The sequence below is a fragment of the Lupinus angustifolius genome, chromosome LG01, assembly GCF_001865875.1.
Source record: "Lupinus angustifolius cultivar Tanjil chromosome LG01, LupAngTanjil_v1.0, whole genome shotgun sequence".
Taxonomy (NCBI): domain Eukaryota; kingdom Viridiplantae; phylum Streptophyta; class Magnoliopsida; order Fabales; family Fabaceae; genus Lupinus; species Lupinus angustifolius.
Window position 1 is genome coordinate 31,685,474 of NC_032009.1, and position 72,089 is coordinate 31,757,562.

Genomic DNA, 72,089 nt, shown 5'->3' on the forward strand with positions numbered 1-72,089 from the left:
GGAATTTTACGACAACTTTCGTTATAAGGATGGCATATATTGGTCTATGCTTTCGGGAAATCTATTTCAGATGGATAGTGATATTTTTATGAATGTGGGTGGCTTATCCACTATTGGTGTTAGCCTAGATGATTGTGAATGGTTTAAGGATTTTGATGCTGCTGAGGTTTACAAATCATGTCTGAGAGGTCCCCATCTGTATATCCAGGGAGAACTAACTAAAGTTGGTTCATTATCGGTAGAGAATAGATTGCTTCACTATCTGATTGCATATATTTTAGTTCAGAGAAACACCAATCATGCACAACCAACTATTAATAATCTAAAATTCATGTATGTTGTTAAGGAGAATATAATGGTTAATTGGCCTGAGAAAATCCTGAAGGTCATGTATAATGTCTCTACATCGCAATCCAAATTGCTGCCCTACAATATCTTCATATCGAGAATTATTGACTATCTGCATATTGACGTATCTGACACCATCGTCACAAAGACTTCTGATAAAGATCACCTAGTTGGTGAAAGCCTTATCCACAAATGGGTATCTACAAGTATGGAAGTACTTGGCAATACCAGGAAGATTACACTATCATGGTTTTGGATCTATCTGATGATGAGGATCAGGCTGGAACATATCAGCCTAATGCAGAAACTCAGGGGGAGCCATCTGGAACTGCGTCGTAGGAATCATCCTTTGGATTAGCTCAGTTGGATGCCATGGAGCAAAGGCTTAATAACATGATGGATTTACACTTTTAGTCTTTAAAGGACTCCTACCACATTGATTTGGAACAATTCGAGGAGCATCAGGTTCTCTAGATCGATAACCACTGCAGGCTATGACGAGCTTTGTCCAGAACACTACTAAGGCACAAAATGAGAGGTTTTGTGCAAAATTTGAGAAGCTGAGATTCCTTATCTGGGGTGATAGTAGTCTGATCGTACCTGATGACAAAGATCCTCCTTCGCATCCCCAGATTAAAAGTCCTTAGACCTTAGATTTCCTTAGGTTTAGTTCTTCTATATGGCTAATTTTCAGGAATTTATGCTGCTTTGTAATTTTGAGACATATTTTCTCTATATTTTTTGGGTTGTAACTCTAACTATCTACTTTTGCTGCACTATTGTGACTTGATACGCATGCCATTTGAACTTAAATAGTTACTATTTTGGTTTTAATTTGCTTACATAAAATTTCTATCTATGTCAAATATAGCATGATTACATGTTTAATGGTTCTTGATCATGTTTGGTTATGTGTATCTGTTATGCTTGATTGAGTCTACTGCTTGAATGCTATAATATAAATGCTTGATCATTCCATGCTTGATTAGTTCATGTATAACCTTCCATGCCATTAAATCTATCATCTTGTTGTATTTTGTTGTTTTAATCGATTAACCTACTATCTTATTCGATTAAATGGTAATCAATGTGTGCACATGTTCAATTCTTTCATCAACTGATTAATTAATTACATTCCCAATATTAATTGATTAATTAAAGTTTGAGTTCACTTCGTATCTCTTCTTACTTTTGACCAAAATTTCATTTAGTTTATCTTTTTGATAATGTCAAAATGGGGAGAAATGTTGTTTTGTTGTTTGATGTGTGCATGTTGTAAAATAAAATTCAGCTTTCATTATCTAGCTATGCGCTTTAACTTTGAAATCAACAACCATGCATTCTGTGACCATCTTCAAGCTATGCATCAAAACAAAATTTGGTTCTGAGTTTGAAATCGTCAAAAAAGGGGAAATTGAAAGTGACACTTAGCTTACCTATGTCTTGATAAAGACAAAGGAATTAGTGAAAGCTTAAAGATAACTCAACAAATCAACATGCCAAAGATTCAAGAGCTTCATGTCTAAACTAGAGTCTTCGATATGTGTCTTAGTTATTAAGTCTAGGTTAGGTAAACCTAGATGCAAATCTCACAAGTTCTAAAAACTATCATATCATTTACATGAGACATGCCATCTAGCTTATTATATGTTCATGCATTAATCATACATGTTATTTGTGCATTTTAGGCATAACATAATGGTAAAACATATATAGTTGATAAGCATAACATATAGGTAGTTTACCATTTAATATCTTAATTGAAAATATGTCACTTAATCGATTAAGTAAGGCTTTAATCGATTAACATAAAAACAGTTTTAATTAGTTTCAACAGATAACTGAAAAACAAAATTCAATTATTCTAAACAGCCCGTTAATCGATTAATAGGGCACTTAATCGATTAACTAGGCATAAAATAGCTTTTCTATATAAAGTGTGTTTTCACACCATGCTTCATACATTCATACATAAAAATGCTAAGTTGCATATTTTCGTGTTCAATGTATGTCATATAGGCAGAGAGAATTGTATGTGAGATTAGTGAGAGATAGCATCATGCTTAGGGATTAAAATGTCATCCATTGCATGTGATTAAATGTGTTCATTATTCTATCTTACTTGCATGATTCTTTCAATTCTTTTAGAGATTTCTTATGGTAGAAATTACATGTTCTTCATGATTCTGATCTTATACATATTCATAATAATTTGTGAGATTTGTATAGGGTTTATAACTTGTTCTTAATTGTAATATTTGAGTTATTTTGTGCTTCACATTACTCTATTTTTGTTGTGATTTTTGTAACAAGGAAGGTTGTCTCTTGGTGCCGTACCACCAATAAGATACAGAGGTGAACTTGATATTTATTTAGAGGCAGATCCAGAAAAAATTCTACAAGATGTGCGTTTTGATGTTTTATCTTATTGGAAGGATAAAAGTCGTGCATGTCCTACTCTTTCAAAGATGACTTGTGATGTATTAAGCATTCCAATAACTACAATGGCATCAAAATCTGCTTTTAGTATTGGTGATCGAGTTTTGAACAAATATAGAAGTTCTTTGAATGATGAAACGGTTCAAGCTCTCTTGTGCACACGTAGTTGGTTACATGGTTTTGTCGGTAAGTTTTTGTTAAGTTCAAGTTCTCCTATATACTTTAAATTATTCATTCAATTTTATTAACATACTTAATTTTTTATTGTAGAATATGATAATGAAGATGATGATGATGAGCAAGATGCTATCGATATTGAAGATATAAAACTTTCTCATGGAGGTTTAGAATCAATTGTTCAATATAATGAATGAGAGAAAATTGTTGATTTTGTTGAACCTATGCGCTTTCTATTTCCTAGTACTTTGTCATTGCTATGAATTTAATATTTTGTTCAAAGTGTAAGATTTAATATTTTAGACAATTGTATTATTTATGATTTAGCAATTTGGGACCTTTTAAATCATTTCAGTAGAACATATAGCAAAAAAGCAACAATGGTCTACTTTATTATAGTGTTTTTTTTGGGATAAATAGGTTGTAAAATGCCATTTATATTATTTAACTTTTTTTAATAAAAACGTTATCTGGGTCGGCCCGCCACAACCCGCAGCCCGCTTTTTGCGGGTTTGGGCTACAATTTAAGAGACATAAAATGTAACAGGTCTAATTACCACACAATCTATGGGGTGAAGCTGTCACCACAACCACCTATGTACTGAATAGATGTCCAACTCAGAGCTTGAACAATAGAGTTCCCGAGGAAGTGTGGACTAGAAAAAGGCCATTTGTGAAACATTTGAAAGTATTTGTTCAATATGCTACAAAGTACAAACACATACCAGATCAGACCATAAGGAAACAAGATGACAAGAGTCAATTAATGCTCTTTGTTAGATACCATCCAACAAGATCATACAAACTCTTAAATCCTACAACAAACCAAGTAGTGTTTAGTAGAGATGTATTCTTTGATGAGATGAGCTCTTGGAATGATGTTCTCAAAATGGTTGAGCAAAAGAAGACCTTGCCTCTAATTCCTACATACACTAGAAGATCATGATGTGCTAATTGATGTTAACTCAGCTTCAAGGTCAGATGCTACCAGTGCTTCACCTAGACCAACAAGAGTGAGGCAGCCACCAATGAGACTAAGAGAATATGATTCTTTTTTCATGATGATGCTATCACAGATGATTCACCTTGCACTTATGAGAGAAATTGAGCCAATCGCCTCCCAACAAGAAACCAATGAGGATGTTTGGTTCAGTGAAATGAAGGAGGAGCTCAAGGCTATTGAAAAGAATAATATTTGGGAAGCAGCAAACCTACCAGCAGGAAAATCACCCATACCAGTAAAATGGGTATACAAGGTCAAACTTAGGCCAGATGGTAGTATCTCAAAGCATAAGGCAAGACTGGTTGCTAAGGGATTTATGAAAAAGGAAGGGTATGACTAAACATATGTCTTTGCACCTATGGCAAGATTTGAAACAGTAAGATTGATTATGGTCTTGGCAAGTTGGTTTGGTTGGAAACTATGGCAACTTGATGTTAAGAGTGCTTTCCTTAATGGGCCTCTTGAAGAAGAAGTTAACATAACTCAACCTCTTGGTTTTGGAATAAGTGATGATGGAACCAATGTGCTGAAATTGGACAAAGCTCTTTATGGCTTCAAGCAAGCTCCAAGAGATTGGAATAAAAGAATTGACTCCTTTCTGAAATCTATTGGATTCATCAAATACAAGGTGGAGCATAGAGTCTATGTGAACTCAACAAACACATGGGATATAATTCTACTATGGCTTTATGTAGATGACTTAGTCATCACAAGAAGTAGTGAAACTGAGATTTTGAAACTAAAAGAAAAGCTTAATTCTAAGTTTGAGATGACAGACTTAGGGGAATTGACATACTTCTTGAGATTAGAATTCCTGAAGACCAAAAGTGGAATTATGATGCATCAAAGAAAGTACTTTGCAGATGTACTAAACAGATTCGAAATGCTGGATTTTAAATCAGTAACAAGGCCAGTGGAAGGTAAGGTTGGTTGAAGTCATTCAACAACAGAAAACCAATTGATCCAACACTCTATAGACGGGTTGTAGGTTGCCTCATGTTCATATATCACAGTAGATCTGAGATAAGCTATGTTGCTGGAGTTATAAGTAGGCATATGGCAAATCCTAAGCAATCTCACATGATTGCAGTCAAGAGGATCATGAGGTATCTGAAAGGAACCATGAACTATAGAATTTTGTTTCCTAATCAGAAAGAGAAAGGTGAGTCATGCTTTGTTGGCTATTCAGACTCAGATTGGTGTGGAGATAAGGAAGATAGGAAAAGTACTTACGGGTATGTGTTCTTCATGTTTGGTTCCCCTGTATGATAGTGTTCCAAGAAACAAGATGTGGTAGGGCCCTCTACTTGTGAAGCTGAATATATTGCAGCCTGCAATGCAACATGTCAAGGATTGCGGCTGACATCCTTGATAGCATAACTAAAGTGTGGAGAAATTGGAAAGTTTGAGCTGAAAGTTGACAACAAATCAGCTATAAACTTGGCCAAGAATCCATTTAGCCATGGAAGATGCAAACATATTGAAACAAGGTCTCATTTCTTAAGAGATCAAGTTGAAAAGGAGAAGATAAAGCTTGTTCACTGCCCTATAGAGATTCAGATTGCAGATGTGCTAACCAAAGGCTTAAAGGTTAAAAGATTCAAGAAGTTAAGGAAAATGCTAAATGTCCTAAGTTTTAGCTAGGATAGAAGGGGATACATTTGTATGATTAGTTTGTTGCATTGTAACTCTTTGATTTAAGAACTTGAATGTTAGTTAAGAGTTTCTATTTTTAGTTTGGTAGTTAGTGTTAGTTAAGCCATTTATGGAAACTTATATAAATGGCATACATTGCGGTTGATTACAATTGATTCTCTTCAATCACATTATACATACTTTAATCCATCATCTTCTATCTCTCTGTTTTCTATTTTTCTCATCTCAATCTTTCTTTCATCTTTGCTTCAACATTTTATGGGTAGCTTAGGTATGATGAGTGATTGAGTTAAAATGGCCCATAGAAAATATATTCAACTAATCAAAATTAATCAATTTAATATAAAATCAAATAGACAAAATGAAAGGATTCCTTAACCTCCAGCCATGCATTTCCATTCTCTCTTTTAATGAATTTTTATTTTAATAATGACATCAATGATAAAAGTATATTTTAAAGACATTGAAATAGAAAATGTATAACATGCCCTTGAGCCAATTGAATGTTAGCTCTTGAATGTAGGATATCTAGTGCTTCAGAGTACCTCTGAGTATATAAGCCATTTCTTTGTTGTATTGTAGAATATAAAAGTAGCCAATAGAACAAAATTATTAAAAGTACAACTCACATCATATCTAGCACTTAAACCTATTGATTATAATGACATCAACCAGTAACAAATCTAGGACCTAATATCAGGCTGGGTGTGCAAAATGTTAGAAAATAAAATAATAAATGTCATAAATTATAAAAGGATGAAAATATTAAAGTCATGCAACATTTAAATATATTTAATCAAAAAAATTACGTAGTTTATAATTAATATTGATTTAATTTCATATTTTGAAATTATTAAATGATCAATTGATTGTCAATGTTATTGAATATTTCTCATAAAATATAAGTCACAACCTAATTTTCACAATTTTCGTAGTTGAAAAACTCTTTTTACAATTATATTGTTAACTTCAAAAGAGAATAAATTAATGGGTAGATAATATATTTTTCACTTTCAACCAATTTATTTTAAAAGATTAATGATTCAAACAAAAATCACGTGGATAAAACTTTATGAATTCAATCAATTTTGCTATATCAAAACTAGAGAATAAATCAGTTAGACTAAAATAATATATAAAAAAACAGATGAATATTTGTCTTTGATAAATGATAATGTAGTTTCTCAAATTGCATATTCATAATATTATAAAATAATTCAATAGTACACTACCAAAAGGAAAGGAAGGAGAATAAGGGAAGGTGCTAAGTCTTTTATCTCCTCCTTTGGGAGTCTCTCATCCTGAGGCTGGCTTTTCTTATCTTTTCTTATCTGTTGAATTAGGTTTGTTCCAGTAACTTGCCATGGTTCCTTTGAGGAGGGGTGTTTACAAGGCTTTTTTAGTGCAAGAATGTAGTGGTAGGACAAGAGGGAACCCAAAAATACAGATGTAACCCTAGATTTGTGATTATTTATTTTTTATAAAGCATGACATGTAGTCATTTACAAAAACAATATTAGGTTTGTAAAGTTACACTAATATACATATTTTTTTAAAACCAAGGTGTAGATTTGCACACCGTGAACTATACACAGCACTGTCGCTGACATCAACTCTTATTGAAATAGTAAATGTATAACAAATCTTTAAGCCAATTAAGTGCAAGCTGTTGAATGTAGAATGTAAGAATAGCCATTTAAGTAAAATCATGCAAAGTACACCTCACATCTTATCTAATACCTAAACCTATATGTTATAATGACATCAAGTCTTGACCATAAAAATAAATATAAAGACATTGAAATAGAAAATGTATAACATGTTATTGAACAAATTGAATGCAAGCACTTCAATATAGGACATCTAGTGCTTCAGAGTACCTATGAGCAGATACATATTTGCAGCAAAGTGTGGATAACATAACAACATTGATTTCTTAACAAATGATTTCTTAATCTCAACACATATCTCATGTTTTGTCTTAAAATTTTGTTATCATTTTTATCCTAAGCGGTCTTATTCTATTATGTGATGTCCCCTAATTTATTCATTTTATGGTTGTCTTAAAGCTATTCTATTATAGACTTCCATGGAAGGAACCTGATGGACCTCACATCATATCATTGAACTCTTCTGTGTATATGATGATGATAATATCTTAAGTGGTATGCATGTTTTCTTTGTTAGAGTTTTTATTTGAACAGTTATATTAAATTAAAATTTGTTGGCAAATAAAAAAAATCTATAATATAATTGGTCTAAATTATAAGTAGCGAGTAGAAATCTAAAATATTTTAATTATTTTATGGAACTAAACAAATGTAATGCCTTTTTGTTTGACATATAATTTCTTTCCTTGAGAAAATGATGTATATACAGTGTATGAGTTTTATATATTATTATTATATCATTCATTATTCATACATAATCAGTATCAACTTTTTAAAAAAGTAATCCAAATAAATGTAGATAATTTAGTAACTATATATAAATCTTTACACTAAAACATTGTCTAAATTGATGTGTATGAATATAATATTATAACGTTAGTAGCTTAAAATGTACTCTCTTTCTTCCTATTTAACAAGTTATCTTGAGAGAGAAAGCATACATTACTATACGATTAATATAACTACCACATGTGTTTTTATTTTATATATATACTCTTTATCATTGTGATGCTATTGTAATTATTAATTTTTTAACTAATTATGTCATATATTAGGGGAAAAAAGATATGAATATTAAAATAACTATTATTATTGGTAGAGATGGTCAAAATATCCTAATCTTGAGTTCGGCAAAAAATACTCATAAAGAGTAACCGTGACAATAATTTATGAATTAGTAAGGTATGATGAAACTCACCCAACAAGTACCCACATAATTATATAATTATTTTTTAATTAAATGTTTTTTTATATTTATTTATATTAAAATTTCACCCTACTTTAAGATTATATTATCTACTTGATAATACCAATGACAAACTTATTTATTTTCACTATTACAAGATGTAAAAAACGAACAAGTGACTCATAAGTTTCAAAATATCAACATATTTCATTCAAAATTTAAGACTTTCTCCATAAATCTATTTATATTGACATAAATTGATTCCTTAAATGTTACCTTAACTCTCCATGCAACTTGAGGAGCTAAAGTACTCTGCAATGCTATAAAATTGGTTGGAAAGCAAGTTGAAGCTGCAAAAGAACTTCTCTATCATGTGTATATTTTCTCATCAAATATAATGAATAATATATATATGGACAGAAATGAGATCTAAGAAGAAGCCAAACTATGGTGTGACCAACACATGACTTCTCACTACAATGCAATAATATGTGAGATTGCAATTCTTTTTATTTTTACTTGTACGAGACAGAGGTTATTATCTATATTTGACAATGAAGTAGAAAGTGGTAGTATAATTCCTTTTTCATTCACTTTCATAAAACAATACCTCTCACATTTGTACGTTAGAAAGGACAAAATTCCGAAATAAATTAGTTTCTTATCCATAAATATATTTTTAATAATAACAAAAAAAAAATGTTAATTGTGTTTTCTAATAACATCTGATTGATGTATAGTCCACTAAATATCCTACTTAGTTATGAATTTTATGCTCAAACGGAGTCAAATCAGTTCACTAGATCAATTAGATTAACTACTTAAACCAGTCACGTGTCAAGGTCAAGTTCCCAATATAATCAATTTCCGAAAATAATTAAACCCAATATTATTAGGACAATTGTTAAGGTAATCCATAATCTAATTATAATGGTATGCCTCCGACAAATACCGATGTAGTTTTACCGCATATCGGAGCATTGCCATAAAACTTGCTGTTTAATAACTTTTGGGGAAAAAATGATGACAAGGTGCTAGCTGTTGGTCGAGGATCAAATAACCATTTATAATGATTATTGAAAAGAGGCTCATTAAGACCACGTTAACTTTGACCCAGCTGGATTGTCCTTTACAAAAATTTATAGCATGTTCATGTTACCTGCTAATAAGAATAGGAAATAATATATACATAGAATTTTTTATATGGTAAATGTTGTTAATTATTTAGAATATAATATCTATATAGTTAGTTTAAAAATTTATATATTGTTATTACATTATTATCTATTTTCTTTGTATTACTTATATGTAAGAGTTAGTAATAATTAAATATAAATGATAAATAATATAATAACAATATAAAAAACTGTTATAGTATTCGTAAATACATTTTTTATCATAAAACTAATATTTGTAAATACTTTATGCCAGTATATACATATTAAACTTTAGTGATTTCATTCTCTTTGTAAAATATTAACTCTCCCTTTAAATGACCTTAAAAAAAATATTCTAAACTGGGTTGGTCTTTGCACGAGGGTGTCTTATCATAATCTAAACTTTTATGAGTACTTGTGCCTCTTTTTTCAGGGTAGATCATCTTCATTTTCTTAGTAATTAGAGAAGCTCCCTCATTCCCACCCCTTAAATAATCTTATTTTGATTAATAAATTTTTGACCATTATTTGCGATAAAATGGGCAAAAGGTGAAGATCTCAACCCCTTTCCATATTTTGCTTCAATCGTTTCCAACTGTTGTTCCCCTCCAAGGCTAGTTCTTGCACGTTAGACACAAAAGACTTGTAGGTATATAAAAATCGAATAGTTCTAGTAAGATTTGTAATATGATTAACAAGCCATAGAAACTACCAAGCTGGAGCATAATGGGAATTCCATTGGAGCGATGAGACAAATTTAACTTGACATGAATCCAGTTTGATATTTTTAATGTCATTTTTTTTATTAAAATCGAGCAGATATTTTTTGATAAGCATGGGGTTGAAATCAAGTTGACTACAAATACTCATATAATAATTAAACCTTTGAATATTATACATAATTAATTTCTAGGATTAAAAAGACTAATAGTAAAGCCACGTTATACAAAGTAATAATTTAACATGGAAAGCTAGTAGTTTAAGTCAAGATAATAACATGCTGGCTGGATGAAAAGCTCAATTTTAGAATCCTTAGTTCAATGGGGGGCTGAACACCTCATCTTGATTAACATGGAAATCTAGTAGAAATTGTAACTTGCAAACGTGAACAGAAGATAATAATCTTTTTGAGATGCACAATTCTGAGTTATATGATTGACGACACAAACAACACAACAAATGAAGAGAACCTAAATCAACAAGTAGATGCATCATGTTGACTATTTCACAGTATGAACGACCAAACTATATCACACAATGATTAGCAAAAACAATATGGTTGTAGGGCATTGTAACAAAGCATACCCTCATCCTGGAAACAAAGTATCATGAAAATGTCTTACATTTTGAGATCAATAATCATCTCCTTCCTCTTCATCTTCTGCTCCCTCTGCACCAACTTCCTCATAGTCTTTCTCAAGAGCAGCAAGATCTTCACGAGCTTCTGAGAACTCCCCTTCTTCCATGCCTTCACCAACATACCAGTGGACAAAGGCTCTTTTCGCATACATGAGATCAAATTTGTGGTCAATTCGAGAGAACACTTCTGCAACTGCAGTGTTATTACTGATCATGCAAACTGCCCGTTGCACCTTAGCAAGGTCACCGCCAGGCACAACTGTAGGAGGCTGATAGTTGATACCACATTTGAAGCCAGTTGGGCACCTGTCATAACAAGGATAGTATTGTAGGGATTATGTTCTCACATGTAAACATAAACCAGAGATTCACATGGTGTAGTGTTCATTCCTCATTTATGTAATTAATATTTTGTAGGTTGAGATAAGAATTTAATTGAGGTAGCTACAATGAAATTTACTGTGAAGTTATAAATTAAACTAAGTTTAATATTTATGCAGTAAAAGTTAATGTTTTTTACACGATTAGTACATTATCTACCATTCATGAGTATTACTTTTATCTAAGAGTTAATTATGGTAAACACATGATTGCTGAATGCTACACTGACAGTATAAAAACTCGTACACGGTGCATGGATATTAAACTCTTAAACTAATGTCACATTCAATTTCTGTCCTGCATATTATGTTTTAATTGGATTGATGTAGTACCCTCAGAGCACATAAACAAATCTATATGCTCACACCACTAAATTGGTGGCCAAATGCATGAGGATTACACCATTACAGGGTATGGGGAGTGTCCAAATGCTTGCATTGTTACCCTGTTTACACGTGTGACTGAGACGAGCACATAGGAGGATATTTTTAGGGTAAATTACCATGTTAAGTGTTCATTAAACATGCTATATAAGCAGTATTACTAACAGTAAATATCATGGTAAGAGCACTTGTGATAAACAGTCCTAACTAAATTCAAAAAATGCTTACCAATCAACAAACTGAACAGTTCTTTTGGTTTTTATGGTACCAACCGCAGCATTGACATCCTTTGGAACAACATCTCCCCGGTACATCAAGCAGCAAGCCATGTACTTCCCATGCCTAGGGTCACACTTGGCCATCATACTTGAGGGCTCAAACACAGCATTTGTGATCTCCGGCACTGAAAGCTGCTCATGGTAGGCCTTGGCAGCAGAGATGACAGGAGCATATGAGGACAACATGAAATGGATGCGGGGATATGGCACAAGGTTAGTCTGGAACTCAGTAACATCCACGTTGATAGCCCCATCGAACCTCAATGAAGTGGTCAAGGACGATATGATCTGAGATATCAACCTGTTCAAATTGGTGTAAGTGGGCCTCTCAATATCAAGGGACCTCCTGCAGATGTCATAGATGGCTTCATTGTCCAAGAGTACAGCCACATCTGTGTGCTCAAGGAGAGAATGGGTGGAGAGAACACTGTTGTATGGCTCCACAACTGCCGTTGAAACCTGAAATCAAAAGGAGGAATTAAATGGGAGGCCAAAACACATTACCCATCAAGTAATTATTGACTAAATGACTACTAGTTCTATTTAATTTTAGGCAAATGCTAAGGAAACTAGTCAAAGAATCAAGGGATGTAAAGGGAAGTTTTTATTGGAAACTATATTTTATGAATTTCCAATATATTTAAACCACTTTCTAATAAGATAAGGAGCTAAGGGCACAAGCTAAACAATCAAGAAAGGTAAGTTTTTATTGAAAAGCAATGTATTTAACAGATTGAAAGTGATCAATTGAGTTTAGCCATAAAAAACATTATTTCTTAATTACATAACCAGTGCCCATAGCAAGACTTACAAAAATTCTATCCGTGGCCCCTTAACCAGTGTGCACTGATTAGCAAGGAGAAAGAATCAGTCATGCATATAAATTTGAAATTAAATGAGTTTATTTGAAATTCAAACAGTTAGAATTATAAACATTAAATATGAAATTTAACCTTCAATAAATACTTGACAACTCAGTCTACAAAATCCATCAGGGAGCCATAACAAGTTTCATTAATTTGTCTTTTAATATATTTAATCCTACCCAAAAATCAGCTTTCTGGCTTAAAACATTTCTCAACATTCATTTAAATTATGAGCATTTCTAAATACAAAAATAAACTAATTCAAGCACAAACAAAATAAGCTACAATTACACAATCTAATGTGTTGTAGTTTGTTATACCTGAGGAGAAGGGTAAATAGTGAAACCCAACTTCGATTTCTTGCCATAATCAACAGACAAACGTTCCAACAAGAGAGATCCCAAACCGGATCCAGTACCACCACCAACAGCATTGAACACCAAGAACCCTTGAAGACCAGTACAATTATCCGCCAACTTTCTAACCCGATCGAGGCACAGATCCACAATTTCCTTACCAACTAAACCACAATTCCAACAAATCACAATTCAGCATCAACAAACCAGCCCAAAAAAATCAATTAATCAACGACAAATTGCAAAAATTAGGGTTAGGGTTAAAACCGGTGTAGTGTCCTCTAGCAAAATTGTTAGCAGCATCTTCCTTGCCGGAGATAAGTTGCTCAGGGTGGAAGAGCTGGCGATAAGTGCCGGAACGAACCTCGTCGATGACGGTGGGTTCGAGATCGACGAAAATGGCGCGTGGAACGTGTTTTCCTGAACCGGTTTCGCTGAAGAACGTGTTGAATGCATCGTGTGCAACTCCAACGGTTGAGTCACTATAATAATAACAACAACATTAATGAATGAAATGAAAAACTTAGGTTAAAATAAATAAAACAAAAAAGTTAGGTGAAACTAATTTGAAAAATGAAAAATGAAGATACCTTGGCATCATGCCATCAGGGTTAATGCCATGTTCGAGACAATAGAGTTCCCAACATGAATTTCCGACTTGAATTCCGGCTTGACCGATGTGTATGCTTATGATTTCTCTCATTTTTTGTTTTCTCTTTCTCTTTCTTTGATTTTGGAATGAATGATGAATGAGAAGAAAAGGGGAAATGATAAGGGTTTAGAATTCGGCCCACTATGAAAGGTGCCAGCCTAGCTTAGAAATGGGGTCCACTATATATTATGATGCCTTTGCTTTCCTCCTATCATCTTAGTCTGTCCGTCAAATATTGGGCCCGCCCACTTTAACATTTCCTTTTCTTTTGTTGTTATTCGGGTAAGTCATTCTAGACTATCAAAAAATGTTATTTGCTCTAGGAGATTTATTCATGGACATAACTGAATCATATATTAAAATAATATCTATTTTTTTTTCTTTTTTTACTAAAATACACACTACCTTCTGGTCATATAGTCTCTTCATCTAAAATTTTTATAAGGTAGTTAGTTAATATTTATATGTTAGGAGCTAGGAATTGAAAAGGTAATATGCTAATTGTTTCAATTATAAATGTTTGTTAAGATAAAATAAAATAAAAATACTTAATATGTTTAAAATAAAGAATGTAATATATATATTTGTGGTAAAGGTTTATATATAATTAATATATTATTTACAATTCATTTATCTTACATTTTTAAGAGTTAATTATTATAAAATATGAATGATAAATGATGCAATAATAATGTATAAAAATTTTATATTGTCAGATATATTTTTCCTCTAAAATAAAATAAATAGCTAACATGAATCATTTCTAATAGCTTATTATATGCTAGTTTATAAGCTTCTGATATGTTGAAATAAGTTTATTTGACAAATACCAACAAATAATAAATCCGGAGCATGTGAAGGGCAAACATTATGTCATTGTACCTTAGACTTATAAGTTCTTTAGTGGTGTTATCAAACACACTCTTAATAAACCAAAAAATAATGCATTTAATATTTTAATAAAAAAGTTGTCTTATGTGATAATAAAATCAGTTGTTTTTCATTTTAAATGATAAAATAATTATGGGCTACTGGGTTGGATTGTTGGACCAGGGTGGCCATGTGCTGCTAGTATGCGACCCAGTACCCACTTCAGCTATTTACAAAGTTAAAGCTAATTCCATTTGCAATGTTACATAAATGGACTAATAATAAATCTTATATAAAATAAGAAAGTTCATAGAATATACTCAAATTTACTGTGAATAAAAGTTATGTTAGAACATTTTTTATGTATTAACATAAGTTACTTCTTCTTCATTTGATAAACATGACAGGGGATACTTTTTAAGACTAACTCTTGCGCAAGAAGTGGTTGTTAGCTAAATCCCCCCAAAACAATGACACTAACTTTGAACATGTAATACAATCATTGAGTTGATATTATATAATTAATAAACCTTGGGACAATTAGTATAAAATGAAGTCCTGTATAAATATTAGAAGTTTGATTTATTTTAGTTCTATGTAAGTGGAATATTGTTTGGCGAAGTAAATTTCATTTTAATAATTTATAATAATCATATATTACTAGCTTGGTGATGTAGACAAAAAAGAAAACTAATTCCATCATGGTTCTATGACAAGTCATGTTCTACTAAATTTGCACATGTATCAACTAAATGAGGGCAAGGAAGATTTGACTTATATAATTGTCAATCATGCTTAGATAGCTGGCTTAACTAGATAAAAGATGACACTGATGAGACAGGGTCTAGCCAGCAATAAATAGGATCACAAACATTTGCTAAATGACTATCACGGCGCCTGAACAAGACTGACATGTCGCATGAACATGTTATTATAATTGATTACTCAGAACTGTTATACTAGTTTTTCAGATTCAAACTGCACAGCTTTCACCCAAACGAAATGGTTTCATTCCAATCAACTCCTACCTTTTTTATAGAGTTGTTATGACTGATTGGAAAGCCTATTTAAAGGCATTGAAATTCATAATTCAATAACACAACTCACATACACAATCTGAAATTTTCTAAAACATTTTTTCTGCACTTTCTGCAACTTGTTCTTAACTTTCAGATTAAATTTTCTGAAGTTGCTTTAAGTGTGATTTCAACTATTTTCAAAGCTTTTGAATATTATAACTAAGTGTATAAAGAGTTGTCGGATAGCAACAAATCATAGTGTTCAAATCTTGTAAATGCAATCATTGTCATTGTTAAAGTTTTCTTCATTCAATTTGTTGAAATACTTTCTTTCACAAAGGTGTGATAAAAAAAATGATAGAGTTACTTGGAAATGTTGTTTTCCAAAGCGTGACATAGGTATTAGAGAGTGAGTAAGGTACAAGGAAGTCTCGTGGTGAGAATTTGTAATTACTACTCTTAATATCTAGTGAAGAAATCTCTTGTGCTGCAATAGTACTGTATGTAACATTTGGTGGACAAGAAGGTAAACCAATGTAAAACTCTTTGATTACTCTCTTCTCCCTCATCTCCTTAAATTTACTTTATATTTTTCTGCATAACTTTTCCGCTGTTACTAACTCTGAAATTTGAATAAAAATCTATCATAGATTTAAGACAACTAATTCACCCCCTTTAGTTGTCATCTCAGTCTTACAATTGACACCAGAGCTTATTTTGAGTAAATTACTCTCAAATCTGATCATGTATCTAAGATGGCCTCAAAATCATTTATGAGAGAAGGTTCCAACATCAATCGTCCACCAAGTTTTGTTGGAGAATGCTATGACTTCTGGAAAATCAGAATCAGAATCTTTATAGAATCTCAAGATCTGGATATTTGGAATGTGATTGAAGAAGAACCTTATGAAGCTTTCACCATTGTTAATGGTGTAAGGGAAGTAAAGCCAAAATCCTCATGGAATGATGAAGACAAAAAGAAGTTGCAATACAATCTCAAAGCAAATAACTTCTTCACTTCAACACTTGACATTGATGAATGCTTTAGAGTATCAAACTGCAAATCTGCTAAAGAAATGTAAGATACCTTAGAGACTACACATGAAGGAACTGAGGAAGTCAAAAGGTCGAGACTCAATACTCTCTCCTAGGAATATGAAATGTCTCGTATGAAGCCTGAAGAGAAAATACTAGATCTCCAAATAAGATTTACTCACCTTACAAATCATCTTACTGCACTTGGAAAAATATTATCAAATAATAACTTGAACTTAAAAGTTCTAAGATCACTCACCAAAACATGACAACCAAAAGTAACAATCATTTCTAAAAATAAAAGTTTATCAAAAATGTCATTGGCTACTTTATTTGGTAAATTGCAGGATCACGAATTGGAACTCAACCAACTTGACCAACATAAAGAGCAAAAAAAGAAGAAAAATATCTCTCTCAAAATAAAGGCAAATAGATATAATTCATCAGGAGATGAATCAGAAAAGGAAGAGATGGAAGACATATGTCTTTTGGTAAAGAAGTTCAGCAAGTTCCTTTAAAGGAACAAATGTGCTAAAACTGGACAAATGAAGAAATTCACCAAGAATAATGATGCTTCCACTTCAAACCAAAACTTCACATGTTTTAAATGTGGCAAGTCTCGTCACATGAAGATGAAATGTCCAAACCTGAAAAGGAATTCATTCAAAGGGAAAAATGAAATAAGGACTGGACCAAGAGCCTACATAGTTTAGGAAGATAATGATATCAGTTCTGCCTCTGAACCAGAAAATGAAGAACAAGTTCATCTCTCACTAATGGCATCTCACCACTCTAATGATAAAGAGGTAAATGAAACTAAACTATTTTCTGCTTCTGAATTACAACTTGCATTTAATGTCTTACATGATGAATATGTCAAACTCACTAAAACAAAAACTGAGTTAGAAGTACTCAGAAATAAATCATCATCTTCTTCATGTCAAAACTGATTTACTCTTGAAAAGAAAGTTTCAACATTAAGTCTTGAACTTAATAAATTAAACAAGAGTAACGAAAATATGGACAAAATGATTAAAGATCAGAGACATTTTATAGACCAAAGAGGTCTTGGCTATTATAACAACCAAGTTTCTAAGAAACAAAATGTCTCAACGAAAATAAACATTCAGAAACAAAGTATACATGCATTTAATTGTAGTCACATTGAAACTAGGATACATAAGCATCATCTCATATGTACATATTGTAAGAACCATGGGCATACCAAATACTTGCATGATTAGAAAATATGGTGTGCTTTTAGGTCACTATAGATGGGTTGAGAAAGATGCTAATCATGTAGGACCCAAAGAAAATTGGGTACCTAATACTACTTAACATGTTTTGCAGGATAATTTGAGAGTTGTCTACAATATATGGTACTTGGGCAGCGACTGCTTAAAGCACATGACGGACGAAAAAGATTAGTTCTTTGTCCTTACTCCAAAGGACAAAGGCTATGTTACATATGGTGACAACAACCAAGGAAAAATACTTGGAGTTGGTAGAATTGGTAAGCCACCTTCAACAACTATAGAAGGAGTATTGCATGTTAAGGGGCTCAAGCACAACTTGTTGAGCATAAGTCAATTATGTGACGACGAATTCCATGTGGTATTCTACCCTAATAAGTACATCATCGAAAGTAAGGATTCTAAAAAGTCTAAACTAATTGGTAAGAGGATAAATAATATAATATGATTGACTTATATTATTCTTTACCAATTAAATGTTTAGTTGCTAATAATAATCATGATACATGGCTTTGGCATAGGAGAATTGCTCATATTCATATGGATCATTTGAATAAACTGATTAAGAAAGATTTAGTTGTGGTTTATCCAAAATGAAGTTTGTTAAAGACAAATTATGTAGTACTTGTCAAATGGGTAAACAAACAAAAACTTCTTTCAAACTTAAGCATATGGTTTCTTCCGATAGACCATTGCAATTACTGCACATGGACTTATTTGGGCCATCAAGAACCAAAAGTTATGGTGGTAACTATTATGTTCTTGTTATGGTATACGATTATTCAAGATATACTTGGACTCTATTCTTAGTTCATAAGAATGAGGCATTCAACGCCTTTAACAAATACGCTAAAAGAGTTCAAAATGAAAAATCTCTGAAAATCGTTGCTATAAGAAGTGATCATGGGGGAGAATTTCAAAATGCTTCGTTTGAAGAATTCTGTGATGATCTAGTATAAATCACAATTTTTCTGCTCCTAGAACACCACAACAAAATGGTGTTGTAGAAAGAAAGAATCAGTCCTTTACTGTCAAGAAGATATTGGTTTATCATCATCAAAATGGGGGAGATTGTGAAGAAGATCTTGCTCCTGACCTTGACACGATTTTGATGAAGACACCAACATCACTTAAAGAAGAAAATGAAGAATACTTATGAAGACAATGAAGATAAAACATCAAGGAATTTAGAGTCTAAGTCTATAGGTACTTATATCCTTATACTTTATAATATACAATCAGTAGTAATGCTCAGAAATATTTTAAATGAAAATTGAAAATTACAAGTAAAAATGACAGCAATTTTCAAAATACTATGTAGCAGGTTACTAGATCTAAGTAACATGTTACTATGATTAAGTAACATGTTACCAAAACTAAGTAGCAGGTTACATGAGTGAAAATGAGTTACCCAATAAAAACTGAACAGAGTAATTGATTACTCCATTTGAGTAAACTGATTACAAGGTTAGAGTATATTTGAGTAACCGATTTCGCAATGTGATAAATGATTACTCAGTTGGCCATAATGTTTGGGCAATCGATTACGTCGATGATGTAATCGATTACTGAAAGTTGTTACTCCATTTTTTCAATTCAAACTGTACAACTTTCACCTCAAACAAAATGGTTTCATTCCAATCAACTCCTACCTTTTTCATAGACGTGTTATGGCTGATTGGAAAACCTATTTAAAAGCATTGAAACTCATAATTCAAAAACACAACTCACATACATATTCTGAATTTTTTTGAAACACTTTTTCTGCACTTTTTGCAACTTGTTCTTAACTTTCAGATTAAATTTTCTGAAGTTGCTTTAAGTGTGGTTTCAAATATTATCAAACATTCTGAGCATTATAACTAAGTGTGTAAAGAGTTATCGGATAGCAACAAATCATAATATTCAAATCTTGTAAAGGCAATCATTGTCATTTTAAAGTTTTCTTCATTCAATTTGATGAAATACTTTCTTTCACAAGGGTATGATAAAAAAGGGATAAATTCACTTGGAAAGGTTGTTTTCCAAAGAGTGACATAGGTATTAGAGAGTGATTAAGGTACAAGGAAATCTCGGGGTGAGAATTTGTAATTACTACTCTTAATATCTAGTGAAGAAATCTTTTGTGCTGCAAGAGTACTAGATGTAACTTTCAGTGGACAAGAAGGTGAACCAGTATAAAACTCTATGAGTACTCTTCTCCCTTATCTCCTTAAATTTATTTGATATTTTTCTGCATAATTTTTCCGCTGCTACTAACTCTGAAATTTGCAGAAAAATCTATCATAGATTTAAGACAACTAATTTACCTCCTCTTAGTTATCATCTCAGTCTTTCATTCTACAAATATCTTCTTATAGTCACTTGAACTTTAGAGTATTTTTCAAATACCCATCCAAGCACTTCGAGAGAGCACTCGTGTAACATCTTACCCGGATTCTAGCACTTTAGCTTGATCCAACCTGACAATCTCCATACCAAGGAACAACTAGGATTATGAAAAATAAGTGTGTCTCTATTAGAGTAGAAAAAATGAGAGAGAGAAAATAAATACTCACATAAATATAGAAATCAATGCATATTTTACAGAATTAAATTCATATCTATGTTTAAGACTCCTATTATCAATGTTTCAAAAATCATTTGGAGAAAATAATTATGCTATAAATCCCAGTCTAATGCTTTAGCGTATCATCTAACAACAATTTATGAAGGTAACTCCACAATCATTCTAGTATAACTAAGAATACACTGTGTAAGCCTAGAGTATATTCCTAAATACTTATTTATTAGAATCCTCCCAAAATAAATTAAATATTAATCGTAAAACATATTGAATATATAACCCCATCGTCTGAATGTTTTGTTAGATTAATGTAACAAAGTTAAATGCTACTTAAGTACTTGAAGACAACCCATTCTCCTTATTTTTTGGCTAACTTATTGACTTGCCAACTTTCACCAACCACTAAGGTTTTTTTTGGTAGTAGAAGAAATTACAAAAACAACTAATGCCTTAGAAACCAGGTTCCTACAACATCAGAAAACAACGATTGTCTAAGATCAAAAGGAATTGAATCAATTACAGTAAAAGTAGAAATAAAATCTACACCCTTCTTTGCTAGATAATCTGCACAAAAGTTCTCTTCCCTCTATGTGTGGCTTATGGTCAATTCCCAATCCTTATTCATCAAGTCTTGAATGCATAACACAATAGTCATGTAGTGATGATGATTTGACCGACTACCTTTAACTAATGAGATTGGATCTAGAGAGTCGTTATAACAATTAACCTTTGTGTACCCCAAATCCCATGCCATTTGAAATCTATAAAGAAAACCCATGAATTCCGCATGAAGATTATTTGAGATTCCCAACGAGCCTATAAAGCCACCAATCCAAGTACCCATGTTGTCACAAAGAAGTCCTCCATGCCCCATTTTTCATGGATTCCCCAAATTACTTTCATCCACATTCATAGCAATGAAGTCATCATTAGGCCTTATCCGTTGCACACAACATTGTAACTTTGGGGGTTTGAGCATGATCAGGATAAATTGCTTCAATATCACCAATGGCATGTTGAATAGAAGTTATTAAGTACTAAATTTCCTTCATTTGGTATTCCATGCAGTATGTATTTTGGTTTTGCCAAGTCCACCAAAGTGTTGCCAAGAACTGATTATTGGAATCCTTACCAAAGTGTCTTATCCATTCAAATGAATTTGAAATTTGAAAGAAATCATTATTGTTGAAACCCATAACTTTCCATAGTACCGTTGACTCTGGACAATCCTGAAGGCAGTGGATAATTGTTTCCATAGCAAGATTGCATCTTTCACACATTGGGATAACACTGATGCCATAAGCAGCCCTGAGAGCGTTTGTCAGAATTGAGTTATGACAAATTTTCCAAATGAAAAACTAAAAATTCTTAGAAGCTTTAAGTTTCCAAATCCAATTCCAATCACCCTGATTAGTCTCTAAATTGTGATCTTTGTGAACCATTTATAACCTTCTTTGGCAGTATATTTTCCATTCAAATTACTTCCCCAGACATAATGATCTTGGTTGTTTGGATGAGGGTGAAGTTGATGCCTCTTGATCAAATCCATGATCTTCAAAGGGATGTTGGTTACAATGTTGTCAAACTGTCAGGTGTTATTAGTACAAACATCTTTGACTTGAAGATCAAAATCCTGAATGTCAATATCGCTTATCATAGTGCTAATAGGTCCTGCTTCCAAGCAGTTATCGAACCAGAGTCACATGGTTCCTTCCCCAAAAACTGTAACCATTATGAAGTTGATCCCTTGCTTTTGGAATTGCATTCCAGGTTTGGGATCCGTTTTTTTTTTGCTTTGGAGGATACTCAAATTCGGAGTATACTTGGCTAAAAGCACATGAACCTAAAGTTTGTCACGATTATGCAAAATATTCTAAACAAGTTTCCCTAAAAGAGAAGTATTACAACATCTAGAAATTGTGATACCCAAACCACCATAAGATTTACTTCATTTGACTTTATTCCAACCAACGAAATGCATAACTTTGCCTCTATTAGATCCCCAAATAAAGTCACGAATACAAGTGTCTATCCTTGAGCAAATATATTAAGGGAGCCAGACTATTTGCATGTAGTAGGTCGGGATAGAGGACAAAACAAATTGGCTAAAGTGACCTGACCAGACTTATTGAGAAGATTTAATTTCCACGAGGACAATCTTCTTTGCACCTTTTTTCAATTATAAAGTTACAGTCCTCCTTATGAGCTCTCCCTTGTTTCATAGGAAACCCAAGGTATTTACCAATGTCTAAAGTGAAACAGATAGAGGTTATAGCTGTAAATTTCACCTTCTTAGTATTTAAGACTCCCATCGAACATATTTCTTGAGATTTAGAGATATTAACATTGAGACCTGAAGCTTGGCTACTATGCTCTAAAAGGTTTTTAATGTTGCATAACTGTTAGCATTTCGCTTTGCAGAAAATAAGGACATCATCAACAAAGAGAATGTGAGAAATGCTAGGCCCATCCGTAGAGGCTTTTAAGTGAGAGCCACTTTTTTAAAAAAATTTATTTGTAATGGAAATTGACAATTTCTCCATAAAAACGATAAGGAGAAAGATGATCTCCTTGTCTCAATCCTCGAGTAGGATGAAACTTCTGAAGCCTATTGTCATTCTAGAGAATAGATAAGGATTAAGTGGGGATATAGTACATGATAAGGTTAATGGTAACTTGTGGAAATCCAAAGTCATGCAAACATCCTCTCATGAAACTCCAATCGACATTATCGTAAGCCTTCTCCATGTCAATCTTCATTGCGATCTCTCCATTTTTGCATTTTGATGTACTCGTATAATGCAGGATTTCCTAAAGAATAATGGAATTATTTGTCGTTCCTCTCCTAGGAAGGAAACTACTCTGAAGAGGCCCAATAAGATCATTCAAAATTGGACAAAGTCTATTCACAAGAACCTTTGTGATAAGCGTACAACACATTACACAAACTGATAGTCTTGAATTCCTTGAAGTTGCTCAGATAATCCACTTGAGGAATAAGACATAACAAGTTATCTGCTACAGTTGGATTGAACTGACCAACTTCGAAGGCTTCCATTATGAATTTCCACACATCATCACCAATCAAATTCCAGAAGCACGTGAAGAAGATTACCTAAACTCCATCAGGACCTGGAGATTTGTAAGAGGTCATGCAATTTAGAGCTCTAGAATCCTATTCTCTCATCACCAGCTGAGAAGTGATGGAACCCTGCTCTTATGTGAGCTTCGTCATGTTAGTCGTTGGAAAGGGAGGTTTCTGTTGACCCCGATTATGACAAAAAATATTTTTGAAGTACTTTAAAACTTCAGCTTTCAAAATATCATCATCAGAGCAAGTGAAACCATTATGGAGAGTGAGAGACTAGATTTAATTCTTCCTACTCCTAATGATAGTCTGAGTATGGAAAAACCTGGTATTCTTATTACCGAATTTCACCCAATTTTCCCGAGATTTCTGATACTAGTGCATATCTTCTTGACGAAGAATTTGGTCATTCTTTTTGAAGATCCCGTTGAAGAAGAAGTAGAGATGATGAATCACCATGCTCAAGGCTTCTTTGAATACCTTTAAGTTTAGCTTCTATATTTCTCGTGCGCCTGAAGATGTTAGTTGAGAGAGGGATTCACACATTAGTTGAGAGAGGGATTCAAGATTTAGAAACCACATTGTGTTACTGATCATGGGCCAACCATGTTGCTTCAAACAGAAAGGGCCTTTGACCACTGGAACAAGACATGCCACTATAGTGAAGGAGAATGGGATTATAATTAGAGTGAAGCCTACAAGTATTTTCAATGATTACCCCAGGGAAGGCTAAGTGCCTATCAATGTCTGCCATTCCTCTATCCAACTTTCTAGAAATATTATGATTCCCTTGCCAGTTTCTATGCCAAGTAAATTTGCCAACAATGGCAGGAAGATAAGTAAACCACATTGAGTCATCATATTATTAAAGGTCTCAACTCTAGAGTAAGAGAAATCCCCCCTTCCCCACTGCTCTGGAGGCAGGATAGTTTCATTGAAATCACTAATAAGAACTCAAGGAGAGTGTGGTTTTGGAGGGGAAAAGAACGAATAACTTTGTAAAAGTCTCCCCTCTATGTGTCTATTTTTATATTTCCCCTAATTTGGGGGGTTTTCTAGAGACAAAATATTAAAATACCTAATTTCTATTAGTAAATTATATAATTATATATTATTGTTCATTTCTCATTATTAATTATATTTTTAAATTAAAAATAAAAAATATTCTTACATTATTATTAGTTTATCATTCTCATCTAAATTTCATACTCCAAAACAAGGAAGATGATACATTCCTTTCCTCTTCCTTTCCTCCCCCTTCCTAGCCATTTGTTCTCTCTCCTTCAGTTTCCCTCGTACTCCCAAACATAGCCTAATAGAACATACTAGCATCAATTACAATTTAAATCTTATTTGTTAGCTTGAAGATACTTTACTTTATTTGCAATTATAACTAGGGGCAAGGACCGCATATGACTTGTCTCTTACCTGACCCTAAATGTTGGTCAAATTATTTTTTAAACCTGAACTTAGACTTGAAGTTAAGTCGACACTAAATGTCGATTGGATCTGCCTTTGAATCCAAACCTAATTAAATATACACATACAAACATGAGGGAATGATGACCATAAGACAACAACGAACCAGATTATGTTTGTCCCTTATTCGGTCTTTGACCACATAAGACCTGACCATATTCATACCCGACATTGATCAAGCTAAACTGGATGAGCGAGTAGAGTTGGATTATGATCCTCCATGATTCTTATAACTAGACTAATAACTAGTTTATTAAGCTGGTTCAAGTTGGTCAGTCACCTCACTCATCTACTATATCCATAAAAATAATGGAGGGGAGTTCCACTCAAATATCATATGAATGGACTAAATTGAAAGAACTGGCAATTAATGAGATAGAATAAAGGAGAAATCAGAAATAAAGATTGATAAAGAGAGTAATGGGCATGGTGATAACGAACTCCCAAAGGAGGTGTCACCTTAATTATTAAGTATTTTTCTGACCAATCAAATTTTATGGTACATGAATTGAAACAAACTATGAGACAGAAGATGTGGAATGAAGATATATTGTCCCTTTTGATGTCCCTAAAGATATCTCATACTAATAAAAAATAAAAATCATAAAACATAAAATAATATTTTATATTATTTAATATAATCTTATTGGATGATGACATGAAAATAAAGTTCTTTTGGGAAAAAAGATCCATATTCGAAGATATGATCCCTTTATTCATGCTAAATATTTGTGTGAAGCATTCATGTAAAGAAATCACTCACATAATTAATTCACTTATATTCTTTGCTTGTGAACATAAGGCCACATGCATACGTTTATCACTCTATCCTTTCTAAACACATAGCATTCATTCATACAAAGCATACTATGAATTCAAGCAAGGAAGCACTCAACAAATTTAGGGGGTTTGGCCCCTTAAATGAGTTAGACTAATGATCCTAATGAAGACTGAAGAACAATATGATAATCAAGGGGCTTTGCCTGCCTTCAAAGCAATTCCTAATAATGCAGCTGCTACATGGATTGCCAGAAACAGATAGCAAAGGAAGTTCTTTACTTTTTTATAAGTACATTCAATTTTGAAATAGATAAGTATGTTTCTTCATTACCAAGTCTCTTGCAGTTCCAAAGTTAATAAATGAAGAATGGGAGATAAAAGTGATTTGTGCACAAAGAAACAAAGCATTTTACCATTTATACCCTAGAAACTCTATAAGGGTTCTTACCCCACCTCCCAAAAAAAGCATTCAAAACTAGTATGATGAAAAGGACCAGAGATCCAGTAGGAGAACTAGAGAGAAAGTAAGAAAGAAACTAAAGAAAACTCATCTACCCATTATTTCTAATTTCTAACAAACTTAACCAAAGAACCATTTCCCTCGTTGTTTCCCCATTTATAGAACCTAATAAATTAAACGACCATGTATGTTCATGGAACATAGATTATATGTTTCCAATAGTGTCTCATTTCTTGTCTTGATCAATTAAAATGTTACTTTTTTTGTTTTTTATAAATTTTATTTTATTCACATGACAATATCTGATTGGTCTGAAATAAGGAATAGAACACTCTTAAAGACAAATAATATCTAATCATATTCATGATAAAAAAAACATTATGACCTTATCAGAGGAAGTAATTGTTCAAGAATAGTCATGAGTACTGTATCTTTCTCTCCAAGTCACCAAGATCATGATTCTATCTTCTACATACATATCATTAAGTTTACCTATTTAGGTTGTGATTATTACAATGGTTACATGATATGAAAAAACCTACTAACAAAAGAAAGTCACAAACATTAGCAATCTAAATTAAAAAGAAAAGAAAAACTTAACCTTCAACCTGGTCAATATTTTTTGTTTATAAAAAAATAGTCATCGCTTCAAAACTGTATTACTACTAATATCTTTCCTTGCAATCAAAGAGAGTTAAAAAAAGTAACCAAAAAAAGTTATATTACAGTAACCAAAAAAAGAGAGTTAGAAAAAGAAAGTCAAAGAATTCAGTATTTTCCACGTAGTCCTACGTGGCTTCCTTCAAATGGCAAAATGCGTTATGCTGTATAACGTACATATCTGTAGATTCGTAGTATTTATTAGAATGAATTAAAGAGCAAGCAAAGAAATTCATCCCTAACTTTAATTGATTATTCAAATATCTTTTTTAATATTACTAATGATATCTTTTACTTTTTGGGTAATAAATTAATTTTCTTCTAGATTTATGGATGTCATTTTCAACAAGTGTCACTCACACATTTCATCTTAGTCTATTAAAGTAATTAGGATTTAAGTTGTTAATATTTTAGTTTCTAGAAAATAAAATAAGATCAAGGATTTAATACGTATACACTGATATCATTCATATGTGAATGGGTGTCTTGACCGTGTAAATTTTTTTACACCATTAGTACGTAGATTTTAAACTCTAAGATCAAAACACCAATAAATATAACAAATTTAAACATAAACAAACTTAACGGAAGGGAATGCATGAATAAAAATTGAAGGTATATATTTTGAATTATATTATGTATATGTATTTTCACCATGTGAATAATGTGATTCAGTAGATATCGGACAGGGGACAGAAAGGTCATGAACTTATAGCTATTATCCTGTTTTTTAAGACTTAATATGAGGAGAGTCTAACTCAAAAGATTAATTTATTAGGTGTAAAAGTCTTATGACTTAATATCATATTGAATTTGATAATATATTTAATATGAGACTTCTAACACTATTACTATCACTCGATCATGATAAAATGCGGGAAGAATAGCTTTTAATTAATTTTTATTTGACTAAAAAGTGATGAATTCACATCACTTGTAGAATAAGAACTAGAGAGCTTATTCATAATGAAATGTGGGAGAATGACCACTGAGTGATGGACATCTATTTTTTTTAATTATTTCTTCTTGAAGTAAAAATTTAGTTAAGTTTGATTTGAAATAGGGATGGCAACGGGCACGGGCAATAGCTACCCGATACCCATTTTAAAATAGGAGAATATTACTCATACTATCTATACCCGTATGGATATCTGTATGCAAGTAGTCTCGGGTATTTCTAGGTACCCGTGGGTAAAATGGGTATCTGCGAGTTTACTATATTATAAATGAATTTTTAATTTTTTACTTCTGTTTCAAATAAGATAAAATTTAATTATTTTTGTACCTTTTGATTGAATATTGGTAAAAATGCTAAATTTATTGTTGTTTTCTATTTGTATGATTTTTTGTTCTCATTTCCTTAACAAAAAGTATATATGTTCTTTGTAATATGTGTGTTTCTACACTTGTAATAATATTTGTAGGATGTTTCACCACCAAACTCAATAAAATATGTAAACAAAGTAAAAGGAAAAAATATATATATTGTAATGAATGTTAGAATAATGTACTTTTTATTTTAATTAAATATAATATATTAATCATATAAATAACAGATACTCGCAGGCACGGGTACCATAATACACGTATTCGCCCGTATGTACTACGTGTACTTTTAAAAACTCGCTTATAATACATGAGTGTACCTGTTTGTGACTCGTACTCATGCCCGTATGGATTTTACCTGCGAGTACCCATAGATACGAATTTTTTTGTCATCCCTAATCTGAAACTCTTATCAAAATATATCATAAGACATAAGTCATAATATTCTAAATCATAAGTCAGGAGCAAACTTCGTTTCATCTATTTTTAATTACTAGCTAGTCTTATGCATGAACGTGTCCATGCCTTTGTTTGTTTGACTTTCAACTCTTAATTGGTTACATCAATATTTGAAAAGTTGCCCTTGTTTTTAATTTCCTGTTACTTTCAGCTTTTACTAATAAGAAGCAAACTATTTTTAATTTCTCATTTGCCTCTGACTCAATCTAGCATAGCCTAGAATTAAAGTAAACCTTTGTGGCTTTTTACTTGTAACATTCCAAACAGATCAAAGGATGTCTTATTAATTGTAGTTGAGGGTAACTCACTCCTAAAAATTGAATTTGGACCTTCTCAAATACCCAAGGGTCTATCACTCTATTAGGACTATGATATGTGAAAGAAATAAAAATCTAATGATAATAATTTTAACTTATTTTTTAATAAAATAATTTTTAAATTTCATTTCCCTTTATGTTCAATCCAGTATGAAGAGGAGAGGAGTTAAAGCTCAAAAGGTGACTCAAGAATAAAATTGTCCATATCTTTAAGGTTATTATCACTTACATTGTTTATCAATATTTTTTGGTACTACCAAAAATACTTTTTTATTTTTTGGGTAAAGAATAAATTTTTTTGGGTGTGTGATCGTCCTTATCAACATGTATTTTTAACTTTTTAGTCTTTCTAAACATTTAATGAACCTTACACTATTAAACTAAGGCATCGTAAGTATTTTGTATTGGACCATATGATCCATCTTAGGAGGGTCATCTCACGTGTTTGGAGAGTCAAAAGAGTAGTTGAGTTAAGATCTTTGTTGACATTGACTAAGATGTATACTCTGGGTTTTATTCATATTGATAAAATACTGTATTACATAATTTTTGAACTTCTGTTCTCATAATAAAATGTGTCTAAAACTATAGTCCACTTTCATAAACACTAAATTCTTTTGGGTATACTCTATCTATTTTATAATATATATATATATATATATATATATATATATGTATGTATATGTATATATATGTATATGTATATGTATATGTACGTGTGTGTGCGCTTTTTGAAGCATATTAAAAATTGCTAGGAGACCCTCATGATAGAGGCCTCACAGTGGAAAGAGAAGATAAAGATTAAAAAAAAAGGTTGAAGCCTATTTTTGGGATCCAAACTAAGACATTTACACCTTATCTCCCTGACAAGGAAAATAATTACACTTATCTAAATATCATTGAAAGTTGTTCTAGCTTAATTGAATGTTTCAAGTTTGAGTCATTGGGAATGAAACTAAGTTTATTAGGGAGAGTTTTATCGTTTATATTGATGCTACCTAACTCACATAGTAGAAGATACATATGTTTTAGACGGAAAAAAAAAATCTAATCATAAGTATAGAAAATCATTTTTTTTTTCCTTTGTTAGAATAAAAATATTGAAAGTGTTAAATTTCTCACATTTTTGATAAAACACCAATAGTTAATAATAAATAATAAAAAACAATTACTATTTTCTTAATTTTTAATATGACTTCTGATACAACTTTTCCTATTTAAATTATAGGAAAATAGTATATATTTTCTATGTGACACATGTCACATTTTATTCTTAGAAATGAAGTATCTCCTGTATATGTATATAAATTATTTCGCTAGCCATTAAAATTATGACATATATCATTTTTAACAATTTAATTTTCTACAAATATATTTCTAAAAACTAAAAAATAGAATACATATCATAATTTTAGTGGTTGAATGAGATAATTTATTAACTTATCTTTTGAAATGATGAGACTTTATTTTCTTTATTCTTAACAAATAATTTAATTTAATTTTTAGAAGGATATATAACATCAAAATTAATGATATTAATTATGCAAAGAAATATATACTTTGGTTTGGTTTAGGTTAAAAAGGTTTATGTATATTGGAATTCTTATGGGAAAATAGGGTTATCTTCTATACTATATATAAAGCTAAAAGTTAAAATAATTACCACCATGATTTTATTTTTATATTTTGCCTTTAATATTTTTTATTTCTAAAGTAAAACCATATAATCATAGATAATTATAATTAATACATCTCATTTTAAGTTGGATATTATAATAAATACAAAAATTATAACATGAAGTACATTCAATAAAAAAACATTCTAATTATCTAAAATAAAAAATACAAATTTAATACTTAATATTGACATGCTAATTATTATAATTTCAAAATAAATATATTTGAATCAGATGCAAAGATGAAGGCCAAAACTCAAAATAGTCCAAAGAAAAAATATTTTATTTTTCCTCTTTTAGTTTACCCCGATTTATCAAGTTATTCAGTAGTATTTATAAGCTTGTTAAAATATATTGGATTGAATCCGATTATCCCTCTTTATATTTAACGCAATCTGATTCTGTTATTTATCATATCATCATTCCCCATCTATATCTATATATCAACAATAATATATTATTACATATGAACAATTAACCTTTGACTGCAACTCTTTCTCTTGAAACACTCGCGCAAATCAAAGTTAAAAACAAGTATAATGGTGACTATTCATAATTGTTATTTCTGCTGGTAGTATTTCCATAAATTGAATAGTTCAAATGCCTGGAAATTAAATGGCGTCACTATTTATCAATAAAATTAGGAAAATCTGGTTTTAGTAATAAAAAAAGTGATTGATTATTCCAGTTTGAATCATAGTTGTTAAGTCAAGTTCAACCGGTGAAATAGTCTATATATTGTCAAAGATCATGGCATCCATAATAGAAAAACTTAAAGAAATGGAACAGAAGAAGAAAGAAGAACTTTTATACTATTATTCAATATGAAAAATGAAGAGATGAATGTTAAGTGTGTTAACAAAAGGAAAAGGATTTCTCTTATTTAGATAAAAGAGGCAAGCCAAAAGGAGAAGAAAAAATAAACGAGAAAAACTAACTATCATAACAGACTTTCCAAAACAGGTTCTTCATAACTGATTTTCCCGACAATAGTGCATTCTTCATTTTCTTGAATCAGCAGAGCGGTTTGGGCTTCTGCTTCCTTTGGGCTTGGATGTTGCTTATAGTCTAACAGCCCCGCAAGCTGGCAAGTGAAAATTGAGCATGCCAAACTTGGAGATTAGAGAATGAAAAGTTGTAGGAGGAAGTGGTTTAGTCAATAGGTCTGCAAGTTGGGAAGAAGAAGGAATAAGGAGTAAGTGAAGAGTGCCATTCAGAACAAGTTATCTTACAACGTGACAATCTATTTCGACGTGTTTTGTACGTTCATGAAACACGAGATTCGCTGCAATGAGGAGGGCAGATTTATTATCACAATAAAGATTGATTGGTGTGGATTGTGGTATGCCAAGATCTGTAAGTAGAGATATCAACCATTAAGCTTCACAAGAGGCCATTGCCAATGCCCTATATTCAGCCTCAACATAAGATTTTGAGACAATGTTTTGCTTCTTACTCTTCCATGAAATTAATGAAGATCCCATGAAAAAACAACATCATGTGACAGATTTGCGAGTGTCCAAGCAGGCACCCCAATCAGAATCAGAGAAGCCTTTAATAATGGTGTTGTTTCTACTAGGGAAGAGAAGGCCTAAAGCATGTGAATGTTTGAGGTATCTGATGATTCTATGTGCTGCAATTTGATGTTGATCAGTTGGAGCAGAAATGAATTGACTAAGATGGCTTACAGCAAAGGATAAGTCTAGTATGGAGTTGGTTAAGTAGAGAAGTTTCCCTAGAAGTCTGCGATATGAAGTAGGATCAGAGAGAGGAAGGCCTTATGTAGAGTGAAGTTTGTTGTTATAGTCCATAGGAGTTGTGCAGGGCTTGGATCCCAACATCCCTATTTCTGAAAGGAGATCCAGGACATACTTTCTTTAATAGAGGGTGATACCTTTGGAAGATCTAGCAATTTCCATACCTAAAAAAAAATTCAAGTCTCCTAGATCCTTGATACCGAAGTTAGTGTGTAAAACATGTTTGGCATGTTGAATTTCATTTAAGTCATTACCTGTTAAGACCAGATCATCCACATATACTAGAATTACAGTAAAGTGAGGGGAATTGGATTTAACAAATAGTGAATAATCAGAATTGCATTTATGAAATCCTAAAGCAGTGAGGACTTTGTTAAGCTTTTCATATCACAACCTATTGGCTTGTTTAAGCCCATACAATGACTTGTGAAGTTTGCATACAAGAAAAGGATGAGAGACTTGGAGACCAAGAGGAGGTTTCATGTAAACATCATCATGGAGGTCACCATGGAGAAAGGTAGTAGTAACATCCAATTGATGCAAGAACCAGTTGTGTATAGATGCAAGGTACAAGAGTACCCTTATGGTAGTCATCTTGACCACTGGGCTGAAGGTGTCAAAGTAATCAACACCTTCAGTTTGGGTATAACCCTTGGCTACCAACCTAGCCTTATATCTCTCAATAAAACCATCAACCTTATGTTTAATTTTAAAAACTCATTTACACCCAATAGCCCTTTTATCCTTAGGCAGGGTAGTGATACTCCAAGTATTGTTTTGTGCAAGGGCAGAGAGTTTAGAGTTCATTGCTTCTTTCCAACACTCATGTAAAATAGCTTCTTTATAAGTGATTGGTGTGGTGACAGAAGAAATTGATAGTGAGTAATGTTTATGAATAGCAGAAAGAGACTCATAACCAATAAAGTTGGATATATGATACCTGATCAAAGAAGAAACCGATGGCAGTTGTCTAGAAGCAAGGGAGCAATGGTAATCTTTAAGGTATACAACGGGTTTTGTAACTCTGGATGAATGTCTAGTGGATTGGCTACTTGCAGATGGAGTGGCAGGATGATTTATTGGATCATTGGTGTCAATATTGGCTTGGTATAGTGTGAGATCATAGAAGAGAAAAGGGTACGTGTCTTAAGGTAGAGGTGTAGGAGTGTGATTAATATTTTGTGCAGATGAGAAATAGGAGATATGCTCAAAGAAAGCAACATTTCTAGAAATAAAATTTTCCCTTGTTTTATAATCAAGAATAATGTATCATTTAGTGCCATTTTTATATCCTAGAAAGACACATTGTCTAGACCTTGGATCTAATTTGTGTCTATGTGATGTAAGAGTTGATGCATAGCAAAGACTGCCAAATATTTTAAAATGTTTGATCTCTGGAAGTTTGTTGTGCAAAACCTCAAAAGGGGATTTATTGGACAAATATTTAGTTGGTTGTCTATTGATGAGGTGAATGGCATGAGAAACATCATAGTTCCAAAAGCAGGTGGGGGTATGTGATTGGAAGATTAGTAACCTAGCTATGGCTAAGATATGTTGATGTTTCCTCTCAGCTATACCATTTTGCTGAGGGGATTCAACACAAGATGTTTGATGTTCTATCCCATGTAAGGCATAGAAATCTTTAAGGAGAAATTCCTTTCCATTATCACTTCTGATACACTTGATATTGCAATTGAATTGAGTTTTAACAAAGGAGGCAATTTTTTTGATGAGATGGTTTGATTCTCCTTCGTTTTGCATAAAAACAGCCAAATGTATCTACTTCTATCATCAACAACTGTTAGGAAATATCTATGACCATGTGTGGATGGTGTGGCAAGAGGGCCTCATATGTCCATATGGATCATATCAATATTCACAGTAGATTTAGAAGTGCTAGTAGGATAGGGTAACCTTTTTTGTTTAGCCATATAACAGATTTCACAGGATCTTGAATTTTATTGCATTGTATAAAAAAGGAAAATAGACTTCATTACAATGAGTTTATCATGTGAAATATGTCCTAATCTACTGTGCCAAAGGTTATTATCATCATAACTAGAGAATATGGTTATAATATGATTTCCTACAAGGTCATGGTTGTGATGTACCATTGCATATAGTCTTGCTTGTAGGCTAGCTGCACCAATCATCCTCAATGATTGTAGGTCCTGTATATGACAAGAATTGTCTAAGAATGTGAGTTTGCAAGATAAAGATTGAGTAAGTTTTGGGACAGATATTAGATTAAAAGCAAAACTTGGTAGGTATAGAACATTAGTGAGATAAAGACAGGGAGAAAACACTACTGTACCAGAGTAGTGTGCTGTCAAGTTAGCACCATTGGGCAATTTGATGCATATATGATTAATTTGTTTAAAAGATTGGAATTCTGATAAGGAGTAGCACACATGATTCGTGGCTCCTGTATCAAGAATCTAGAATTCAGATTTCCCAATGATTGGTGCCTTATTATGAATACTTGATGTGCAAGGGTCTAGTTTGATGGGTGCAGCAACTATTTGATTAACAATATGAGATTGTTGATGTGTTGGTTGCTCTATGAGTGACATAATAGCCTTGTGTTGTTCAACAGTGAATGTAGGTGCAGCTTGATGTGAAGTTCTTCTAGGTTCAACATCATTATATGTGTTGGAATCATTGCCAACTTGATATTGGGTTAAACAATTACTTACATTTCTTGAACTTGAGAAATAGTTGGGAGGAAAACCATGCTTCCTATAGCATATGTCTATTGTATGACCTACTCTGTTATAGTATGTGTAGGTTTTATTTCCTCTACCACCACTCAAGTTGTTTTGTGACCTATTAAGATTTTGATTTCTGCTCCCAATCTGTCCTCTAAAACCTCTACCCCTGCCCCTTTGTTGATTTTCAACATTATCATTAGAAAAATTAGCCAAGATTTTGTTATCTTCCATAGGCATGTTGTTCTATCTTTCTTGTAGGGTTAATAATGCAAAGACTTTATTTATGGTGGGTAGTGGATCTAGCAACATAATTTGGGATCTAACTATAGAGTATTGGTCATTCAAACCTCTCAGAAAACATATAACATACTCATAATCTTTGTACATTTTGACAGTTGGAATTAAGATGCAAGAACACTTTACCTCACAAAGACAAGATGAGATGGGTCTGAAATTGTTGAGTTGTTCCCATAGTCCCTTTATTTGTGTGTAGTAAGCCCCAATTGTGAGATTTCCTTGCTTAAGAGAGTAAGTCTCCCCAATCAGCTCTGAAACTCTAAAAGCATCTCCTTGGTAATATCTTTCCTTCAAGTCTTCCCAAATTTCCATATCAGACTCCACCCAAAGGATGCTTTGAATGATGGAGGGTTCAACCGATTTATTTAACCAAGAGACTACTAGATTATTTCATCTTTTCCAAGAGGGGAATAATGGATCATTACTAGGAGGTCGTGGAAGACTTCCATCCACGAATTGAATCTTGTTCTTGGATTCAAGAGCCATGATCATAGCTCTTGACCAAGAGTCATGATCATAGCTCTTGACCAAGAGTGATAGTTATCACCATTCAAGATAGTTGTCACAATCAATGCACCATGATTCTCATTTGGATGAAGGAAGTATGGTGTAGTTGGATCAAGGATGGGATTCTGCTGTGCAAATTGATTTGCCATGAGATGAAGATGGTAGATTTAAAGAGAGAGAATGAAATTCGTGGGATGACCTTGTTGAATGATTAAAAAAAACGAGAGATGTGATATGATGGAAACGTGGGAGAGTCACTCTTATTGAGGGTGCTCTGATACCATGTCAAAGATCATGGCATCCATAATAGGAAAAACTTAAAGAAATGGGGCAGAAGAAGAAAGAAGAACTTCTATACTATTATTCAATATGAAAAATGAAGAGATGAATGTTAAGTGTGTTAAAAAAGGAAAATGATTGCTCTTATTTAGATAAAAGAGGCAACCTAAAAGTAATATGTGTATATTTTTTGTTTTATTTTTTAAAACTCATTAATTATTAGAACAATGTAGTTATATTGTTTGTAACATGACCGATTATTATATTATTCCCATGATTGAATTATATGTTTGAAAATAATTATATTTATATTTATAAATTTATTTTTATTATAATATATAATTTAATATGCATGTAGTTTAATAAGTAAATTGTCAATTGAATCATTATATATGATCATATTAATGTTCTTACCGGTTTAATATTGGATATAGTATTAATAAATTGATTTGTGAAAGAAAATTGGGGGAAATCTGGTGAATAGCACAACTAATGTATGGGTATAACTACACAAATGACACCACTAGATAAATAAGGATCTCCTTCATTAATGGAGAAGCAAATGATTGTTTTTATTCATATTTTTAATAGCAAAATTGTGATTTCATAATAAAGAAAATAATAAAAATATCATGTTGTTTTTTATGTGTTATTGTATGACACTTATTTATCCATTACTCCCACTAGTTTGGTGGCAATTGACTATCAGCTGCTAATGCTATTAGGTGTGTTTTGGTAAGTGCCTTAAAATGGAAGGAATTCTGCATAAATTTAAAGCGAAGAATCACTTATAAGCTACTCATTTTCTAATTATACAGTTTTCTACTCATCTATTATATTCTATATAACGCTTTACACTTGAATATTATTAACATAACTTAGACATCAATATGGTATGAGTGACAATTATTTTTAGCTAAACATATTATTGACTAGACACAATTTAGGAGGATATAACACATCCAATAGAATAATTATAAGGCTCATACATTTAGTAAATCTTATTTTGTAAGGTCAAAACACATCCAAACTATTAAATGTTAATATATATTCATGAGTTAAAATTATTCAAAAATAATGTTTTGGATGTGTTTGGATTATGCCTCATTCCTCTTAATTTTTTATGTAATGAAAATAGGTTATAGCAATGTAGCTATAGGGTAGGTACCTTTAATTTCATCGTCTGTACCTACCGAATAATTTTGGTAGACACTAGCTAGGAGGAAACTTACCAATTTTGTTTGTGTATAAACAAAAATAATAATGACATAAAGGGAGAAATGATTGAACCAAATAGTAATGGTTAACGTTAAAAAAGAAAAGACAAGAAACATCATAGTTTTTTAGTTATGAAAAGTTGTCCTTGTTTTCATTCTGTTAGGAGTAAAGGAAAGCAAATCAAAGTAAAAATGTTAATATACCTCATTCTCTTTCTTTGAACAAAGATATATTATTTTAAATCATATATCATACTAATAAAAATATGTCAATTTAAAAAATTAAACATTTATAATTTTTTTATGTTTTGGGGTAGGAGAATATTCAGAGACATAATGTAGGACATCACAAGATTGTTCCTCTTTCTTTAAACTAGTAATTCATTAAACTCTAACTTTATTTATTTTATTCTATGATGCCTTTATGCCCAGGTAAGCATAATACTAAGGATATGTTATGATACAACATGATTATTTATTTATGAATTTGATGATGACTTTATGTATGCACTTTATGCTTCTCTCTTTCTTCTGAATCCTGATCTAGATAGAATTGTGTGAAACCATATTATTATACTATTACTATTATTACATGATGATAAGATTGGCAATGATGTGATCCATTCTATAGAAATTGATTGAGCTGTGCAAAATTGGCTGTAGCAGAACTTGTTCTTGAAGCTGCAACAATTGTTAGATTCTTCGGTTTTGCTTTTTCTGTGTGAAAGCAACAAGGGGGAAAGGAGATGCTGTGATAAAAGCTGAATTTTGTGGTATGAAACCTTTTCCTGACTCTTTTGGAATCAATCTGATTTGATTTGTTTATTGTTGAGTTGAGTAGAGTAGGGTGAGGGACAATGATATGTTGTATCAAAATACGAGTTCTCAAATCAATAAAAACATGTGATGGTACTTAAAAAAAATTAAGAGTTTATTATTTTTTCTGTTTTTCCTTCGGTATTATTAGTTTGGGACATGATTTAAGACATCATATTCTTATACAACTGTGAGATTATGGGCAGATGATTGATTGGAATTTGGAAAGATAAAAGGTTGTTACTTTTTAAGAAAAATTGAATTACCCAAAAAGTTGGGATTTGTGATAATGAATTAAAAGTAGGGACAAGGTGATATCAAAAGATCTAAACCTAGATGTAGAAATAACAACTAAAGATTGATTCCAACCTTCTCTAACATGGTATCCTTTGTTCTGCAGCACTGCCATGTCTTGTTGTCAAGTGAAGATATATATAACACTCTTTTACAACCAGCTTTAGCAAATCGTTGATTGCTTGTCACAGATAAAGTAATGCATTCTTCTTGTTTGTAATAATGATTTCAATGTTTTGAGTTTATTACTAGTCTTCTATTTGTCCTCACTCATTGAGAATTTTTGCAGGAAAAATGGCAACTTTAGTTGAGAATCCCAACAGAATTAAGGCAAAGGGGAAGCATTATTATACAATATGGCAGACATTGTTTGAGATTGATACCAAGTACGTTCCGATCAAGCCTATTGGCCGAGGATCGTACGGCGTGGTGTGCTCTTCAATCAATAGGGAGACCAATGAGAAAGTTGCAATTAAGAAGATTGGTAATATATTTGAGAATTGTATTGATTCATTGAGAACATTGAGGGAGCTGAAGCTGCTTAAACATATTCAGCATGAGAATGTGATTGCTTTGAAGGATGTTATGATGCCAATCCAGAGAACAAGTTTTAAGGATGTTTACTTGGTTTATGAACTCATGGATACTGATCTTCATCAGATTATCAAGTCCTCACAGCCACTTTCTGGTGATCATTGCAAATATTTCTTGTTTCAGGTACTAACCATTTTACTATGGTATCTTCAATTTAGTTAACTGAGATGAAAATGTTATGTTATATGAGTGGACACATAAGAAAATATAGAATTAAAAATGAATATATTAGAGAGAAAGTTGGGTAGCACTTACTATAGAAAATATGGTAGAGTTGCGCCTTAGGTGGTTTGAGAAAAAATCATAGGCGAGGTAATTATTAAAGATTTAGCGATCAATATTTTCTCAAATGACATGATTTATGAATAAACATTATGACATATTTCCATTCAAGTGGTCAACCCACCTACTACTGGGGCTAAATCTTGGTTGTTGTTGTTTTTGTCTTCTTTCTAAACCTTTATTGTTGGGAGTAATTTCACATCCCCTGTCTCATTCTCAAAGGCATGACTTATATATTTATTAGGTTATCCCTCTCATTAGTTGGTTTTGAGATAGAACCTTAATAAAGTCATAACCCAACATCTTTGTCATTGTCATGGACCAAAAAATACCTTTTAATCAGAGGTTAAAGTAGTCATTCGTTTGGTTCGACATATTCATCATGCCATTTGACATAGAACCTTAACATTTATGGTTGTAGGTTTTGTTATGTAGAAAAAGTGCATAACATATGCATTTGAAGGAGCTTTGGTAGGGGTTCGAACTTTTAGTTCGACCTCTACTCGCAATGCACTTTCTTATAATTTTCAATTGACATTGCCTTGTTTTGATGTGAATTCACCCTATCATATTGTTAACACATATATGTGAATTTGTCATGAATGTCATGTTTCATGTTCTCTTACCATTTTCACACAATAGTATTAGGTAGGTATCAAGTAGTGACCGACCCAGAAATTTTAGGCAGTGTGACCTTGTGGGAGGCTAAGACAAAAACAACATATAAGTATAAATGTTTAGATAGTAGGGACAAAGGTAATATACAAGTAAAAATATATAGGAGTTGAAATGACAAATGAATATCATTTACTAGTACAAAAATTCCCAAGTCAGATAGGGGCACGTGCCCCCAAAAGCTATAACAAGGGTAAGTCTCTAGTATCAAGGAGTTGGAAATTTTGAGTTCTGTAATTTGAATGTATATTGTCTCTGGGGCACAAAAAAATAGTGTTTTAGTTCCATGACTTTTCAAGTAGAGGTGTAGAATTTGCATATACTATCATTTTAGAGACCACTGAAGTCTAGGATAGGTGTAATCCTCTAGTTCAGATTATCTATTGGCATATCATTTTACCTTTTTATTTTTGTTGAGCTAGAAAGTTGGGCCATTAATGTTTCTTTTGTAGATTTATCTTTTACTTTTGTTTGTGCCTGTGATTGTTGTTGATCATGTTTATTGCTCCTTTCGCTTCTTGTTCTGTTTACAATAGGAGGATAATATGTCTTACTGTGTATGGAATTCTATTTTGGATTATATAAATGCTAATATTTTAGAAGCTGCTAATGACTAAATATTTTAGTGCATTTTAGAGAGAGGATGAGGGCATGCACTTTTAGTGATTTATGAGCTCATGTGTAATCAATTACCTTCTGTTTAAATAGAATAACTAATATGTGCTAGAGTGAAAATAAGATAGTAAAAAACAGCACAAGATCTTTAATAAAATAGTAAAACAACAACAATCAATCCTTAATCTCACTAGGTGGAATCAGCTGCGTGAAAAAAAAACTCGTAATAGGACTACTAGCTGAATTACCATGACACTAAAATAAAGAAAACATAAATGTGCAGAATACTTAGTGCAGCACATTAAACATGTCAAATCACTAAATTTCATATCACATTCTAATTTTTTTAGCTCTTTTCATCTTTCTGGGGCATTCTTCAATTTGAAATGAACTGGAATCATGAAAATATTGCTTCAAGTTGGGATATCAAATGATCATGCATCTTAACCAAGGAATAGATTATAAACTATAATTGTCATACAGCTTTACATTTCTTTGAGTTTTTTTATATAATTTTTATCAGCATTGGCTGCATTGCTAATAGTAATCTACCAGCTGAAAGCATTAAACATATTCTCAGTCAATTCCTTACTTTTGCATATTTTAACTATTATTTTAGCTGCTTCGGGGTCTTAAATATCTTCATTCTGCAAATATTCTTCACCGAGACTTGAAGCCGGGGAATCTGCTTGTCAATGCCAACTGTGATTTGAAGATATGTGACTTTGGACTTGCAAGAACCAACGGAGTTGATGGCCAGTTTATGACAGAGTACGTTGTTACTCGTTGGTATCGTGCTCCGGAGCTCCTACTATGTTGTGACAATTATGGAACATCGATTGATGTCTGGTCTGTAGGATGCATTTTTGCTGAGATTCTTGGTAGAAAGCCAATCTTCCCTGGAACCGAATGCCTCAACCAGCTGAAACTAATCATAAGTATTCTTGGAAGCCAGAGTGAATCCGATCTCAGTTTCATTGACAATCCAAAAGCTTGGAGGTTTATCAACTCACTTCCTTATACAAGGGGAAGGCACTTCTCTCAGCTGTATCCACAAGCAGATCCATTAGCCATAGATTTGTTGCAAAAAATGCTTGTGTTTGATCCAACTAAGAGAATCACTGTTTTAGAAGCACTCCAACACCCATATATGGCTGGCCTATATGATCCAAGGAATAATCCTCCTGCCCAGGTTCCAATCAATATCAACATAGACGAAAGTTGGGGCGAACCGGTGATTAGAGAAATGATGTGGACAGAGATGCTTCATTATCATCCTGAAGCTGCTTCTGCCATTGCGTAGTTGATTCTTCAAAGGCTTTCTAGTCATGTTGCTTCACATAATCTGTCTGCACAAGTAGTTCTGTTTTTCCATAGAGACTAAAATTTTAAGGACTTAGCTGCCAAATTTTGTAATTGCGTAAGATTGTTTTAATAGTTTCTCGCTGTCGCAGCATCTTTTAACTTGTAAATATGGCCATGCTGTTTCGGCCTTTCATCTTAATTCTCGCTTGTAATATTTATTGTTCGTTAGTTGTTTCCTTGAAGGTTTGGTTGTTGTGGCTTCGTTCGGTCCATATAGTCTACTCCACCTTGTGATATAAAAGTTTGGTTGTTGTAGTTGTTTCCTTGAATTTAACAGAAAATAGCAAGATACTTAGTTTTTGCTTTTGTATGTAACTTTCTTTACACAACTTTGCTATTCTTATTTCTCTGTAACATGAAACTGGTCTACAATCTCGATCATTTTATGGAACCAAAAAGCCTTTGGTTGTTTTCCATTTTTTCACATTGATATCTAGTTAACTCTACTTCTGAGAGGAACCTGTGTTAGTAGCATTTGCACTATAGGTACATATATTATATGCATTATAGGTGTAATATTGGGAAAATATATCTTACATAAAAATTATGAAATAAAATGAATATATATCATAAATTATATGTGACTGTAATATTTAAGGGGTGCCAAATCTTGAAATATAAGAAATAAGCAGATGATAAAACATGTAAAGCCCTACATAGTTTTCTTCTAATCATCTCACTATTAATTTGGCTGCTGAGTTGATAGCCAGGGTCATCAACTTTGCTGGAAAGAAGGGGTAAGAAATGTCATTTGTTTAATTTCTTATGATGCTGGAATCTGAGCTTGTACACTTGTGAAGCATCACATAAAAATACAGAAACATAAACAATAACACAATTACTTTTTGGTATAACAAAGGGTATCTCTCATTTTATAGGTAATGAACTAATCTTTTTTTAGGTGTCTAAACTGTCCCTCCTAACAAGTGTTGTTTTCATGAATCAGATCTTTGGCCTAATTCGATACTTGAAGATTTAGTGAAGTCTTATATCACTACACTAACGTTCTAAGTTTTAACTAAAAAGGAGGGAAGCCTAATTTGAAGAGAGGGGAGTAGTAATTTGTTTTCTATTTGCAAGTCAAATAAGCAACAAAACTTGTTATTTTGCAGTGGCTGGTCACTTGAACTTGAGTGATATTAACCTATCAAGTGAGTATTAGATAAGAATCTGTTGTGTATCCGATAAATGCTGGTTCTCATAATAGATATTTTCCAACAATAAAGTAGCTATGTGTCATGGATGTAAAGCAAACTTTTTGTTGACTTCATAACTAAGAAAGGTTCCGTAGATTAGGAGTATATTTTCTGTCCCAAGAAATATATCATTTCATCGGTTGAAAATTATATTTAAGTTAAAAGTTGAAGTATAAGATATTTTTATGTCTCAATAACTGTTTTTTTCATTCACAGAACAACATAATCCAGTTATCCAGATTATAAGAATAATGATAGTAGGAATCAAATTTAAGAATTCCCTGTTTAGATGATGTAAAACACTAAGGAGGGTAATGAAATGTAACTACAAAAGTACCATTATTTGATTTTATTTTTATAAGTCACAAAACAAAAAAATCTTATTGTTGTGTTTAGACACACCTACAACCAACTGAAATTTAGTGCTTAAAATTTTGAGCTGGAAAAGTAAAGTAATGGTCCAAGATTATGCCAGAGATGCTCTATTATATATAATACTGCAATGTTGTCCACCCACATGTGATGTCAAATTCAACTCATTGTTGTCAGAAATGTGGGAGATACATTGTGCATTTCAAAAGCAAGATGGCAAATTTGACGGGGCCATTTACAGTGAGTGTCAGACAATGTAAGGACCAACATGTTAAATAAAATGGTAAACATTTATTTTAGTTTTATCCCTTCAAAATTTAAAATTTAAAATGATGTCAATTATTTTTAACATGTTTTATAATATCTAATAGAGACTAACCTAATTTAAATTTAAAAAATTTAGGGATTAGTTTAGATTTTTCAGTTTTTGAGAAATAAAACTAATAAGTTCAAAAAAAAATAGAAGAGAATGAATGTGTATTTACTCCAGATAAAATAAATCAACCAAACATAAAAAAAGCTCTCCAACCATGTCCTTGCTTGGTTCAGATTCACATGCTTAACAATCATATACGACAAAGATCAAAACTGATGGTGAAAATAACATTTAAATTTCATTGATAAATAATGTAGAAGTTATCATTATTCTGTGAAGTTTACCCTGTTTCTTTCTTAATCCATCTCATCTAAACTTTAGTATTTAAAAAACCAACAATCAAATAGAAGCCTAAAATTTTAGCATTGAATGTTGTGTCATTCTAAGTAAAATACATCACAACTCATAAATCTCTCATTTCTCTCACATTCAAGTAGCCAATGAAGAGAGATAGGTGTGTAAGCTTTTCTACCGTGAAATTGATGGAATCAAACTGAACAATAAAAATGGTTCATTTTTTTATTTGGAATTATTTAAGTTCAGTTTGTTCATAGTTTTGAAAATTTAGGAACCGTTGAAACTGAACTTAGACAACATATTAAAAAATAATTTTTTTACTTTTATATTTGGAGGGTTAGGATTTGAAGTTAGGAGATAAAATAAGATTAAGAATTTAGAATTGTTAACCCCTATAGGCTATATAACAAAGAGAAGTTGGACCATAAAAGAAAATATTCAAAATAAAAAAAATAAATAACTAAACAAACCTAAATATCTTCACCATGGAAAAAAAGCAAAAGAACTAAAAGAAAATAAAAGAGGGAAAAAGAAAAAGAAAGAAAGTAAAAGAGAAGAGAAAGGGAGTGTGAGTGTCACATTTGCATAATAAAGAAGAAAGAAAAGAGCGAGAAGAAAGAAAAGAAAAACCGTGGAACCGAACGAGTTATTCATTGGCAGTTTGATTCCTAAATAAAATTTATGCTTAATAAAAGTAAATAAAATCATATCTTTGTGATCGGTTACTAAATTGTATCAAAAATTGAAGAAAATGAAACTTTTACAAAGAATATCTCAATTCTTTCAGATTTTAAGCGTAAAATTGATTTTATTACAAGGTTTTTTTTTGTAACAATGTATGAGGATTTTTTTAGATGTAAATAACTCAAGATTCAATATGTTAGAATTCGCATTTAACAACAGTCCTTTAATAATGTTTTCAAGCACAACGCTGTTAAATATAATACGAAAGATAATTAACAACGCTTTTTTAAACAAGCGATGTTAAATTTGATAGGTGAATATACTTTAAGAGCGTTTTCTTCAATAAGTGTTGTTATATGTTTGCGTAAGTTATTTAACAGCATTTTGTTTAAGAAAATCCTACTAATTTGAATCTATTTAACAACGCTTCCTTAAACAAACGATGTTAAAGGTGACATATCAATAGCGCTTTTTACAATAAGCCTTGTTAAAAGTCATATGTTCAAAAAACGTTTGTTTTAGTATATATGAAATTATTTAAATTTATTTTAAAAGATATAACTCAAGTAAATATTACTATACATAAGAATAATCCAAATTGTTAAGAGAAACTCATGCTAATTTTTCATATATAACACAACTTGGTCATACATATACGAAAAATGCAATTATTTATTACTTCAAAATATTCTAAATCATCGACCAATATTATTAAAATAGAATATTAAGGTATATGATTTGACACAACAAAAACTCATATTTGGTAAGTAAATTATGTTATTTGTCATTCCATTATCAAAAGTTGAACATAATATGACAACTAAATAATTTTAAATTTTTTTTTATATTTAACGATATTTTTTTAAACAAGCGATGTTGATTTGAATCTATTTAACAATACTTCTTTAAATAAGTGTTGTTAAATGTGACATATCAATAACGCTTTTAAAAATAAATGATGTTAAAAGTCATATATTCAAAAAACACATGTTTTAGCTAGTGCGTGAGAATCTTTGTTGATTTAAAAACAAAACATCTCACACAATAATATACTTATCATTCAGTATTCTAGTTATCTTACTCTTCTTATTCTCTTAGTTTCTTTCTTCAATCAAGTTATTAGCTTTTGGTTTCTATTTTCGACTACAAGGTGAATCGTTACCTTATTTATTTTTCTTTGATACACTCTTGTTGCTTGCATTTACATCTACCTTAACTGCTTATTTTATAATATAAGAAATGACAAAGTTGAAGCTAGGTAGAGTTGTTGATGATTTACCAAACTTGCAATTAGATTGTATGTATTTCTTGCATTTGGCTATTATTTTTGCATCCATATTTTCTATGTAAAATTTAATTTGATTCTTATAATGTTGAATATAAACTATGTCTTTTTGTCGTCTTATTTCTTGAGTTAAAGAAGAAAAGAAATTCATACATTTGTCATTTACATCTTCATCACTTTCGTCCCTTTCATTGGTGCTCAGACACGCTTGTTACATGTTTGATATAATATCTGTTATATTATGAGATGTTTAGGTATGAAATCTATGACAACGCTTTGTGTATGACGCGTAGTTGTACGTATGAAACATATAATAATACTTTTTGTATGATGCGCTGTTATATATATTTAATACAACAACGTAGTAGAAGCGTTGTTAATCATAACAATATACTTATTGTGCACAAAACATTGTTATACATCTAAAATATGTATTGTTTAACTGTAACTCTGACGTAGTGATTAACTTGGGTGATAATAGTCATAAAAAAAATAGTCTGATAATAAAAAGTGTATGTGAAATTATTTACACTATAAAATTAACTTTACTGAGCAGTTTTCTATATTTACATAAAATACTTTTACAATCATACTTGAAAGATAACTTATGTAAAAAAAATATTTTTAACATTAATTGATTCGTTTAATGCACTTTCACCAGTACCTTCCTATAAGACCCCGTTTTGAAACTTTTGTGTTAGTTTTACTTGTAGAATATCTCGAAGTTTTATGTAAAATAAATGAATTTGTTAACCTAATAATACTCTTATAAAATGTTTGGAGAACGAGCAAACGAAATATATTTATCTTCTTTATGTGTCCCTATTGAAGAACGTGACAGAAAGAAAGGTAAATCGAGGAAAAATACAATAAACAATATTTTATGCTAACCGAATTAAACTAATATAGATGACGGAAAAGATTTATTTGTTGAAAGTCCAAAAGGTACCACAATTATTTAAAAAAAGTCATAAGATTGAATAATAATGTAAAAAAAAGAAATTAAGAGGAGGAGGTTTTGTCAATTTATAAGAGTGATCATAAAAACATAGATGCATTAAACTTTTTTGTTGTGGATTCTGTCGGTGATCCCACTTTTATTCCTTCGCACAAGATTGGCGTCTTTATTAGGTTCGCATGACTTCATGCTTGGCTAACTATCTCATATAGCACCCATGGAGTTTTAAATTATTAGTATGTTATTTACCATTTATTTTTAATTAATGATGACTTTTATTTAAAATTAATATAAAAAAATAATAAATAATGTATTTATTATATATAATTTTTTTAGATAAGAATACAAAGATATCACATTGTTTCAGAAAAATAATAATCAACTTTCTATGCGTTCAAAGTGCAAAAAAACACGTTACCAAAAAATTACAAGCAAAAAATCTAAAATAATATAGAAATGACTTTTGAATAGAAAGACAATAATAGATGGAAATAACTTAACGTTTAGGGTTTAGACCTAGTTACCTACCATTAAATAACATAGGTAAACTTTTAGAAGAGCTTATTTATAATATTTTCTCACTTATATGGCTAAGTTTATTTAATGGTTTGACCATATTTTTTGACTTTTATAATTAATAAAATATAAAATCCTCATTGAAAATTTTCTTTATTTTTTGTGTAAATATAACAATTTAGAAATTGCCATACACTAGTAAGTCTTCTAGTTTTATTAATTAATGATGATGCTTCACTAAAAAAATGTCATAATAAAGTATCATTCAATACAATAATATCTGATCACTTAAAATGTTGAAAAGCGAACAATTCAATATTAAAAAAAGAGAAGAAAGAATAATACAAAATATATGGTAATAAGATTTGATCATTTTGTATTACGTTCACGTAGGAAACATTAGAGAACTACCACTATATTTTAGAAAATATAGATTTGTATTTATTGTTATTGTTCTTTGTTTTCTATATTATGTTTAGGTAACACATAAATATATAACTCTTTATTATAATCCTTTTATATCATCCCAAACTCAGAAATTGTTTTTTCATGGAGAAAAGACCCAATTCACCGAAATAGTCTCAAAGAAGAGATGATCAACCACTACTGAAAAAGCCATCTAATTTTGCTTAGAATAAAACTATATACATAATTTTACCATGCGTAAAATCATTTGGTACATTTTATGAGTGATGAGTCTTTTAACAACTTAAATACTATGGCTGGGGCTGGGGCTGCCGGTGCCAATTACTTAAGTGATAAGTTTTGTGGTTATAAGTTATAACATGAATGTATATATTATGTTATGAATTTGAAGAAGCTTCTTGGAAACAACATAAAGATGAAAAAGAGTGAGACCTAAACCATGCTGATTTAAAAAGGTTATTTGCAATAAGAGAAATATCACTATACTGACGGTGTAAATTTTTTTATACTATCACTGTATCATTTATTATTTATTTTTAATCATCATTGAAAAAATATTTCAAATGAAGGGTAGATGGTATGCTGATTGTGTATAAATCTTTATACTCTCAATGCAGATATACTACACTCTTTGCAATGTGGTTTATAGAATGAGTTGTAATATTTATACACTACCATATAAAGATTTATACAAAATTAATATATCAATTATCTTTTATTTTTGTATTACTTATATTTAAGACATAATTAGATAAGAATGATAAATGATAGAATAATATTCTAAAAAATTCTTTATAGACTTGTGTGTGGCATATGATTATATAGTATTAAAATGCTGCATCAAATGGTTGGGCTGGCATGGCCACCCCACTGGAATTCGGTCAGAATATTTTTCCTTTCCATTTTCAACAACCCACAACTGGATGCATGTGCTAATTGTAATACATTAATTTCGTGTGTCGGGGGGAACACTCAACTTAAGTAACAGACTAAACTTGTTTTGAATTATTCATGAAATAGATTAATATACCTCATATAGATTATATATAAAAAATAATATTTTTGTAATACTAATGATATTTGCTCATACTTTAGATAAAAAATTAATTTATTTTGGGATGTGACTGTTTCTTTCAATAAGTGTCATTTATAGGAATCGAAACATTTATCTTTTGATCATCTTGATATTTAGCAATGTCTTACATCATTATATCAACATGTTGTTGGTAGAGAACATAATATGGTTGGTCTCTAAATATTGATTAGTTTTTTCATTTATGATAGTGATGTTAGTAATTAAATGTGAATGACTAGGTTATTTAATTGATGTTTTGCGATAGATAATAAAAAAACATAGACCTACTACACATTATATTTCTATAATACTTCATCATTAGTGCATGACATGGCTATAGTCATGACAAGCAATGTGCAACTTTAATATCTTACTTTGCAGTTCAATTATTATTTTTACTCTCAACCTTATTTACATTTAACGTATTTCAAATATTAAAAATAACTAAATACTACACATTTTTTATATATTTTGGCTATAATATTTCATATAATTAATCAATTTTCAATCATAGATTATAGATCAATTTGATATAATTAATCATTTCTCGATCATAAATTATACATCAACTCCCATAAAAATTTCAATTACCTACTTTAACATTGAAACATTTGAAAATGAAATATATTACCCAATCAAATATCTAACTACACAACGTAAAAATATAAAATTGAATTTTAAAATATTATAATTTTAGAACAAAAGGAAAATGCTAAAATATATGATAAAAGTTACCCATAGAGTAATTAGGATTGATTATTTCATTCATTTATATACTTTGTATAATATGTATGTACTTTTACCATAAAGATTTATACAACTTAATACTTTATCATTTATTTATATTATTTATTGACTCATAATTAAATATTAATTATGATGACATCATAAAGATTTATAAAGTTCTTACACATAATGCATACCAATTTTTTTTGTCGGTATAATGTTTAAATACTGCATAGAATCATAAAGTCAGTGGGCACACCTTTTTTCATGAATACCGCATAACTTCGGGGGTAATTTTAAAAGCACCTGTTAGGAAATGATGAAATGTTAAAAGTTGATTGTTATTTTAGTAGTGTAATATCTTTATATTATTAGCACAAAATTTATTTTATTTGTATTCTTTTTTTTTTAAAGTTAATAATAATAAAATATAAATAATAGACAACATAATGATTGTGTATAAAACTTATATTGTTTGTGAATATATTTTTTTCCCTCATTTTAATGATTATGGTATATTCAGAGCATATTCTATGTCAAAGCAACTTTCAATCACCATAAGCTTTTCACAGCTCATTCAATCAACATTGGCGATTGACCATAGATTATAGACAGAAAAGATAAAGATTATTAAGGAGCCCCAAGAAAATAAAAAATGAAATAAAAACTACAACTACCATTTTGCACAACATAAATTGTGATTTTTGAATATGATAAATCCTGAATATTATTTCAGCTCTGGTCTCCAAGTGTGCTTTGCCCTTATTCATTCTCTTCTTCCCTCAAACCTTTCATTGAAAAATATCATATATTTACAATAGGTGGTGCAACTCATAAGAAATTTTGGGGGGTCGAATATAAAGTTATACAAGTTATATTAAAAATAACGAAAAAAGTTGTTTATAAACTGATAAAAATCTTACATATTTTTATTTTCTTGGTTATTAGTTATATACCTTTATTAACAAAACATTACATGTCAAATATTAATTTCTATTATTAAGAATAGTTAATAATACAAAGTGGACACTCATTTTGTCTTTAAATTTTTGTTGTGTACAAATTTAATATTTATAAAAAATAAGAGTCCACGCTAATAGTTAAAGATTATGAATATGAATTAAAATATTTTCTAAATATCATAAAAATGCTAAAATTATTTTGATTTTTTCAATTTTATACATAGTTAAAAGAGTACACACCAAAATAATTCTTTACTTCAAAGCGAACGTCACAACATGGATCCTCTACATTAATAGAGAGACAAATATATATTTTCCTTTGTTTTTAATGATAATAATATCATTTTGTTATAATTAAAAGAGTAAATGTGTCTTTGAACATTGTATTTTTATTTGCTTTTTGATACACTTGTCTATTAATTAATGGAGAGGATCCTAACTGTATCACCATGTGATAGATACCATTGATTTTTCCCAAAGAGATTCTTTTCCACTCTTTTCCATCCCACCTTTCACTCTCTTCTTTTTTATTACTACACACCAAAAAACAAAACAGAAAATATCATCAAAGCACCCACTACTCATTTTTGTGGCTTATTTTATTCCATCATTTCAATGCCCACTTTTCTATAAATTCCACCATTCAATCCCTTCAAAAACCTCTTTCCTTCCTCATCTTATCCTCCTCCTTGTATCTTTTATGCCATGTTCTTCCTTATCATAATCTTTATTTGCCTATAGAATTTGAGTTTTAACTAGCCCATACTCTTTGACACCCTCTTCCAATCTCTAGAACTTTCTCTTGCATATATAACTATCATATATGCACACAATCTTCTACCCAGCATATATATACTTCAACCATTAGTTACCACATATTCATCTAAACCATACCTTAAACTCTTTGCCTTTGAAGTTTCATTTGTTGCTCTCACTTGCATAAAAACAAGCAATTTGGTTTTGTACTTTTGTTTTGTTCTTATATACATATCTTTAGTTATGAACAATTAAGAGAGAGAGAGAGAGAAGTATAACACAAATGTCTACAGAAAACAGTGAGATCCTCCTCTCTTGTTATGAGATTAACTCAACTCTTAGGCGCAGGACACACTTGGTTCAATCTTTTTCTGTTGTTTTCCTCTACTGGTTCTATATTTTCTCATGAACTAAACCTCATTTCCTTCCAAACCCATCATTATTTATCTCTCTACTTTTTGTTCTTTTCATTTTCATCCATAATAGTTTAATCAATATACCTTGCAAGGAACTAGTTTTATAGCATAAAGCCCTAAAAGACTAAGTTGCATGCATAGCATGGCTTCTTCTCCTAGTGGAGGCTATTCAGGTGGTTCAAGCTCTCTCCATAACTCTAGCCCAGGTTCTGAGGAAGATCATCAGCATCATGTCATGGATCAAAAGAAGAGGAAGAGAATGGTGTCAAATAGAGAATCAGCAAGGAGATCAAGAATGAAGAAACAGCAACACTTGGATGGTCTTATTGCACAAATAGATCAGCTCAATAAGGAGAATAACCAAATAAGGACAAGTGTTGAGATCACTACTCAGCATTACCTTAACATTGAGGCTGAAAATGCAATTATTAGGGCTCAGGTTGAAGAACTAAGCAACAGGTTGCAATCTCTTAATGAAATCATAGATTACATAAACTCACCATGTAATTACATCTTTGATGAAGTTGTTGATCAGGATACTTTGTTTAATGATTGTGGCTTCATGATGGACCCTTGGAACTTTGTGCCTGTTAATCAACCAATCATGGCCTCTGCTGACATGTTGATGTATTGATTGATGAATTTTGATTTGGAATTATGTGGGCTATGGTTGCTTCTGTGCTATAATTGTAATAAAACTGGTGTTTGTATTTGTTTTTTTATTGGGTGTGAGTTTAGTGTAATGATAAGGTTAGTTGGATCCTCTTCAATACTAAGCACTTATCTCTCTAGTATCGAAAGCATACTTATTCGATAAAACTGCATAAATTTACCGTTAGGACCAACTAGGTCGGTGTGTTGTACCAAGGGTCACATTTCTTTCTATTTTCTTTCTGTTGTGTTTCTTGTAATGTCAAATACCTTCTTTATATTATATATGGGGACACATTAAGGGCTATGTATATTTTGAGATAGGGTAGTTTATTCTCCTTTTAAATCAAGAACCAAAAATATCAATATTTTTTGAGTGGAAAATATGCAGATTCAAGAAACTGATACTAACTTTTATTTATAATATTGTCCACACTCTAACCATGGTAATACCTTTAACTTTTCAACCTAAAAGTGGTTGGTAGGTGGATTATGACCTCAAGAGTTTGAATATTGTAGTCATGCTTAAATACCTTTAATTTTTCACATACATGTACTTTTCATTTTCTTTCACCCGTCATGAAATCTGAACATTAGAAAAATATTAAATGCACTGAAATCTACAGCCTTTTGATTACCTCAGAGTGCAAGAGAATCCTTTTTCTAATACATTATTACATGGTTCATTACCCATGCTCATCATGCGACAGTACAATTTACTAACAATTAACCTCCTGTTTGTCATGAAATTTGTGATAATAAATGCAACTTGACAGCAACTATGTTCAGAAACTTAACATGGATGTTAAATGCAGAGTACATGATGATGTAGTGTCATTAATACTAAGCACAGGAACCTGATTAAATAATTACTGTATCATCTATTATTTATTAGTGTTATTGTATCATCTATTATTTATTAGTATTACTTTTCTATTCAATAGAGCAAATGATGATCAAGAATAAATGATATAATGTTAGTGTACAAAATTGTTATACTCTCACTGCACCCATTTTTGTTTGTCACAAAATGGATCATCTTGGTGTTTCATTAATCTATAAATATGAAATGTATGTCGTTATCGTTATGTATATAATACTAATATCATCACTACTTAGAGGGATGGCGTATGTCATATTAACAAAAACTTAATACCAATCAAATCAGTTAATATGCAAATGCAAAGTCTGTTTAGAATACTTGTAATGGGGGGAACTAATCATAAATCTCTGGTGGGTACTTGGACCTCTTTATAGAGAAAGACACTTAGATTTTGTTAGGGGAAGAGGAAAAGGGAAGGATAATGATCAATTATGGTTAGGAAATGGAGGAAAAAAGAAGATAATCATCTCGCCGGTTTTATAATATAAAATTTAGTTGAAGGAAACTAAACTATTATTATATGATATAAGAATGTAATTAACAAAGAGAAGTGAACAATAATATATATTATATGATATTACTAAAAATATTTAGGTATTTTTATATTTTATCTCCAAAAACTTCAAATTGGAGAAACTTTAAAAATAGATATATTGAAAGTTTTGGAAGTAAACCCTCAAAAACTTACCAGTCTCCTTCATCAAACTCCTCCGAGAAATTTTTTTCAAAATTATTCATTTCATTCTCTTCCACAACTACACTCCCATTCAAATCTAAATACATATGATAGCATTTGTACCATTTGCTAACATTATAGTTAGGTTTTATGCTTAAGAATATCATATTTGCATTATTGATAATGTTGATGCACGCCTTCATTGTTTGGATTTGCATGATTGGACAGAATCTGTGGGGAAATATAATACTCAAAAGTAAGGATTAATTAACTAATTAAACTCGTCATCCATTAAAGGGGTGAAAATGTGGGAAACTATAATATTCAAAAAGTAGGAATTTATAAACTAATTAGGTCATAATCATGTAAGACTGTGTTTGAGAGTTTGAATGAAAGGGAAGGAGATGAATCAAATGGCTGGGAAGGAGATGAATGAAAGGAAAATAAAGGTAATTTTCTTTATTGTTTGGGAGTATGAAATTTAGATGAGAGATAGTAAACTAATGATAATATAATAATATTTTTTACTTTTCCTTTAAAAGTGTAATTAATAATGAAAAATAGACAATGATATATAATTATATAATTTTACTAAAAATGTTTAATTATTTTAATATGTTGTCTCGAGAAAAATCTTAAATTGGAGTAACTATAAAAATAGACACGGGAAGGATTTTAGAGGGATTGAGAAATCCTTCAAAATCTTCTCATCTTCTTCATCCAATTCCCAAACAAAGGAATGCTTTCCAAAACCATCCTTTCCAAAACCATCCTTTCCCCTCCAAATTATACTCCTAAACAAAACTTAAAGGGAAGGAAATATGAAGGCCAAGCCATTTCAATAGCTTATTATGGTTGAGACAAGTGGGAACTAAAACATACCATTTCATAACAAGAAGTAATCATGATTTTCTGACTGCATATGCATACTAATGATAATATTATTGATCTCTTGAGTAAGACTCTTCCACGAAAGAAGCATGATAGTTGTGCTAAGATAGTCCTGCTAAGGTAATATACATTAAGCATATGTATGATTTGCTCAAGTATGTTGGGGATGTTTGAAATATGTTATTATATGAAGTCTCATATTGCCTAGAATTAGAATATAGTAGAATATCAATGTTATATATTGGACTCAAGTCCCTTGTTATAATGTGCACCAGATATAAACGCCTAATAGAAACACCCCATGGACAGGTGAGCCCATGAGTGTGCTAGGGTTTGTAATCCTTATTCTCTAATAATATCTTGGTAGCCGCTCAACGCTCTCGGGGAGGTAGGCACAATTGGCCGAACCTCGTTAACAAATTCTCTTGTTTCTTCTCTTCTATTTATTCTATGCACATTATTTGATTGTTTGTGGCCAATGTTGCACAACGATTGCTTCCACTGCACCAACAATTGGTATCAGAGCCAATTGGTAGTTGGATTTTAACCCAGACGTTAGATAATGGCTAAAGAGGGTGAAGGCGTGATGGCTAGACAAGATGAGTAAATGAGTTGAAGGAGAAGGAAACCTGGCAGAACTGTAGTGTGGGCGATGTATGTGTTGATCCAGAACCCCATAAGTTGATGTATTGGGTTAGGATCAAGGTGGAGATAGAGACAAAGGTGTTGAGTTAGATGCTGACAATATCTCTCTAGATGTTGAGAGAATGTTCTCATTAGAGATGAGAAAGAGAATATCGTAATAGCGTGTGTGAGACGTCATAGTGAAAGATATTAATTGTTAGCATATCCACAAAAGCACAAGGGCGATGACTGACTTTGATGTAGGGTGTGACATGGGCATTGGCTTGGATGCAAGGATGTGACACAGACGTTAGTTAGCATTGACGCAGGGTGTGTGCTATGGGTATACTCCTTATGGTGAAGTATGATAGTTCTTTTGAACTAGGATTGTCGGAGTAGACAATGGTGGTAGCGGTTGAGGCTTTCCAAGGAAGCTCCAAGATTCAGTTTGACTGAGTATTGAAGAGGACGATTGTTGGTGAACTTTTGTGTAGAGGTTCCAATATATCGAAAGACTTCTTAGCAATAGGTGGCTAGGCGGCGTGTTCCATTTGATGGCGGTACGGGAAGCTGCACTACAAGTTTGGAGAGTTAGGCTCTTGGTAACATCGTCAAAGATACTCATAAGGTATATGTTGTAGGGGAGCAATTAAAGAGAATTAGACATTGAACAAGGTGGAGTCATATATTCGCTAAGGTGGAGATTCTTGTGTAGATTTCCTAAGGAGCGAGATATTCGTCTATTTCAATCAAGGTGGAGATTGTTGGGGATGTTTGAAATATGTTATTATATGAAGTCTCACATTGCCTAGAATTAGAATAGAGTAGAATATCAATGTTATATATTGGACTCAAGTCCCTTGTTATAATGTGCACCAGATATAAGCACCTAATAGAAATACCTCATGGATGTGCTAGGGTTTGTAATCCTTATTCTCTAATAATATCTTGGTAGCCGCTCAGCGCCACCGGGGATGTAGGCACAATTGGCTGAACTCCGTTAACAAATTCTCTCGTTTCTTCTCTTATATTTATTCTATGCCTTTATTTGATTGCTTATGGTCAACGCTGCGCAACGATCGCTTTCGCTGTACCAACATGGTAGATGAATAATATATTGTTAAGTGTTAAATTGATCATATATTATATATTCATTTTACTATACTGTAATTTTTTAACCAACTCAAATAGATGAAATTATACTCATACATGATTAAAACTTGTTTAAATGGTCAAATATAACATTTGAAGTTTTTTGCAGGTTTAATCTAGAGGAATGATCGAAAAAACTAAGTTTCCTAACAAAACTCGATAAGGTTCACCGCAAGGATCACCCTAAGCGGATCATATATCATATGAGATCCACACTTAGCTCCAGAGCCACGCCCAATGGAGGAAGACCCACACTCAGCACAATATGTGCGCTGAGCGTATGCAGCCAAAGAAAAACCTATTAGCCTTTGTAACCTATATGCTTAGCGCACCTATCTGCGTTTAGTGCAAATGAGAGATGTGCTCAGTGCAGAGGCGGTGCACTGAGCGCAGAAGCTAGCATGTAGACTTCTAGATACACATTGATACATTCGAATTGTAATATTTATTTCTTGAGTTTTTAGAGATTTTAGCTCACTTAGATCATAGAAAATAAGTGTAAGCACTATATAAGTTAATCTATGTTCATTGATAGTGTTGTGTGTACTTGAGGGTGTGTAAATGCACACCCTGGATTTAAAAAAAATATGTAAATTAGTTGTAACCTTACAAACATATTTTTTTTTATAAATGACATTACATGTTTCATGAAAAACAAATAATCATTATTGTATTAAATTATTTTATAATATTATGGATACGTAACTTAAGAAACTTCGTGATAGTTTTTGAGATAAATATTCATGTGCTTCTTTGTATGATTGATTTGGTGATTATTGATAATCAATTTGAGACTTACATCATTGATATGTTGATGTGCATAACAATTTTGAATTTGCTTTATTTTAATCAACAATGAAATTTATTAAAATAAAAGGAGTAAATTAGGAGAACAAGTGATACTCCTATCCACATCCACAAAGTTTAACAAACAGAAAGACACATTTAAAGTGTAGAATTTGCTTCTTTGAAATGAATCAATAATCTTTAAGATAAGTCGATTCAAAGTGAAAGATGCATTTTTTACCCATTAGCTTATCCTCTTTTGAAGTTAATAAAACTGGAGAATTTTGTTTTCAACTATGAAAATTGTAAAAAATAAATTTCATAATAAATATGAGATGCATGGACAAATAATTGCTAGTGACTTATATATATTTAGCAATGAATGTTCAACAATAATTGAACATTCAATGATTTCAAAATATAAATTAAAATTAGATGGAGATTAATTATGAAATATGTAATTTATTTGATCAAATCTATATAATTTTGTAATTTTGACATTAATATTTTCTTTTTTTAGAATCCATGATATTTATTATTTGAATTTTCAACATGTTGCACGCCCTGACTCTTTGGGTCCTAAATTCGTCAATGTCTATATTCATTTGTGAGTGGTTCTACCACCCAATGTGTTTGTATATTTATCCCTATCTCACTTACATTGTATAGATATGAGAGTTGCGCACTTCCTTGTTGAGATTGAACATAATATAAGCTTGATGTATACACACAAATTTATCTATAAGGTTTCGCATGTGCTTAATGCTTGTTTTAAGTTTGATCATCTTATTGCAGGATTCTTTAATGAAATGCTTAGTATCATACTTACATAATTTTGAACTTGTATAACTCAACAATTGATATGTTTTTTAGACATAGACTTGTATCAAATTGTCATATCGTGTATGTTACTTTATCAGTATTAAGACATAAAACTAATCTTGTAATTTTATAACTTTCAAACTTGTTGTCATAGACTACTAAATATCGATGTATGTTTAACAATTCATATAACTTAATCTTATTAAGCTAGACTACTAGACATAGAAGTAGTTTAATAGGGTATTAGTATAGACCAATATATTGATGACTAATACAATTGAGGTGTTGCATTTAACTCAACTTTACATGCATAGAGTACTAGACATAGAGGTATGTTATGCAAGTCATAAATCTTAATCTTACGAATGAAGTTGCTAGACGATAAGTGCCAAATTGATAATCTATTGTACATTCTTTTTATGATACTTTAATTATTTAATCAGCTCAAATGAACAAAATTATAGTAATACATGATTAAAACATATTTAAATGGCCAAGTCTCACATCTGAAGTGTTTTGCAGGCTTAATTTGGAGTAATTAGTGCAAAATGATAAGTTCGAGATAAAAGTAAGGATTCAACCATGAGTAGTTTGAGTAAAATTGTGATATCGCATTCGTTCACTATTGGATCAATTTCGGATCGGTGAAATATGAAAAATTGGTTGCACACAATGCAAGTCGAAAAATTTCTAGCGAGCTTGCGCCCAACATAGAGGCCATGCTCAACGAAAATAACACCCTGCAACTTGCGCTCAGCGCAGCCCTCGGCGCCTAGCTAAAACAAATTACGAATTTCAACATTTAGCCTCTGGAACTCATATGCTCAGTGCACGTATTTGCACTTAACACAATGGATGGAGCACTGAGTGCAAGGAGATGTGACCAACGCAAGCTGGTGTGCTGAAAGGTCACACATAGGTAGCTGGTGGCTATGCCCAGTGCACGAGCGGTGCGCTGAGCATGAAAGCCAACATACAAATATTATTTAAGGACTTCCAACTCGAGCCATTAGAGATATACTTGTAATATTTACTTGTAATACTTCTTGTCTGAGTTTCTAGGGTAGTTTACCTCATTTGAGTCATGGGATCAAAGTATAAGTATTAGAGAAGTTAATCTATACTTATTTGTGTTTAGTTCTACCACGTTATGAGTTGTATTTTATCTCGATTTTACTTACACTTTGTAAACATGAGTAGCTAAAACCAGTGTTGGATATAATATAAGCTTGATATATGCACACTGATTCATCTATGAATTTATGAAATTTTGATTATATTTGAGTTCTTGTATTTGCTTAATTTTTTGTTTAAGTTTGATCATTTTATTGCATGACTATTCAATAAATTGTTTAGTCTCTTACTTGTTTTATTTTGAACTTGCATAAATCAACAATTGATATATTTTCTAGGCATAGACTTATATATATTATTTACCATCTCATGCAATTTACTTTGTTAGTATCTAGACATAGAACTAATCTTGTAAACTTGTAACTCTAAAACTAAATGACATAGACTACAAGATATAGAGGTGTGTTTGATGTTTCATATAGCTTAGTTTTGTTAATTTAGACTACTAGACATAGAGGTAGATTAATAAATTATTAGTATAGACCAAGACATTGACGTCTAATACAATTGAGGTGTTGCATTTAACTCAACTTCGTAGGCATGGACTACTAGGTATAGATGCATGTTATGCAAGTCATATTTCTTAATCTTATGAGTAAAGTTGCTAGACATAGAGCTTTATTGTATAATTTGGTAAATTGTCTAAGTCATTAGCTTTTAGTAATTTTGAGGCGAATAATCATTACTAAATGAATTTATTTTTAGAATCAGGTGTGTATGGATAATAAGTGTGAAATTCAATTCCAACTCTTTTATCACCGTATTGCAATCTTGTATTATATTTGTATTATCAAACAAACAACCCTTTGAATAATAACTTAAAATAATAATTTTTAGTTGAAAGGCTAGTATCTAGTAAGTCTTTGTAGATACAATAATGCCTTACTCCATACTTGTTTGAGACATTTTTTGGTAATTTCTATACTAATTTCCGAGTTAGCACTAAACATAGAGTTTTGTTGTTTAAGTTGCTAAATTGTTAATTTGTTGGCTATAATCCAACAAGTCCTTGTGAGTACGACAACCCTTTACTCTAAACTTGTTTGTGACATTGTTGATTATTTTTATTCTAAATTGTTGTTTAGCATATATGCATGTCGAATAAATATGTTTCAAAGATATAATAATAATAATAATAATAATAATAATAATAATTATTATTATTATTATTATTATTATTATTATTAAAGGCATTTCAATTTAATATTTTTATACAAAATATTAATGTCCATATAGTAATATCTATAAAGTTGTAGGACATGAAGTACTAGACTTAATAGTAGGATCCTACACAACTCTATTATTAAATTTTATCCATAGCCGAGGATTAATATTTGGAAAATATTAAACTTGTGTGTGAGTGATTGATGATCTGATCTCACGGGTCATGGACATGAGATGTTAAGTCTTTACACATATATGCATTAAGTGTAATGATATGCTAAATTGGTCCACAATAAGAATGTTGCATAAATTGTTATGTGAAAGACATAAGTGATTATTAATGTCATAACGATGTGATAATAAAGTATCTCCTCATATCATGAGATAACTTGTTTCCTTAAGTTCACTTACTGTTTGACATACATGTGTCTTATCTTTTTTAATATATTTTAAAATGAAAACTTCTTGAATTAAGAGAAATAAGACACATATCAAATACTAACTAGATTTAAGGAGATAAATTATCTTCTGGTATAAAAAGATATTTTATTCAGTAATGATATATGTAGTCCTTTGACATAAAGTTACTATACTTCCTAAATAAATAGTTTATATTTTAATGTCATTATGATAATTGAAAAAAATGCAAGTGATATAAGTTAGTTTTGTTCTTCCTCTATAACGAGAATAAGTATATAAGTGGCTACATGCCACTTGATAGAAATTGAAAATTCATGGTCATACTTGGAAAATGTTAAATATGCACGATATGTTTATTTCTAAAAAGTCTTTGGGTACCAAGAAAAACATAAAATCGAATATAGAAGGGTGACATAGTGTTGCTTTGAGTTAAATTAGATATAGACATAAGAACCATTAATATATATATAATTTAATTATCATGTGATAGGTTATGTTGAAAGAATTACATTCTTGATATTTAGGTCTGAGTATGTGATATATTACTAGATGATACTCATTATTTGTAATATTAGATATGTTTGATTAAGATAAAGTGCAAGAGCCTGATTCTTAAAATGTACCCTAACAACTTAATATTATTTATATTTAATTAGTATAGCTTAAATATGAGAAACAACCAACAAAATAACTATCACCATCATCCATATGCCATTATTATCACTCTCAATTGTCTCTATTGTTATGACTAATAGATAAAAAAAAATAACATGCAGTGTATTTTACGTTGTTGTAATTATGGATGGAAATGAGTGAGTCGAGCTCAACTCAATTCGAAATATGAACTATGTTATTAGCTCAAAATTTACTCAACCAAAATTCATAAATTTTCGAAATGGCTAATGAGTTTAACTTTCTTTTGTCATACATCAACTCCTCATGATACATATATAGATATATATATAAAGAAAATTGAGATTTTAAAATTGATTTGCATAAAAAAAGTTAATTTTTATTTTAGTATATAATATATTAAATTCATATCTTAATATAATACTATATATAATAATAGTTATAAAATGTTTTTCAATAAATATATATTGGTTACATATTATTATATATAATATAAATGTTTACATGTATAATGGAATCAACTTATGATCTTATAAGTTGTATCATATTTAATTTATGTTCGACTCATTTATTTAATGAATTAATTTTTTAATCAAGTTCTCATTTTATTCACGAACCAATTTTTTTTTCCTTCAAATAATAAATAAATGTCTAAGGTTAAGTAAATTGTAAGCATGGTTGATTATGTTGTTCCACTTTGTCATGTTTTGTGGTAGATCCAATATATGTCAGCATGAATGCCTATAAGGTCAATTCTAATCTATAAAATTATAAATGATAAAGTTATTGGTAGAATTAGCTTTTACAGAAGATTGACTAGAATTTAAATAGCTCCAATGATTAAGATGCCAATTAGCTTTGTAAAATAAAAATAAATAAGGATTAGGATAAGAAGTGTCTTAATAATATTGTCTAAGGAAAAGTTAGCTTACAAAATTAACACCAACTCCATGCATGAAAATACAATTTTAAAGGGAAATCTTTATGAGAAAAATATGTATACCAACATTGCATATCTATATTTATTAACTCTTAAATAAAATTAATACAAATGATGAATGATATATTAATATTTCATACTAATAGTACATACAAATTCATTATAGATCCAAAACTCTAATACCTAAAGAGGAACAAAACTATTTTATGATAGTTGACTCTACATTATTGGAATGTGAGGAGAGGAATTTTTGTTTTTAATTTTCATTTATTTAATTTAAAAATAAAATTAAATCTGAATCCTTAAATTTTTTTAGATGTCATATGTCAGAATCTAAGCTTAATACTAGACTACCAAATACTAGACTAACTATTTACACACTTACATTAATTAATGTAAATCAGTTATATAAAAAAATGCTTTAATATTTTAATATAAAGTAAAACAGTACTATATGTTATATAGACTATATAATTATTATATGAGGAGAGATTCATTTACTCTCTATTGCGGCCTTCAAATCTAAGGAAATTCAACGGTTTGAATTAGTTAGTAGATCTAAATCATTAGATGTTCATAGAATTAATGGTTAGGATGAAGAATAAATTTTGAAAAACCTACTCTTAATATAAGTGAATTTTCATTATTATTATATATATGTCATTATATATTATAATATATAATTAAGTTTGTATATTAAATTTCAATTTTTTTTTAATTTTTATTATTGATATTATTTACCATGTTTATGTTCATGTCTAATTGATTTTTTTATTACATGTCCCACTTTAGAGTCTTATTTTTTAACTAAACCAATTAAAAATGATACCTAATTATAAATAAAAATAATAAAAACATAAAATAATTTTTTTATATTATTTGGTGAAATAGAATTAACTTACAATATGGAAATAAAAACTTTTTGAACATGCGATCAAATTTTCAATTTTCAGTTTCTATTTTCTCACCCTTAAACCATGTCTTTAGAGTATTCCCAAACATCATATACTAAATATTATATTCGGATTAATTTCCTATTGATCCATAGGGTGAAGATATAACATTCTTTGTAACTGTGAAGCACATATTCGTCAAACACCGTCACATGTCGGACATCGACACGTATCCGACACGAATATGCTTGAATTCGCGAAAGATACGTATCCATAGAGTATCAAAAAATTAAAAAAATAGAATAAAATAAATAAATATTAAGACACGTATCTGATTCGTTTTCAGTAAAATATAGGATATATGAATATGTTTTCAGTAAAGTATAAGATATATAGATTCGTTTCCAATAAAACAGGATAAAATAGATTCGTTTCTAATAAAACAGTATAAGATAGATTCGTTTCCAATAAAACATGATAAGATAGATTCGGTTTCGATAAAACATGATAACATAGATTTGTTTTTTTCATTAAAATAGGATAAAATATATTTGTTAAGGAGGATAATGATTTTAGGATAGATTCGTTTTCATTAAAATAGAATAAGATAGATTTGTTATGGAGTACAATGATTTTAAATTTTCATTATATTTTTTACTTTGGATATTTTGAATTACACTTATAATTTTATCATATTTTTTGTGTTTTTATTATTTTATACGCATATCTCTAACATATCGTATCCTGTATTTTGAAAAAAAATACGTGTTGGTATATCGGATACGTATCGTACTTGACACACGTATGTATATTTGCTTGATAGCTTTGTACCAAAAAACCATGCCCAGTTCCACAATAAATAAATATGGAAAGTGTTAGGTGATGCAAAACAATCACGTGCTGAACGACTTGATCCTAATCTCATCTCAACTACTACAATTGCCAACAAAAGTCTGTCATAACGACATTGAAGCTGCCAAGGTTGAAGTTAGAAGGAACACCAAAAAACCACTCACATTTAGAGATATTGAGACAGAGAGAGAGATGAGAAAAAGCATAAGGGAATTGGGTGCAGAGAATTTTGTGAATGCAGGGTTAACTGTGGAAGAAGCCAATGAATTCCATGGTGTTTTGAATAATATCCTCTCTATCTCATCTTCTCCTACTGATACATGGCACCATTTGGTTACTAACAAATTGCTCAAACCATTCTACCCTCATTCCTTCCATCAACTTGTGTATTACACTATCTATCAATATTCTCAATCACATGCTGCTGCTGCTGCTGATAATGATTTTCATGACCCTCCTCTTTATTGGTTCCCTTCTCTGTAAGTGCTCTATATAAAAGCTTCTGTATGACTATGATTAGTAAATCATCTCTATTTTATATCTATAGTAATAGTAGTTATATGGTTCGCTATACTGGTTTTGGTGTACGCTATCTGGTTCTATACGGTTCGTCATTTTTATATGGAACTAGGTACATGGTATGCTAAACTTGGCTAAATGAGGGAACCATGTAACTGTGGACTAGATTGTAGTATTAATTGTCCATATGCAAGTGTGCATCCAATTGATGTATGTGTTGTTTTTTTATTTTAGAGAGCAGGCTAAATGCACCAACTTGGGGCGATTAATGGAAACCAATGGTCCTAAGCTTTTAGGAGATTCCTACAAAGACCCCATTACTAGTTTCTCTCTCTTTCACAAGTTTTCTGTTCAGCACCTTCAGGCAACTACTAATTAACACCCCATTCTTTTTCGAGAATAAAGTATCTACCGGCCACTAAAATCATAATATGTGTCACATTTAATCATTTTTTATAAAAATATTTCTAAAAGCTAAAAAAATAGTACACATGTTATAATTTTAGTTTAGTGGCCGGAGGAGATAACTTATCTCCTAATATGATGAGATACTTTATTCTCTGTTTGATTTGATCCCATTTCATTCTATAACTCAACTATGTATTGTTAATTTTAGTGCAGGTCTACTGGTCTCTTATTCTCAAGGAACTTTCAGTTTCATTTGTGGAACCTCCCAAGTGTATATTAGATACTTCTGACCCATCCAAGCATGGAGGAACTTGGCTCCCTGGTTCTGTGTTGAATGTTGCAGATTGCTGTTTGCAACCAAGTGCACACCCCAACAAACAAGATGACAGTATAGCCATCATCTGGAGAGATGAAGGCTTTGATGATGCCGAGGTGAATCGTATCTCACTCAAGCAACTTCGCCAGCAAGTAATGTATGATCTCGTATCACCCTTTTGGTTTTTGACCAAAGTTCCTCGCTATACAGTGTCTGGTTACCCAACTTTGCCTTTATATAATAATTTGAAATGATGTTTTGCAATTGCATCATTGAGTATGATTTTGCATTGTTGAATAAAGATTGATCCACTTATCATTCTGCTATTCCTTTTTCCGTTATTTTTCCTATTTGCATCTCACTTTTTGGTTTTTGGTTCTTCACCTTTTTAAAGTTTAGTTACCCTTCAATCTTGAGTCTCTTTACTTACTTCCTGTGTATGAAATTATTTCTTTTGAACATGTTTATCATTTCCAGGTTTGTAGCAAGTGCAATAGATGCCACATTCTCAAGGGGAGATGCTATTGCAATTGACATGCAAATGACAGCCAATGCTGTTATTATATATCTAGCCATTGTTCTAGCAGGATGCGTTGTGGTATCCATAGCTGATAGCTTTGCACCGAAAGAAATTGAAGCTCGCCTGCGTATTTCCAAAGCAAAGGGTATTTTCACACAGGTTATCTTTTAAATTTGGTACTATAATAGTAACACTAATGTGTTTGCCAACACTAGCTTTGATCTCCTCTTGATTTTCCACATTGAGCATGTTTATCTGACATATCTTAAGAATGTTTTATCTGAAGTTGTATTCTAGCTATCTATTAGATAACAAAGTTCCCGGGCTTGTTCCTAACTGATTAAACTTATAGGAGACTTTCTTGTTGACATGGTATTGGATCCCCAGACGTTGTCAAGAGTGCGATCCATGCCACCTTATCTGATTTTTTCATGCTTCAGCCCAAAGGGCTTTCTCACAAGAGGGCATTTTAGAGGTAAAAATCATTGTAGGGCTTGTACATAGTAGCTTAAGATTTGGCAGTTGGTACTTGACACAGTCAACTTAGGCTACTAATGTATAAGGTTCATTCAAAGGTCTTCTAGCAAGTAGTCCAATGCCATAATCATGACTTCCTTCATTGGAAGGACTTTCAATGAATTAAAAAAGGTTTTTGGCTCATTCTCTCCATATATATCAGTATGGTTTTTTGTTACGGAGCATGTTTGAGAATAAATTATTCATTTGGATTCCCCCCTGGAAGCTTAAGCTTTAAGATTGGGTGGTTTTCAAGGATGTCAGATTCTTAGAGCAGCTTTGGTTATGATTGGAGCTATACATAAATCTTTTCTTCAGAAAGTGAGCATCTTATCATGTTGTTATTACTCCCTTTGAAGTTATAGTTTGTGTTGCTGCACATTAGTATTACATAAAATAATTTCTTTTCTTAAAAAGAAGTAGAAGTGGAGGAGGAGGAGGAGGAGGGAGAGAGAAAATGTGTTTTTTTAAAGTAAATTGCAGAGGTCCCCTATGCATCATTATACCAAAACAGTTTGATTTCTTACAACTTGCACATAGTTGAAGCTTCGAATGTTATCTGATACAAGAACATATACGAGCATTTCCAGCTTTTAAGTATTAAGTCAAGATTGTCGTATTTAATTCCACTATTTTTTCAGGATTTCATATCAAGAGGTGGCAGGAAATTCCCTTTGTACAGGTAAAAATCTGTCAGCATTGTACTCATCCCTATGTTTTTCCGCTCTGACATTTGATTATTGAAACGATGACACTGTTATGATGCTTGTACCTACTTCATTCTGATTATATTTAACTTTTGGTATAGTTGACAATTGACATTTTTTATACTAAAGTTATTTAATAACCAAAGGTTGAAATATCCTTTAATTAATATTTCAAATTTAATACTATGCTTTTCTTATTGTTGTTGCTGGGATCAAATTCATTGTCATAGTCCACATGCTGTTAAGGGGATGTCTTTCTGTTGAACACAGAAAACCTCACTCTGCATATTTCTCCTTGCAGTCGAGTCATTGAGGCAGCTTCATGTAAAGTTATTGTGCTCCCGGTGATAGGTGATGATCTAGGTGTGCAGATAAGAGAACAAGACTTGTCATGGAAGAATTTTCTCTCTTCTGTCAGGTAATGCGGATTTCAATGTGTTTTTATACCATATTTTGATCTAACCAAATGGTAACGGCTCAGCAACTGAAAAAAGAAGAAGAAAAAATTGCATTGTTTGTTGTGTTTTGGCTCATCTTAGCATATAAATGTCTGCAGATCAGATAATTTCTCGCCAATTTATCAATCCGTTGATTCTGTAACTAACATACTATTCTCTTCTGGAACCACTGGTAAAGATTCTCCCTCAGAACACATCAGGTAGTGACTACCATTATAATGACTTTATGGTTATATTTTGGCTTTCATCAGGAGATCCAAAAGCAATTCCTTGGACTCAACTCGCACCGATACGAAGTGCTGCTGATGGATGGGCTCTCATTGATATTCAACCTGGAGATGTTTATTGCTGGCCTACAAATTTAGGATGGGTGATGGGACCAACTCTAATATATCATTGCCTTCTAACTGGTGCAACTCTTGCTCTGTACCATGGATCTCCTCAAGGCCATGGTTTCGGAAAATTTGTTCAGGTGCTTCTGTGTAATCAAATATTTCAATCCTTATAATTTATGCTTAATACAAACATATCATAATTCACTTAGTATTTTCTTCTAGAAAATGGCAATAATTATTTTAATCACCTCAAAGTTGCGATTACAAACTAAAATGTAAGTGCTAACTAGTATGAGAACAGAACCTAGGGAAATTAGAGTTCTAGTTGATCTTCAAAGTATTTTTGCATGGCAAGTTGTTGTTTGTTGAAAGCATAGTTATGCATTGTCGTGGAAAATTACTTTCGTCTAGAGGTCAGATTACATCGATAAGATTGTTACCCCTCCTCATGGTTCCACCCTTTGTATTAAGGTTCACAAGAGGGAAAGGGGCCTCTCTAACTAAAATTTGTTAGCCATGAATTAACTAATGAATGGCTAGCATGTGATGTAAATGAGTCTTAGGTACATACATTCTAGTAAAGTAAATAGTAGAAGAAAAAAAGAACTCTTATTATAGGGAAAGTATCTTTCTGTGCAAGATGTTGTATTCTGCATCAATAGGATTGACACATAGCACAAACCACAACGTTATCTATTGAACTGAAATTATTCAGGATGCTGGTGTTACCATTTTGGGAACCGTTCCGAGCTTAGTGAAAACTTGGAAGAGTACACAATGTATGGAGGGCTTGGATTGGACAAAGATAAAGTAAGATTCCTTAGAACATGAAATAATCAAGCAACTGCTAAGAAAAATGAAGTAAACTAAGGTTATATGCAGATTATTTTGTTCCACTGGAGAAACTTCAAGCATCGATGATGACCTGTGGCTTTCTTCAAAAGCTTATTACAAACCAATCATTGAATTGTGTGGAGGTACTGAACTTGCTTCTAGTTACATTGCGGGAAGCCCGCTGCAGCCTCAAGCTTTTGGAGCATTTAGCACAGCATCAATGACAACTGGCATTGTCATTCTTGATGAAAATGGAGTTCCATATGTAAGAACGTTTCTAGATAAAAGAACATATTTGCATTTCCACTAGTAGAATGTCCAAACTATCTTAAATAAAATTTCATCATCTTATAAGCTTTTCTAATATATTTGATCTCTTTGACTGATACAACAGCCGGAGGATGTTTCTTGTGTTGGTGAAGTGGGTTTGTTCCCTCTGTTTCTAGGAGCATCTGATAGATTGCTCAATGCGGATCATGAGAAGGTTTACTTTAAGGGAATGCCCATTTTTGAAGGAAAGGTATATCGTATATCTAGTTCGGTAAATATACTTAGCGTGATGTACCGAGTATTTCCAGATTTCATCATTTAGATACGGCTATCCTGAAATATTAGTTCTATCATACATATTCTCTTCCAATCTAAAGAGAAACTATTTTGTGGTTTCTAATGGTTCATTACATCATATATGTAATAGTTTTCTGAAACTCTAGTAAAAAAAGGTTGACCCAGTATACGAGACTCTCACTTAGTGGGTCTGGAAATGGTAGATGTACGCAGCCTTACCCTACAAGTGGAGAGGTTGTTTCCAAGGTTATAAATAATTGTGTCGACTAAAATTGTAATTTTAATTAGTCCCCTTCTTTTATTATCATCGCTTACTACATTTTTTAAATCTTTTCATGTCTAATTTGATAAATGTATTAAAAGGTTCTTAGGAGACATGGAGATATAATCAAGAGAACTGTAGGAGGCTACATCATTGTGCAAGGGAGGGCTGATGACACCATGAATCTTGGTGGAATCAAGGTATCACATAACATCACTCACTATAATTTATATTTCATCTTTGCTCTTACTTTAGCATTCTTAACCTGTTCTTCATACTTACAATTTTCTGTTTCTGATATGACAGACAAGTTCCATAGAAATTGAGCGTGTCTGCGATAGGGCCGATGAATGCATTCTCGAAACAGCTGCAGTCAGTGTTGCACCTGAAAATGGAGGCCCTGAGCAACTTGTTATATTTGTAGTTCTAAAGAAAGGATACAATTCCAATGCAGAAACTCTAAAGAAGATATTCTCTAAAGCCATTCAAACCAACCTTAATCCTTTGTTTAAGGTTCTACTCTTAGTTTATTTTCAACAATTATAGGTTATTTCAGTTTATTACAACAATAACAACCAAGTCTTTATCCTACTAAATGAAGTCGGCAAAATATAATGTAATTTGAACCCTACTGATAGGAAGAGGCCCAAGACTCTTATAAAACATGTATATGTTAGAAGAAATAGGAAGTAGTTTTGGAGGGAATAGTAGTTAATGCAGTTAAATAAAAGTAATTAGAAAGAAAGGCTATAAAAGGAAAGGGAAGGGTTGAAATAAGGCAGTTTTTGGGAAAGTAGTTGTAAGGGCATAACTGATTTGGAGCAAATCAGTTACTGAGAGTTACTCAAACACTGTTATCATAATCTTGTAATCTTTTTTTCTGTTCAATCGAATTTTCTGCAGATTCAAGATCAAATTGATCTTGAATCCCTAATTCATCATTCTATCTTCTTCTCTATATTCTACTTAGACATACCAGTTCTAACACCTACCTGAATCGAACATGCAACCTTGAGACGCGCCATCATGGCACCACAGTTTATTACTTTGTAAAAAATTGATTAGTTCTTAAGGGGCATTAAAATTTGGTTGAAATATAAACCTGGCTTGTGACTATTCAATTACTGATTTAACATCCATAACTCTTTTCCTTACATTACAGGTAAGCTTTGTTAAAATTGTGCCGGAGTTTCCTCGAACAGCTTCCAACAAAATATTGAGAAGAGTCTTGAGGGATCAAATGAAGCATGGAGTATCAGCTCAGAGCAGACTTTAGTAACATCATTCATTCACTGCAGATGAATTCATGCAATCAGGCCTTTTCATGTGGATGAATCAGTGAAGGATTATTTAAGTAGCAATGAACATTACAATCATTCATTGTAAGCATGGAGATTTTCATATGATATAGCATATATATAAATGTTTTTGTTGAGTCTTAATATGGGTGAGCTTTTGGCGCAACCGTAAGGGTGCTGCTTAGTAATCAGGAAGTCACCGATCCGCTTGTGAGTTTTTTTTTAAATCGTTGTTGTGTATTCAAAATTTTAAAAATAATGTTACAAGATTTTCTTGGGTCATGCTCCAATAGCATCTATTTCTTGAGGGCTTCATTTTGGAAGGTGTCAGAAGAAATAAGAAACTCCAGCGGAAAAACAAAAATCAGCACTTCTAATTATATCATCTTCACCATTTGCCCAGAAAACTTTTTCCTTCAACAGGCAAGAATATATTCTAATAGGGTATTTGGCTAGCATTCCTTTTAGGGGCATT

General features: G+C 31.5%; 4 protein-coding genes across 6 annotated transcripts; 3 read left to right on the plus strand and 1 right to left on the minus strand.

Annotated features, from left to right (window-relative positions):
- On the minus strand, positions 10,683 to 14,036 carry LOC109360465 (tubulin alpha-3 chain). Its single transcript, XM_019605392.1, has 5 exons — positions 13,850 to 14,036; positions 13,527 to 13,741; positions 13,224 to 13,423; positions 11,988 to 12,496; positions 10,683 to 11,301 (listed from the first exon to the last, which is right to left on the minus strand). The coding sequence occupies exons 1-5, from the start codon at positions 13,960 to 13,962 to the stop codon at positions 10,989 to 10,991; spliced, it is 1,350 nt and encodes a 449-aa protein (XP_019460937.1). The 5' UTR covers positions 13,963 to 14,036; the 3' UTR covers positions 10,683 to 10,988.
- Positions 38,145 to 42,462, plus strand: LOC109360471 (mitogen-activated protein kinase 7-like). 3 transcript variants are annotated; one of them, XM_019605401.1, is made up of 5 exons: positions 38,145 to 38,222; positions 38,334 to 38,360; positions 38,410 to 38,440; positions 39,067 to 39,494; positions 41,563 to 42,462. In XM_019605401.1, the coding sequence occupies exons 1-5, from the start codon at positions 38,169 to 38,171 to the stop codon at positions 42,244 to 42,246; spliced, it is 1,224 nt and encodes a 407-aa protein (XP_019460946.1). In that variant the 5' UTR covers positions 38,145 to 38,168; the 3' UTR covers positions 42,247 to 42,462. The 3 variants fall into 3 exon arrangements, with proteins under 3 accessions (XP_019460946.1, XP_019460965.1, XP_019460955.1); XM_019605420.1 differs by adding an exon at positions 38,884 to 38,973 and having other exon boundaries at positions 38,179 to 38,440; XM_019605410.1 differs by having other exon boundaries at positions 38,179 to 38,360; positions 38,410 to 38,441; positions 39,069 to 39,494.
- LOC109360486 (bZIP transcription factor 11-like) lies at positions 51,840 to 53,311 on the plus strand. Its single transcript, XM_019605432.1, has one exon. The coding sequence runs from the start codon at positions 52,487 to 52,489 to the stop codon at positions 52,985 to 52,987; it is 501 nt and encodes a 166-aa protein (XP_019460977.1). The 5' UTR covers positions 51,840 to 52,486; the 3' UTR covers positions 52,988 to 53,311.
- Positions 65,006 to 71,767, plus strand: LOC109360496 (probable acyl-activating enzyme 18, peroxisomal). Its single transcript, XM_019605442.1, has 14 exons — positions 65,006 to 65,353; positions 65,628 to 65,757; positions 66,015 to 66,274; positions 66,595 to 66,796; positions 67,795 to 67,835; positions 68,162 to 68,278; positions 68,417 to 68,490; positions 68,570 to 68,790; positions 69,369 to 69,463; positions 69,536 to 69,752; positions 69,882 to 70,007; positions 70,418 to 70,516; positions 70,623 to 70,829; positions 71,479 to 71,767. Exons 1-14 carry the CDS (start codon positions 65,067 to 65,069, stop codon positions 71,590 to 71,592), a joined length of 2,190 nt encoding a protein of 729 aa, XP_019460987.1. The 5' UTR covers positions 65,006 to 65,066; the 3' UTR covers positions 71,593 to 71,767.

Bases quoted from the DNA above. Each gene is read 5' to 3' on its own strand.
- LOC109360496 (XM_019605442.1), top strand. From the start codon at position 65,067: ATGAGAAAAAGCATAAGGGAATTGGGTGCAGAGAATTTTGTGAATGCA. The intron at 68,791-69,368 runs GTGCTTCTGTGT...GAAATTATTCAG, and splicing joins GTTTCGGAAAATTTGTTCAG to GATGCTGGTGTTACCATTTT. The intron at 70,008-70,417 runs GTATATCGTATA...ATGTATTAAAAG, and splicing joins TGCCCATTTTTGAAGGAAAG to GTTCTTAGGAGACATGGAGA.
- LOC109360486 (XM_019605432.1), top strand. From the start codon at position 52,487: ATGCATAGCATGGCTTCTTCTCCTAGTGGAGGCTATTCAGGTGGTTCA.
- LOC109360465 (XM_019605392.1), bottom strand. From the start codon at position 13,962: ATGAGAGAAATCATAAGCATACACATCGGTCAAGCCGGAATTCAAGTC. The intron at 13,742-13,849 runs GTATCTTCATTT...TTATTATTATAG, and splicing joins CCTGATGGCATGATGCCAAG to TGACTCAACCGTTGGAGTTG. The intron at 11,302-11,987 runs GTAAGCATTTTT...TTGTTATGACAG, and splicing joins ACTGTTCAGTTTGTTGATTG to GTGCCCAACTGGCTTCAAAT.
- LOC109360471 (XM_019605401.1), top strand. From the start codon at position 38,169: ATGTATGCACTTTATGCTTCTCTCTTTCTTCTGAATCCTGATCTAGAT. The intron at 38,441-39,066 runs GTATGAAACCTT...GAATTTTTGCAG, and splicing joins GATAAAAGCTGAATTTTGTG to GAAAAATGGCAACTTTAGTT. The intron at 39,495-41,562 runs GTACTAACCATT...CTATTATTTTAG, and splicing joins GCAAATATTTCTTGTTTCAG to CTGCTTCGGGGTCTTAAATA.